The following is a 72,089-nucleotide window of genomic DNA, read 5'->3' on the forward strand; positions in this document are numbered from 1 at the left end:
CTCTAATTTCCCTTTCTGTATTTTCATTGTTAGTGTATAAGAAAGCCACTGATTTCTGTACATTGACTTTGTATCCTGCCACATTTCTGAATTGCTGTATGAGTTCTAGTAGGTTGGGGGTGGAGTCTTTGGGGTTTTCAATATAAAGAATCATGTCATCCGCAAAGAGAGAGAGTTTGACTTCTTCCTTGCCAATTTGGATACCTTTTATTTCTCTTTGTTGTCTGATTGCCTTTGCTAGAATTCTAATACTATGTTGAACAAGGGTGGTGAGAGTGGTCATCTTGTCGTGTTCCTGATCTCAACGGGAAGTCTGCTAGCTTTTTCCCATTGAGGATGATATTTGCTGTGGGTCTTTCATAGACAGATTTTATGAAGTTCAGGAATGTTCCCTCTATCCCTATACTTTGAAGCGTTTTCATCAGGAACGGATGCTCGATTTTGTCAAATGCTTTTTCTGCATCAATTGAGAGGACCATGTGGTTCTTCTCTCTTCTCTTATTGGTTTGTTCTATCACACTGATTGATTTGCGAAAGTTGAACCAACCTTACAACCCAGGGATGAATCCCACCTAGTCATGGTGGATAATCTTTTTAATGTGCTGCTGTATCCTGTTTGCTAGGATCTTGTTGAGAATCTTTGCATCCATATTCATCAGTGATATTGGTCTGAAATTCTCCTTTTTGGTAGGGTCTTTGCCTGGTTTGGGGATCAGGGTAATGCTGGCTTCATAAAAAGAGTCTGGAAGTTTGCCTCCTGCTTCAATTTTTTGGAATAGCTTCAGGAGAATTGGGGTTATTTCTTCTTTGAAAGTTTGGTAGAATTCCCCAGGGAATCCGTCAGGTCCTGGGCTCTTGTTTTTTGGGAGGTTTTTGATCACTGCTTCAATCTCGTTACTAGATATCGGTCTATTCAGGTTGTCAATTTCTTCCTGGTTCAATTTTGGGAGTTTGTAGTTTTCCAGGAATGCATCCATTTCATCTAGGTTGCTTAGTTTATTGGCATATAACTGTTGGTAATAATTTCTGATGATTGTTTCTATTTCCTTGGTGTTAGTTGTGATCTCTCCCTTTTCATTCATAATTTTATTAATTTGGGCTTTCTCTCTTTTCTTTTGGATTAGTGTAGCCAATGGTTTATCGATCTTATTGATTCTTTCAAAAAACCAGCTTCTAGCTTCATTGATATGTTCTACTGTATCTCTGGTTTCTACCTCATTGATCTCTGCTCTAATCTTGATTATTTCCCTTCTTGCATGTGGAGTTGGTTTGATTTGTTGTTGATTCTCCAGTTCTTTAAGGTGTAGAGACAGCTGGTGTATTCTGGATTTTTCAATTTTTTTGAGGGAGGCATGGATGGCTATGTATTTATCCCTCAGAACCGCCTTTGCTGTATCCCATAGGTTTGGACCGAAGTATCTTCATTCTCATTGGTTTCCATGAATTGTTTAAGTTCATCTTAGATCTCCTGGCTGATCCAAGCATTCTTAAACAAGGTGGTCTTTAGCTTCCAGGTGTTTGTGTTCCCTCCGAACTTTTCCTTGTGATTGAGTTCCAGTTTCAAAGCATTGTGATCTGAGAATATGCAGGGAACAATGTCAGTCTTTTGGTATCGGTTGTGTCCTGCTTTCTGACCCAGTGTGTGGTCTATTCTGGAGAAGGTTCTATGTGCACTTCAGAAGAATGAGTATTCTGTGGTTTTAGGGTGGAATGTTCTGTATATGTCTATGAGTTCCATCTGTTCCAATGTTTCATTCAATGCTCTTATTTCTTTATTAATTTTCTGCTTCGGTGATCTGTCTATTTCTGAGAGAGGCGTATTAAGATCTCCTACTATTATTGTATTCATATCAATATGATTCTTTATCTTGATTAATAGTTTTCTTATATAATTGGATGCTCCATATTGGGGGCATAGATACTCCCAATTGTTAGATCATTTTGGCGGATAGTCCATTAAGAATTATGTACAATACAGAATTGTCCTTCTGTATCTCTGACTACAGTCTTTCGTTTAAAATCTAATTTATCTGATATGAGAATCACTACTCTGGCCTTCTTTTGAGGCCCATTGGCATGAAAGGTGTTTCTCCATCCCTTCACTTTCAGTCTGGGTGTATCCTTAGGTTCCAAATGGGTCTCTTGTAGACAACATATGGATGGGTCCTGTCATTTTATCCAATCTGCAACCCTGTGTCGTTTTATGGGCTCATTGAGGCCATTCACATTGAGAGTGATTATTGAGAGATAGGTTTTTATTGACATCGTGTTGCCTTTGAAGTCTTTCTGTCTGTAGATTGTTTCTATATTTCTGTTCAATGATATTTTTAGGATTTTTTCTCTCTTATAGGACCCCCCTTAATATTTCCTGCAGTGTCGGCTTGGTGGTTGCATAGTCTTTTAAGCCTTGCCGGTCTTGGAAACTCTTTATCTCTCCATCCATTTTAAATGTCAGTCTTGCCGGATAGAGTATTCTTGGTTGCATATTTTTCTCATTTAGTACTCTGAATATATTTTGCCAGCCCTTTCTGGCTTGCCAGGTCTCTGTGGAAAGGTCTGACGTTATTCTAATGGGCTTTCCTCTGTATGTAAGGAGCTTCTTTGTCCTAGCTGCTTTTAAGAGTGTCTGTCGTGAAACATGATTCCTCATTTTAACTATAAGGTGTCGTGAGGACTTTCGAGAATCTAAAATCCTGGGAGGAAATATCTCTGCCTCTAGTACATGAATGTTGTTTCCATTCGTGAGATTGGGAAAATTTTCATAGACAACTTGTTCCACTATATCTTCTAGACTTCTTTTTTTTCCTCCTCTTCAGGGATTCCAATAATTCTGACGTTGGAACATTTCATGGCATCATTTATTTCCTTGATTCTGTTTTTGTGGCTTCTGAGCTGTTTGTTCCAGGCTTCCTCATGATCCTTTCTCTCTATCTGTTTGTCCTCCAGATCACTAATTCTTTTTTTTTTTCATTTGTTTATTTACAGCATAACAGTGTTCATTTTTTTTGCATAACACCCAGTGCCAGATCACTAATTCTATCTTCTGTCTCAGTTACCCTAGCTTTTAGAGAATTTAGATTAGATTGGAACTCATTGAGAGAATTTTGAACATTATCCCTTGTGGCTTTCATTTCTGCCCTAACATTGTGAACATCATCCCTGGTGGCTTTCAGTTCTGTGCTAATCAATTCTGTTTGGTCATACATGGCTTTCTCCAACCTAGCTACTGCCTGGATATTTGTTAGTCTGAATTCCTTTTCTGACATATTGTCTATGTCGATAACCATTAGCTGTGTTGCAGAAGGTTCATCCTCTGTATTTTTCTTCTGTTGGGCATTCCTCCTCCTAGTCATTTTGGTAAGAGACGACTGAGCCGATGCAGTTGGACTTACCAATTGTGGTGCAGTCTAGGTGCACCCTGGAATGCTTCTGTGCAATCAGGGTTCCCCACCCAAATGAGAGAAAAAAGAAAAGAAAAATAAATGGAGAAGATGAAAGAAAAAAAAACCGGAAAAGGAAAAAGGAAAAAAAAAAAGAGAGAGAGAGAGAGAGATAGTAAAAAAAGGGAAGATAAAAGAGAAGGCTCAGCCCAAATGGGCCACGAGGCACGATTTGTGAAGTATACAAACAAAAACAGACAAACAAAAAGACTGATAAAAGTATATGACAGGAGAAAAATATATATATATATATAAGCAAAAAAAAAAAAAAAAAAAAAGGAAGAACCTCATCAGAAAGAACCCCAAATATAAGATTTATATATTATCAGGACAAACACAAATTCACAGAAACACAGACAGAAGGAAAAATTGGGGGAGTGGTTATAGATTCTCAGTGTGGGTGAGGAAGTTTATTTTGATTCCTCCTGAAGGTATCTTGATGTTTTTATTAAGGGACTCAACTTTCCTAAGTTACAGGGGGATTAGAAACTGGTTTGCCTATAGGGGTAGCATTGATTGGGGAAAGGGGGTTACCTTGAAGTTTAACTCTATATGTATCGTAGAAAATAAAAATTAAAAAAAGAATTAACTAGACTAAACTAAGTTAAAATTTAAAAAGAATTTAAAAAATAGAAAAGCAAAAGAAAAACATGGGTGTATGTATCAAAAAGTTCAGGTTAGAAGGTTATTAAAGAATTTGATGTACTGGATATCTCAGTGTGATGGTAAATAGGTTAAAAAATTATCTGTATGTATAAAAAAAAAAGAACCAGAATATTGGTAAAGAGTTAAAAATAAAAGTTGTATTTATGAAGTAGTGGCGGTTGTTCTCTTGTAGTCTTTTTTTTTTTCTTCCTTCCTGGTTGGTTTTCTGGGGGAGGGGCCTGCCACGTGGGTTTTCAGACAATGATGTTCCCTGAGTTAGGTCCTCCCACACCCCTCAAGGGGGTGGGCTCTGAGGAAACTGTTTTTTTCAGGCTTTTGTTCTCTGGGGTTTTTATGTTCTTTCATCTGTTTTCTCTCGCCTTGACAGCTTTTGATGGTTTTTGGAGGTTTAGAGGAGAGCAAACTACACCCCGACCTCCCTCTCAGAGAGAAGCCTCAGAATGTTCTGCAAGAGCTGCTGGCAGAGTCGTTTCTGAGTCACTGTCCCTGGGGATGCAGGCGCTCCTCCTTGTACCCAAAACCAGGGCAGCGTTGGCTGTCTAGGCAGATCCATACCGCCAGAGAGGTTCTGAGCAGAGATCGCACACTGAGATTTTCCCACTGTCCTGGGATGGGAATGTCTGGTTTTTCCGGATGCCAGAGCTCTAGGCTAGCGCCTATGAGCACCTCTCCCAAGGGAGGGTGTGGGACGCGCGCGTTTCAGGATTGCCTTCTGGCCAGGTTCCCAGCCTCTCACGGGGGCCAGACCTCACTCGTTCTCAGGCGCACTGGCGGGTCACGTGCACTGGCGGCTCAGGGATGGAGACCTGATTTCTCTGTCACACTCTCTGGCTCAGCACCAGGGGAGGCTGTCCTGGGTCCAGAGACTTAGGTCCCTGACCCTAACAGCCCAGGTTCCAACTATTTCCCCCCGCGATCCTTTGCTCTTTGTTTTTTGAGTGCTTTCAACCAGACTCCAAGTTAACGCTGGTCCCCAGACGCAGAGCACTCTCGTGTTGGGGTAATACTTTCCAATCGGTCACCTCTGGTGGCTCCCTCCACCTTTTGTTTATCTTCAGATATCAGTCTGACACTCCCAGTCTGCTTTACCCGCCACTAGCTTCTTCTGCTCCTGTAGAGATCCAGACATGTGTAACTCTGATCTCGGGCTGATTTCATGGGTGGTCGGAGTTCTTTGGTAGGTAATCAGCTCACTTTAGGGTACAGGTCGAAACGGTGCCTCCTCCTACTTCCCTGCCATCTTTCTCCCCAACCCCTAAATTAAATATTTTTGAATGATAATGTAGAAGCTTTATTTAGGAAAATTTTATGAAAATAATTTAATTGTATTTGGTGTCTGTATTCTTAGTCATATTTTATGAATGTTTGTATTCTCTAACTACTGCAATTAAATTAAGGGTAGTAATCATGCCTTTTTTTTGAATTCTTTTTTTTTTTTTACTCTAAGTCTTTCATTTTATTTATTTTTTCAGTGTAACAGTATTCATTCTTTTTGCACAACACCCAGTGCTCCATGCAAACCGTGCCGTCCCCATTACCCACCACCTGTTCCCCCAACCTCCCACCCCTGACCCTTCAAAACCCTCAGGTTGCCCCAACCTCCCACCCCTGACCCTTCAAAACCCTCAGGTTGTTTTTCAGAGTCCATAGTCTCTTATGGGTCGCCTCCCCTCCCCAATGTCCATAGCCCGCTCCCCCTCTCCCAATCCCACCTCCACCCAGCAACCCCCAGTTTGTTTTGTGAGATTAAGAGTCATTTATGGTTTGTCTCCCTCCCAATCCCATCTTGTTTCATTTACTCTTCTCCTATCCCCCTACCCCCCCATGTTGCTTCTCCATGTCCTCATATCAGGGAGATCATATGATAGTTGTCTTTCTCCGATTGACTTATTTCACTAAGCATGATACGCTCTAGTTCCATCCACGTCGTCGCAAATGGCATGATTTCATTTCTTTTGATGGCTGCATAGTATTCCATTGTGTATATATACCACATCTTCTTGATCCATTCATCTGTTGATGGACATCTAGGTTCTTTCCATAGTCTGGCTATTGTAGACATTGCTGCTATAAACATTCGGGTACACGTGCCCCTTCGGATCACTATGTTTGTATCTTTAGGGTAAATACCCAGTAGTGCAATTTCTGGGTCATAGGGTAGTTCTATTTTCAACCTTTTGAGGAAACTCCATGCTGTTTTCCAGAGTGGTTGCACCAGCTTGCATTCCCACCAACAGTGGAGGAGGGTTCCCCTTTCTCCACATCCTCGCCAGCATCTGTCATTTCCTGACTTGTTAATTTTAGCCATTCTGACTGGTGTGAGGTGATATCTCATTGTGGTTTTGATTTGTATTTCCCTGATGCCGAGTGACGTGGAGCACTTTTTCATGTCTGTTGGCCATCTGGATGTCTTCTTTGCAAAAATGTCTGTTCATGTCCTCTGCCCATTTCTTGATTGGATTGTTTGTTCTTTGGGTGTTGAGTTTGCTAAGTTCCTTATAGAGTTTGGATACTAGCCCTTTATCTGATATGTCGTTTGCAAATATCTTCTCCCATTCTGTCAGTTGTCTTTTGGTTTGGTTAACTGTTTCCTTTGCTGTGCAAAAGCTTTTGATCTTGATGAAATCCCAATAGATCATTTTTGCCCTTGCTTCCCTTGCCTTTGCTGTTGTTCCTAGGAAGATGTTGCTACGGCTGAAGTCGAAGAGGTTGCTGCCTGCATTCTCCTCAAGGATTTTGATGGATTCCTTTCTCACATTGAGGTCCTTCATAAATTTGGAGTCTAATTTCGGTTGTGGTGTAAGGAAGTGGTCCAATTTCATTTTTCTGCATGTGGCTGTCCAATTTTCCCAGCACCATTTGTTGAAGAGGCTGTCTTTTTTCCATTGGACATTCTTTCCTGCTTTGTCGAAGATGAGTTGACCATAGAGTTGAGGGTCGATTTCTGGGCTCTCTATTCTGTTCCACTGATCTATGTGTCTGTTTTTGTGCCAGTCCCTTGCTGTCTTGATGATGACAGCTTTGTAATAGAGCTTGAAGTCCGGAATTGTGATGCCACCAACTTTGGCTTTGTTCTTCAATATTCCTTTGGCTATTCGAGGTCTTTTCTGGTTCCATATAAATTTTAGGATTATTTGTTCCATTTCTTTCAAAAAAATGGATGGACTTTTGATAGGGATTGCATTAAATGTGTAGATTGCTTTAGGTAGCATAGACATTTTCACAATATTTATTCTTCCAATCCAGGAGCATGGGACATTTTTCCATTTCTTTGTGTCTTCCTCAATTTCGTTCATGAGTACTTTATAATTTTCTGTGTATAGATTCTTAGTCTCTTTGGTTAGGTTTATTCCTAGGTATCTTATAGTTTTGGGTACAATTGTAAATGGGATTGACGCCTTAATTTCTCTTTCTTCAGTCTTGTTGTTGGTGTACAGAAATGCAACTGATTTCTGTGCATTGATTTTATATCCTGACACTTTACTGAATTACTGTACAAGTTCTAGCAGTTTTGGAGTGGAGTCTTTTGGGTTCTCCACATATAGTATCATATCATCTGCGAAGAGTGATAGTTTGACTTCTTCTTTACCAATTTGGAGGCCTTTAATTTCTTTTTGTTGTCTGATTGCTGAGGCTAGGACTTCTAGTACTATGTTGAATAGCAGTGGTGATAATGGACATCCCTGCCGTGTTCCTGACCTTAACGGAAAAGCTTTCAGTTTTCTCCATTGAGAATGATATTTGCGGTGGGTTTTTCATAGATGGCTTTGATAATATTGAGGTATGTGCCCTCTATCCCCACACTTTGAAGAGTTTTGATCAGGAAGGGATGCTGTACTTTGTCAAATGCTTTTTCAGCATCTATGGAGAGTATCATATGGTTCTTGTTCTTTCTTTTATTAATGTGTTCTATCACATTGATTGATTTGCGGATGTTGAACCAACCCTGCAGCCCTGGAATAAATCCCACTTGATCGTGGTGAATAATCCTTTTAATGTACTGTCGAATCCTATTGGCTAGTATTTTGGCGAGAATTGTTGCATCTGTGTTCATCAAGGATATTGGTCTGTAGTTCTCTTTTTTGGTGGGATCCTTGTCTGGTTTTGGGATCAAGGTGATGCTGGCCTCATAAAATGAGTTTGGAAGTTTTCCTTCCGTTTCTATTTTTTGGAACAGTTTCAAGAGAATAGGAATTAGTTCTTCTTGAAATGTTTGGTAGAATTCCCCTGGGAAGCCGTCTGGCCCTGGGCTTTTGTTTGTTTGGAGATTTTTGATGACTGTTTCAATCTCCTTACTGGTTATGGGCCTGTTCAGGTTTTCTATTTCTTCCTGGTTCAGTTGTGGTAGTTTATATGTCTCTAGGAATGCATCCATTTCTTCCAGATTGTCCAATTTGTTGGCGTAGAGTTGCTCATAGTATGTTCTTATAATTGTCTGTATTTCTTTGGTGTTAGTTGTGATCTCTCCTCTTTCATTCATGATTTTATTGATTTGGGTCCTTTCTCTTTTCTTTTTGATGAGTCTGGCCAGGGGTTTATCAATCTTATTGATTCTTTCAAAGAACCAGCTCCTAGTTTCATTGATTTTTTCTATTGTTTTTTTGGTTTCTATTTCATTGATTTCTGCTCTGATCTTTATGATTTCTCTTCTCCTGCTGGGTTTAGGGTTTCTTTCTTGTTCTTTCTCCAGCTCCTTTACGTGTAGGGTTAGGTTGTGTACTTGAGACCTTTCTTGTTTCTTGAGAAAGGCTTGTACTACTATATATTTTCCTCTCAGGACTGCCTTTGCTGTGTCCCACAGATTTTGAACTGTTGTGTTTTCATTATCATTTGTTTCCATGAATTTTTTCAATTCTTCTTTAATTTCCTGGTTAACCCATTCATTCTTTAGAAGGATGCTGTTTAGTCTCCATGTATTTGGGTTCTTTCCAGCTTTCCTCTTGTGATTGAGTTCTAGCTTCAGAGCATTGTGGTCTGAAAATATGCAGGGAATGATCCTAATCTTTTGATACCGGTTGAGTCCTGATTTGTGACCCAGGATGTGCTCTATTCTGGAGAAGGTTCCATGTGCACTAGAGAAGAATGTGTATTCTGTTGCTTTGGGATGAAATGTTCTGAATATATCTGTGATGTCCATCTGGTCCAGTGTGTCATTTAAGGCCTTTATTTCCTTGTTGATCTTTTGCTTGGATGATCTGTCCATTTCAGTGAGGGGAGTATTCAAGTCCCCTACTATTTTTGTATTATTATTGATGTGTTTCTTTGATTTTGTTATTAATTGGTTGATATAGTTGGCTGCTCCCACGTTAGGGGCATAGATATTTAAAATCGTTAGATCTTCTTGTTGGACAGACCCTTTGAGTAGGATATAGTGTCCTTCCTCATCTCTTATTATACTCTTTGGCTTAAAATCTAATTGATCTGATATAAGGATTGCCACCCCAGCTTTCTTCTGATGCCCATTAGCATGGTAAATTGTTTTCCACCCCCTCACTTTAAATCTGGAGGTGTCTTCACGTCTAAAATGAGTTTCTTGTAGGCAACATACTGATGGGTTTTGTTTTTTTATCCATTCTGATACCCTGTGTCTTTTGATTGGGGCACTTAGCCCATTAACATTCAGGGTAACTATTGAGAGATATGAATTTAGTGCCATTATTAGCCTGTAAGGTGACTGTTACTGTATATTGTCTCTGTACCTTTCTGATCTACTACTTTTAGGCTCTCTCTTGGCTTAGAGGACCCCTTTCAATATTTCCTGGAGAGCTGGTTTGGTGTTTGCAAATTCTTTCAGTTTTTGTTTGTCCTGGAAGCTTTTGATCTCTCCTTCTATTTTCAATGATAGCCTAGCTGGATAGAGTATTCTTGGCTGCATGTTTTTCTCGTTGAGTGCTCTGAATATATCATGCCAGCTCTTTCTGGCCTGCCAGGTCTCTGTGGATAAGTCTGCCGCCAATCTCATATTTTTACCATTGTATGTTACAGACTTCTTTTCTCGGGCTGCTTTCAGGATTTTCTCTTTGTCACTAAGACTTGTCAATTTTACTATTAGGTGACGGGGTGTGGACCTATTCTTGTTGACTTTGAGGGGGGTTCTCTGCATCTCCTGGATTTTGATGCTTGTTCCCTTTGCCATATTAGGGAAATTCTCTCCAATGATTCTCTCCAATAGACCTTCTGCTCCCCTCTCTGTTTCTTCTTCTTCTGGAATCCCAATTATTCTAATGTTGTTTCGTCTTATGGTGTCACTTATCTCTCGAATTCTCCCCTCATGGTTCAGTAGCTGTTTGTCGCTCTTTTGCTCGGCTTCCTTATTCTCTATCATTTGGTCTTCTATATCACTAATTCTTTCTTCTGCCTCATTGATCCAAGCAGTGAGAGCCTCCATTTTTGATTTCACCTCATTAATAGCTTTTTTGATTTCAACTTGGTTAGATTTTAGTTCTTTAATTTCTCCAGAAAGGGCTTTAATATCTCCAGAGAGGGTTTCTCTAATATCTTCCATGCCTTTTTCGAGCCCGGCTAGAATGTTCAGAATCGTCATTCTGAACTCTTGATCGGACATATTACCCATGTCTGTGTTGATTAGGTCCCTAGCCTTCGGTACTGTCTCTTGTTCTTTTGTTTGTGGTGATTTTTTCCGCCTTGTAATTTTGTCCAGATAAGAGGATATGAAGGAGCAAATAAACTACTAAAAGGGTGGCAAAGACCCCGGAAAAATGCGCTGTAACCAAATCAGAAGAGACCCCAAATTGTGGGGGGGGAGAAAGGGGATAAAAACAGCTTCTGAAAAAAAAAAGAAAAAAAAAAAGAAAGAAATTTTTAAAAAATAAAACAAATAAAAAATATAAAAAAGAAAGAAAAAATATATATATTTAGATAAACTAGTCAAAAAATGTTAAAAAAGAAAAGGGTAAAAGTTTAAAAAAAAATTAGCAGAAGAAGAAAAAAGAAAAAAGAAAAAAAAATTGAAAAAAGAAAAAAAAAATGAAGTAGTCACAAGACTAAAGAATCATGGGGAGAAAGCCATGAGTTCCGTGCTTTGCTTTCTCCTCCTCTGGAATTGCTCTGCTGTCTTAGGAATTGAATCTGCTTTCTCCTTGATAGATGAACTTCGTCCTGGCTGGATATTTTGTTGATCTTCTGGGGGAGGGGCCTGTTGTAGTGACTCTCAAGTGTCTTTGCCCGAGGCGGGATTGCACAGCCCTTACTGGCGGCCGGACTAAGTAATCGGCTCGGGTTCGCTTTTGGGAGCTTTTGTTCCCTGAACACTTTCTGTAGAGTTCCGGAGGACGGGGATGAAAATGGTGGCCTCCCAGTCTCCAGCCCGGAGGAGCCGAGAGCCTGGGGCCCCACTCCTCAGTGCGCCCCCAGAGGACAGCTCCCAATCACTCCCGTATCCCCAGCCTCTAGCCGCGCTCCGAGCTCACCCTGCCCACTACCAGTTCAAGGTAACCCCGAGCTGAGAGTTTAGTCCTTGGCTCTGTCTCTCCAGCCGGCTTCTCCATTCTAATACCTGCGAGCTCTCCGACACTCTGACACCCCCGATTCTTCTGTGACCCTGCGGGGCCTGGGGCCACGCTGGCCCCGCGTGGGCTTCACCCCGGTTTAGCCTCTGGAGCAATGTCCCCCAGTGGAACAGACTTTTAAAAGTCCTGATTTTGTGCTCCGTTGCTCCGCCCCTTGCCGGGTCCGGCCCCTCCCCCCGCGGTCTATCTTCCCGTCGTTTTATATTCACTTCTCCGCCAGTCCTACCTTTCAGAAAGTGGTTGATTTTCTGTTTCTAGAGTTGCTGTTCTTCTTCTCTTCGCTCTCCCGTTGGATTTGTAGGTGTTTGCAATGTTTAGATAAGCTATCGAGCTGATCTCCTGCTACCTGATGTAGTCTCAGGCTGCTACTTCTCCGCCATCTTGACTCCCTCTAATCATGCCTTTTTCACATAGAGTCTCATATGTTCCTGGAAATCAATAGACATTTACTAGTTGAATAAAATCTGACTTCTGTCATTCAGATAGAAACACGGCTATAATCTTCAAAAACTTGCATTCATGCCCTGCCAGTGTGTCCTGTAATGTGGATGACAAAGATTTCTTCAAAGAGTAAAACCACAAGCAGAACAGAATTCATTCACTCCCCAAGAGAGGAGAATGAATATCATATGTGATATATGTGACATATGTATCACATATTTATCATATATGGATATATGTGTGGGGGTGTATGTGTGTGTGTGTGTGTGTGTGTGTGTATGTGTGTGTGTGTGTGTGTGTGTGTGTGTGTATATGATATCATTCAAGAGGAATGTCATCCAGGAGTTTTTGTCAGGCTGGGCTTTTTAAAGGTTTCTGAAGGATTTGAGAGGCTTTCTGTTGTGTTCATGGGGGGTAGGGGTGGGGAGAAGTTTGACTTTCAGCCAGGTAGAGCAGGAGGAGCCAAGTTTTCTAAGGGCTCTGTCTGGGGCTTGTCCAGGATGTGGGATGTGGTCCAGCTATAGAATATGTCTGGTGGTCTATTTTCTGAGAATGTGGGGCCCTATGACCTAGAAAAACAAACAAAAAAAATTAGAATCAATTACTTGCAAGTGTGAGTTTTGTCTGCACGCTTGGTCAGGAAAGGGACTTTGAATAGAATCCTTTTATTCCCCCCTCTCTATTTGAAATTATTCCTGACTGGGAAAATGGAAGAAAGTCATTATTCTGTAAATACTTCTGCTGGATAGGGTCATAGAGCTCTCCCTACCTAGTTGGAATAGAGACAGGAGCATGACATTATGGTAGCAGACTGCTTTGTTCTGAAAGCCAGGGCTTCTCAGGCATATGAAAGATTGCTGATTAAGTTGAGATTTGGAGAAGGACAATCTATAACCTTTGTTGTTTAGGAAGGCTAGGAGTGTGATGAAGCCAGAAATAGAATTGGGAAAAGAGAGGCTACAGAGGCATCTATGTATTAGAAAAGGGTACTGTTTGGGAGGGAGAGATTAGAGAGATCTTGGGTCAAAGCTTGTCCAAAGAAATGGGGCTATCTCTAAAACCCTATGGGCAAACACTCCAAGTTAACTGTTGAGAGCATCAGGTGTCAGGGTCAGCCCGTGAAGGTGGAAAGGTCTTGGGATTCTGGGGGATATGGTAATAGTGAAAAATATATCTTTAAGATTTAAGACAGTGAAGTACATGGTGTAGAGTCGAATGGTGGAGAAGGGTTTATGAACTGGGAATAATGAGGTGGGTGGGGAAATATGCCTCATTGATAATTATGAGATCCTAAACTAGTCTAAAAACCATCCAGGTTTTTGAATGGAAGGAGTAGAGTATTGTAAGGAGAATTAGTAGGTTTTAATTTTAATGTAAGGGATTTGGAAATAAGAGGTTATAAACTTCACAAGGACTCAGCTTTAAGAGGATATTATGGTTTTGAAAGGAAACAAGTTGAATCCTTAAGACATATAGTAATGGGAGTAAGTTGTGCAGTCTTAACTGATTCTGAGATATCTCACATGGGTGTTGGAACCAAAGTCATACCTGGAGAGAGTGAAGAGGAAACAAGGTTTGTTGGTTCAGTAAGGAGTCCCAAGAATTGGGATTGGGGATGGACATGGTGCAGATGAAAGTGAGTACCTAGTCTTGATGGGGATATCCCTAGTCATCCCAGGAAGGGGATAAGACAGCATGGCCAAACAAGAAAGGAATGGCTAAAGATTTGATATCCCAGGGCACATGAGAAGAGCGGGGTAACTGGAGGTTGAGAAAGAACACTGTAAATCCTGACACATGTGGAGGAGGAAAAAGAATGTCTGGAAACTTCTGGGAAAGTGCTGTAGATTTTTCCAGTGCTAATGGAGAGTTACCCTGTTTTCAGCCATGGAGATGGAGATGACATGTATGGGAGACTTTGCCAATCCTGGGATGTGTGAGTACCTGTCTTAGAGAAGTCCCAAGAGATCTGCCACCAGGGATATGGCTGATTCCCCTTGTTTGGGCACCAAAGACAGATTTTGGGTCGTTCTCCCCCTATTTTGGTCACTCTTTCAGTGGCCAATCTGCTTACAGGAGGGGAAGGGGGTTTCAAGCGATGGTTTTTATTGGGATATTGTTTAGACCAGTGACCCGGTTTACTGTAGGTGTGATAAGCTCTCAGAGGGGGCTTGTGGAATGTTCGGGTTGAGCTAATAGGGTAGTCAGGATCAGATAAGTCTGAGATCATTTTTTGATACTTTTGTCTCTTTTTCCTTTGATATCCTCCTCTCATCTGTGAAAAACCTTGAAGGCTGGGTCTAGTAGTTCAGATTAAGGAGTTTGAGGGCCTTTATATAGTTTCTGAAGTTGTGTGTTGTTTCTTTTTTTTCTCTAATGTCTGGAGCTTATTGGCAGATGAAATGCTTAGCCAGGATAGATTTTCCTTTGTAAGAGTTAGAATGAAGAATGGTGAATTTTTATACAGCCTAAGTCAGGTAAGTGAGAATAAGGGCATGGTTTTCATCTCATTTCTGGATGATCTTTCTTAACCTTTCATATCTGACCTGTTTAGAAGCTGTTCCTTTCATACCTTCTATAAGGTGAGCGACCATGTGGTCATCTTTGACATTGTTCCAGAGGAAAGCTGATAATTCTAACTGGGCTCAGCTAAGGGAGCCATTGATTTGCTGGGAGCCTATTGTGCAGGTTGTCTGCAGTTCATATCATCAGCATAGTCAATAGCCTTGGACAAAATTCTGGTCTTTTCCTCTGGGGTGGTACAGGTGGAGAGAATAACATAGAGGTCTCTCCAGGATAAATCATAAGAAATGCTGAGATACTCAAATTTCTTAGTGAACCTAGAGGGATTGGTTGAGGGAAAGGGCCAAGTTTAGATTCTATATGATAAAGATCTGTCATGGAGAAGTGAACATGTACTTGAAAAAATGCCTCTGCTCCAAGCACCTCTTAAAGATGGAATTGGGTGGCAGGAGCATTGGGAAATTGGTAAAAGTGGCCAGATGAAGCATGGATGGGAGAAATATCAGGATGTTGAGGCAAGGGCTGGAGGGTAATGGGGGGTTCTTACATGTCTTGAGGGGAAAGAGGGGAAGTGGGAGGATGCAGAGTTGCCAAGGGTGGATTGACTATAGGCAAGTGGAAAGGCAGAGGTTGTTCAGCAGGGTTGAAGTCTGAGTCAGAAGAATTGGAGAGACAGAGGTGTCTTTTGTGGGGGGCAATAAAAAGAGCATATGGCAAGCAACATAAAGGTCAGGATGGTGATCAAATTCAAAGAAAGCTTTGACATAGGAACCTCACATCATTTACTAAGGCAACGAAAATATAAACTCAGTTGGAGGAGAGTATTTTGATTAAGAGAGCCATTCCATAGCCAGATCTCCTAGCCATCTAATTTATATTGGGGTCATGCTCTATTACAGTAGAAAATAAACATTTGAGCCAAGTATCTTGTTCCAGTTGGAGGTTTTTGATATTTTTAGGGAAACAACCCCAGAGGGGAGTCCTTAGGAAGGCTAAAGAAGGTATTCCCCATATGGAAATTTAGTAATAGGAGAAAGAAGATTTTGAAGGCTGGAAAAAAGGGGAAAACCATGAAGGGTAACATCTTGACCCAGCATCCCAAGATGAAGATGAAACCCTGACCAGTATGAAGCACAAGAGAAAAGGGTATCACTCAAACTCAAGGGTTCCTGTGAGGGAAAGGGATTGATGGTCACTAAGACTGTGGAAAGAACCAGAAGAGGTGTCCTTCCAATGGTCGATACATTGATTGTTGACTGAGCCGAGTACTGGGGCTTGGGGAATCAAGAACCTACCATAGGGAATCAGCCAACACCTAGTGATAATTCCTAATGCTCAAAATCTCACAGATCCCACTTAAAAATGAAAATTTTGACTCACCCAATATTAGTTGACAAGGAGATATTGTTGAGATGATAAGCAGTGTCCAGTCCTCACGTATAGGGCCACCAAAATGTTAAGGTGGCCTGGTAATGTGGGTGACAAAGAATTGCACAAAGAGTAGAGCCATAAGGGAAACAGAGTTTATTCACTTTCCCGGGGGCAGGAGAGGGACCAGACATCAGGTGAGATGTTGGCCCCAAGTTTCTGTCAAGCTGAGCCTTTTAAGGGTTTTGAAGATGTGGGAGTATTGCCCCTATGTTCAAAGTTGAGTGGTTAGGGGGTTGACTCTTGGCCAGGTAGAACAGGAGGTGGCAGTTTTTCTGAGAGGCTCTGCCCAGGGCTCATCTAGGATGTGGGTTGTGGTCCAGATAGAGAAGATTATGTTTTGTAGTTGTGGTCTATTTTCTTAGAATGTCGAGCACCACTACCTAGAAAAAAACAGAGAGGGACAATTACAAGCACCTGTGAGTTTTGTCTGTAAGCTTGGTTAGGGAGGGGTCTTTGAATGGAGAATTTTTTATGCCCTAATAATATGGTATAGATAAACATAGAATGAATAAATTGAGAAATTTCACTAGCTAAGTTACTTCTCTTGGTAAATTCTTCCATTCTCAACTTCTTGATGTGCTATACTGGTAGACAAATATCTCTGATTCTAATTAACTTTAGGCTAACTATGGTGTTTGGCTAGAAGCCAAGTTTTGATAGACTATTAACTAAACAAAAGCTACTCTGATAGAACTGTCTTCATCCATTTATCTATTTTTAACTTTCTACTGAATGAATGATTCTAAAACATGACAAAAAAGAAGCTGTGATTCATCTGTTGTTTATTTTATCTATTAATAAAAACCTTAGAAAATGTTGGACCCATGTTTTAGAGGTTTTATAGTTGACAAACACTATTAAATGATTCTTAAACTCGTGTTAAACTAATGTCAACATAGAGGTGAAAATGTTTTCTCCATTGATGTTGATGCAAGTAAAACATGCTCATCAATAGCTTTTTAAGGTTGGTTTTACCTTGGAATGTTCCTAATAACTTGATCATATCCAGAAATTAAACAAACAAACAAACAAACAAACAAAAAAATGGAGGAATTGTTTCGATAGATAAATCTCCAAGTGAAGAAATTGACTAGGATTCATTGAAGAAATATACTAATGCTGTTTCAGTTCAGTTTCATTCCCTTTTAATTACCTCGAGTCTATAAATTGATACTTCCTTTTTTCCCTTCTTCTTGCCTTTGTTAGTATCTCTCCTGGTCTTTCCGTTCTCACAATCTTTCATTTCACAGTTCCCATTTCCCCTGTACTTTGGATATTTGTGTGTCTTATTTCCTCAGAATCCTTCCAGGACCTGGGTGAATCATTTGCACATTTAAGAAAGGCATTTAACACAGACTTTGACAAATATTTCAAAAGTATTGAAAAAATCTGGTAAGGGATGTGCATTTATATGAGTTCCTAGAAATGCCATAGGAGTTAATGACTGGGGTAGGAAAGAAGAGGACCCCTTGGTGTTGTTAAAAGTCTATTTCCTACCTCAGTGGAGATTGCATTGAAGTGTTCATTTTGTGATAATTTATCAGTTTCACTGCATCTGACATATGCACTTCTCTCTTGTATGCTGTATTTAATGTTTTAAACATTCTAGACATCACATAAGATATATTGGCGGTATCCCTTCTCCTAACTCATAAAACTGGTCCTATTTTATAATAAATGACCAGGGATTTTCCTCCAATAATTGTACCAACTTATCCTATAAGATAACTTGTGATCATCAGTGTTTTCTTTTTCTTCAACTTCTCAGAAAGAGGAATGAAAGTTATAAATTTAAATTATTCATAACTATCAATTGTATTCTCACAAGATGTCAGGTACTATTCTAAATTGTGAGTGAAGATGAAGAGAAAAGCAACTGTCCCCATTTTCCAAAGCATATTCACTGAATTATCTGATTTTGATCAGAAAATTCCTTTTTTTAAAGATTTTATTTATTTATTTGATACAAAAATAGAAATTACAAGTAGGCAGGGAAGCAGGCAGAGAGAGATAGTGAAGCAGATTCCCTGCTGAGCAGAGAGCCCAATGTGGGGCTTGACTCAGGATCCTGAGATCATGACCTGGGCCAAAGGCAGAGGCTTAACACACTGAGCCACCCAGGTTCCCAATCATTTCAAAATTCTAAGAAGTATTTGGAGAAGGAATTAACCTCATGGTAGATGAAGAAACTGATGTTGAGAGCACATCATCACCTCTCTCAATAGGTGAGAAATGGGAGTTCCAGAACCACGTCTTCTGATTTTTGGTCTTGCGTTTTTATGCCAAATCTTGCTGTTAATTGATAGACAAAAAAGAAGCAACAATAAATAAAATCTTTTAAAAAATAGAAAGAAAGAAGCTCATGGCACAATATACAGCTCCCAGCATGTTAATCCTGAGTAACCCAGGGAAAAATTCCTTCTGGAGTAACATGCTGAAAGAAATCTGTTAATTTTTTGTTGTATTCCAGCTGGGCTGGTCTAACAAGAACCTGATGGTCCTTGTTGAAATTTGGTAAGACCCTTGTGGAGTCTTTCTACAAGTGAAGGATATGGACATGTCATTAACTGACCCTTGCTTTGCATATTTAATTTATATAGTAAATATTGAAAAAACATAATTATAGAATATAAAAAATGTAGTGGTAATTAATATAAAGTCTACTTCTTACATACTTTATTAAATGCTATACTGAATAAATATCCAGGAAAGTTTTGGGCATTTAAGAGTGATCAGAAAAGGGAAATATTTAGAGAATTATTTAGTTTAGAGAAGAGAATTCCATTGTCTAGAAAGTGACAGTACAAACTTGGAAAGTTAGATTATTTTGGATAAAGTGAAATCCTGGTAAATGAAGTCTGATAACAATGTGCATACAAAGTGTTTGATAAATGAAATCCTAACTATAAAATGTTGGGGTCGATTCCACGTTAAAACCTGTTAAACCCATAGGGCCTCCCTGTGCCTACTTAGCCATAGTGACTCCGTGTTGCCTAGGTAGACATTTTGTTGTTTAATAAATGCCTCAACAGTTATTGATATCAGTTCCAAGTAACTGTTGCTAAAACACACACCTAAAACAAGGCCATTTTGTTAATATTGGTTCCAGGTAACTATTACTAAAACACACATCTAAAACAAGGCCAGACAGGTGGAAACATCCAATCAGCCAAAGCCACATATGTAAATGTCTGCCGTTGTGCCCTTTAAAACTAACCTGTAAGATCAAGGGGGGATTGCTCTCTTCGGAGGTGGCCCTAGCTGGTCAGTCTGACTTCTAATGCTTGGCATAAAATAAAGCTTTACATAACTTTCACTTTGTCTCAGCCTCGTTCCTCTGGCCAGTCAGTCTAACTTCTAATGCTTGGCATAGAATAAGGCTCTGCATAACTTTCACTTTGTCTCAGTCTCGTTCCATTGATAACGGACCCAACATACAGAAGTGATATATATGGATATATATGAGCTAGGATGGTTGTAATAATGGTTACTTTTATAGTATTGAAGTGTTATTTAATAGAACAACAGGTGAATTCTGAAGTTTATAATTAGCTAAAACCAGAGGCATTTTTCATTGTTTTTCAGTTGGAAGTGTGATGGTGGTACATCTTATTAAACCAATATGCTTACCATGTCCTTGTCAATCGGTTGCCAAACATCCCACTGAGTGTTTCCTTCAAAAGTTCCAGAAAATATTTAAAATTTCTGTTTTTGTTATAATACTTTAGTTTGCAGTATTAGATAAGAATATAAAAAGTTTCTTCACAACAAAGGAAACAGTCAATAATTCAACTTTCTTGACAATTTCCTAATTACCTAGTTGGGTTTGTTTAATGTCCATGAGGTTTTCAAAATATTAGTATTGCTATGCTCATTCCCTTCCTAAGAAAGATCTACTCAATTAGCTGATGGTTTTGAAACCTAGAACGTCTACAAATAACAAGACTATGGTCACTCAACGTGCAGAAGTAATAAATGAGACTTACTTATCTGAACCTCCAGAGGGCTTCATAATATTCCCAGATGAGGAAACTGTCTAAGAACTATTTTCTTTTCTTTTTTTTTAGATTTTATTTATTTATTTGACAGAGAGAGATCACAAGTAGACGGAGAGACAGGCAGAGAGAGAGAGAGAGAGGGAAGCAGGCTCTCTGCTGAGCAGAGAGCCCAATGAGGGACTCAATCCCAGGATCCTGAGATCATGACCTGAGCCGAAGGCAGCGGCCTAACCCACTGAGCCACACAGGCGCCCTAAGAACTATTTTCTAACTACCTCTTTTTTACACAACTCTGTCCGAACCCTAATAAGGGTGACTACTTAAAATAATAGAGAGAGTAAAATTCTCTGCTGACATGTGACATGACTTTCTGGGATGTGTCCACCCAGAGATCTAGGACTAAATAAATTTGTAGTTGATCAGCAATGCTTTTAGAAAACAATCTTGATCAAAATATGGAAATGTGAAAGGTAAAATGAAATGCAGTCACCCATGTCAAACTTTTAAATGGAGACAGGAGGCCATTAAAGAAGTAGTCTTTGGGTACATCCTCACGGGATGAACCTATAGACTTTGACCTGGGATAAACTGCAAATATTCTAAGAATGCTGCCTAAACATCTACAATTTGCTGCAGATAGAGACTTTGCTTAGTGATAGTCTTAGCAACCAATTACCTTCAGCCAAGATTACTTTTGTGCTATCAACATTAATCATGATTCTTTTTATGTTGTTCTTTAATTACTTTAATTTTTTTAAATTTTTTAAAATTTCTTTTCAGTGTTCCAGAATTCATTGTTTATGCACCACACCTAGTGCTCCATGCAATACATGCCCTCCTTAATACCCACCACCAGGCTCACCCAACCTCCCACTGCACTCCCCTCCAAATCCCTCGGTTTGTTTCTCAGAGTCCACAGTCTCTCGGGATTTTTCTCCCCTTCCAATACCCCACAATGTACTTCTCTCCATCTCCGCATGTCCTCCACGTTATTCCTTATGTTCCACAAATAAACGAAACCATATGATAATTGATGCTCTCTGCTTGACTTACTTCACTCAGCAGAATCTCTTCCAGTCCCATTCATGGTGATACAAAATTTGGGTATTCACACTTTCTGAGGGAGGCATTATACTCCATAGTATATATGGACCATATCTTCTTTTTTTTTTATTTTATTCATTTGTCAGAGAGAAGGAGAGAGAGAGAGAGCACACAGGCAGGCAGAGGTGGAGAGAGAAGCAGGCTCCCTGCCGAGCAAGGAGACCATGCGGGACTCGATCCCAGGATCCTGGGATCATGACCCGAGCCGAAGGCAGCGGCTTAACCCACTGAGCCACCCAGGCGTCCCTGGACCATATCTTCTTTATCTATTCATCTGTTAAAGGGCATCTTGGTCCTTTCCACAGTTTGATGACTATGACCATTGCTGCTATGAACATTGAGGTACAGATGGCCGTTCTCTTCACTACATCTGTATCTTTAGGGTAAATACCCAATAGTTCAAATGCAAGGTCATAGGGAAGCTCTATTTTTAATTTCTTAAGGAATCTCCACACTGTTTTCCAAAGTGGCTGCAACACCTTGAATTCCAACCAACAGTGTAAGAGGGTTCCCCTTTCCCCACATCCTCTCCAACACATGTTGTTTATTTTCTTGTTAATTTTAGTCATTCTAACTGGTGTAAGGTGGTATCTCAATTTGGTTTTGATATAAATATCCCTGATTGCTAATAATGATGAGCATTCACAAATCAATCAGTGTGATAGAACAAATCAATAAGAGAAGAGAGAAGAACCACATGGTCCTCTCAATTGATGCAGAAAAAAGCATTTGACAAGATACAGCATCCATTCCAGATTAATATCATTCAAAGTATTGGGATAGAGGGAACATTCCTCAACTTCATAAAAGCTATCTATGAAAAACCCACAGCAAATAACATTCTCAATGGGGAAAAGCTGACAGTCTTCCCTTTGGGATCAGCAAGAAGTCAAGGATGCCCACTCTCACCACTCTTGTTCAACATAGTAATAGAAGTCCTAGTAAAAGTAATTAGACAACAAAAATAAATAAAAGATACTCAAATAGGCAATGAAGAAGACAAACTCTCTCTCTTTGGAGACAACATGATACTTTATATGGAAAACCCAAAAGACTCCACCCCAAACTACTAGAAGTCATACAGCAATTCAGTAATGTGGTAGGATACACAATCAATGTACAGAAATCAGTTGCTTTCTTATACACTAACAATGAAAATAGAGAAATGGAGGATGCATGTGTGCATCCATGCATCTCTCCCTCTAACTTGGGTTTGACCTACAGGCTCCTGGAGAAGATGGCTCTTCCAGAAATGTCTGACTGGTTCCAGCAGGTGCAATGCTTTAGTACAACTGTGGTCAGGCCATTTTCCAAGCTCATACAGTCACGAGTTCAGGTATATGGCATAGAACATTGTTATGCCACTGCTCTTTATTCTGCTGCATCTAAACATGTCATGGCCAGCATGGCAAATCGACCAGGAATGTGAGGGGAAGAGGATGGTGAAAGGAAGAAGTTCAAAGACAAAGAAATGGGGGCAGGAGGAGCACTGAGGAGGATGTCCAACAATATCGAGTTTATTCAAGGCAGCAAGGCATCATATAGCCAACAGTAACTATTTTTAACTGATTACAAAGGAATTTTCTACATGCACAAAAAACCCTCCAGACTTCCCCATTATCTACTTCTCAAGGTCTAAATGCAGACTCTCCAAGGCCAGTGGTCTCTGTCTTCAGATAATTCCTTAACCAGCTGCACTTACTCAAAAATGACTCAAAACATACAAGAAGTAACAACAAACCTGAGCTGTGCTGGAACACAGCTTGCTGGAACAGCAAGGAGAAGTTATGAATTTATGACCCTAACCAAATTGCTCTCATCTAACTAGTAAACGTGTGGGAAGTCACGTGGGCAAGTGCACAACACATAGCACAGACCCTTTCTCAGTGCTACTCAACTTTCCGTCCTAAACCTTTTGTTAGGCTATTTGGACTTTAAAGGAGACACAAGTCTGGGCCTGGTTTGGTCCACGTCTCAATTCTTAGCGTGGTCTCCCACATCTCCCCCTTCCTTTTCAAATAAGTCAAGCAAATGTATTTGTGCTTGTGCACGTAGTTGTTGCTGTCCTGCATGAACCTGTACAATGCACCATATTAACACAAGAGTAAGTAACATAAGGAGAAGTCCAGTAAACAGCCAGAATGAATGTTTTAACAAGTTACCAGGGTTAAACACATGGAGGTTATCTAGGATGTGTGCAATTACTTCAACAGGGTTAACTACATCCAGTTGAGACTGACTGAAGATTGATATATCTTTTTGCAGATCCACTAAGTCAAGGCTAACATTCGTATGATAAACAATTAGTTAACACACAGTTGTTACAATGGATGTTATACAGCAGGTGTCCCCCTGGAAAGGAGGTGAGAACTATTGTTCCCAAGCCCACTACCAGTAAAAAAAAAAGGTCTAGAACATAGGCCTGTAAGGTTAGGTTGAAGTCTTTTTTGCAGTATAACCGCTCTTAGCTATTTGCACCCCAATTGGTCCCAGGGCAATAACCAGCTTCCAAAGTTCTGCATGAAACATCCCTTCGGCTATAGAGAAGATCCTGCCAGGGATAGTCACATTACGGATCGGCAGGCCAGGAGGGTAAGCAACATATAGCAGAGGTCCTTCTCTATTCATTCTTCACCAATCGTTGATGGAGAAATCAAGGATGCCATGAGGAGAGATGATCAAAGGCTTTTCTTGGAGACATTCTGTCCAAATGGGGCCTGGATTAGAATGGAAGTGTGGGTTAGAATAGTTTAATTTTGGGGACAATTAGGGTAACCAGGAGGACTCATATCTCTCTGGGAAGTGTTAGGAGTTTTGTCACCTATAAACTCATAGACTGTCCATCTTTCCAGCCCTTCTCAGAATTAGACCAAATGATTCCACCTCTTGTGTATCCTGAAATATAGGTAACTATATGAGGTCTCAATTGGACCACTATACACCCATTAATAAAATCATGGCCAGAGGATGGTAACTGGAAACTTATAGGTACTTGAGCTGCTAGACTAGTCCAATTTATATAATGCTCCACGCATTCCATGCCATCAGAGTTGCTTCCCCCGAAATAATCTGTAACATTAGTGTGTACTCAGGGAGTGGGATAATCCCAAGTAACAGGCCTTATATTAGGTGGGTCAGGCAGATATGCCCAATAGGCTGTGGCCTCAATATGGGGGAGGCCAACCATAATTCATAATGTTAATAATATAGTGATCAACGCTTCATTGTGTTGGATCTGATTCACTATCTTTAGGGCCTGATTCATGAGATCTCTTATTAAGCTCTGACTGTAAGGGGGGAGGTGTCTTTTTCTTCTCTGTCTGTTCTGGCTGTTCAGCTGCTGTGTGACCTATATCAAAAAATTTAAAACATAAAGAGTTAAAGTTAAATGCATATAGACCTGTACCCCTGGGGATAAAAATACATTATATGTTTATTAAAAAAAAATTGGAAGGGGAGGCGAACCATAAGAGACTATGGACACTGAAAAACAACTTGAGGGTTTTGAAGGGGCGGGGGTGGGAGGTTGGGGGAACCAGGTGGTGGGTAATAGGGAGGGCACGTTTTGCATGGAGCACTGGGTGTTGTGCAAAAACAATGAATACTGTTACACTGAAAAAATAAATTTATAAAAAAATTAAATGCATATGAGGTGAATATTTCATAGTTCCCTATAGTATCTCCCCTTCTTTTAATTTTTTGAGATAGGATTTTAGGACTCAATTAGCTCTTTTTGCAATACCTTGTCCTTGAGAATTAGAAGGAATACTCATCGAATGCTTAACTTGAAAGTTTTGGCAAAATTTTTGAAAAGCCTTGGTAAAATAACCCATGTTTCCAATAGTGTCATGTTACAAGGAGAACAGATTCTTATTGAAGTTATGAAAATGATGGATTGCCATGGAAGAAAGAATACTTACTGAAACCTTTTGATTTTCAGAGGGTTCAGATAGAGAGAAAAGTTGAATCCTTTGATTTGTTTGCAAATAAAAATTTTACATTTCTGTAAGTCACAGACTTCTTAAGAAAAAAACTTTACTTAGTCTGGATGAGAAAATATTAGAGAACAAGTAATGTCTAAAATAAGACAAAATATTAAGAGACACAACACTGGGGGGCGGAGTCAAGATGGCGGGAAGCAGGAAGAGGCGCCATTTCAACCTGTACCCTAAAGTGAGCTGATTACATACCAAAAAACTACGATCACCCATGAAATCAGCCTGAGACAGAATTATACACATCTGGCTCTCTACAGGAGCAGAAGACGCCAGTGGCAGGTAAAGCAGTGTGGGAACGTCTGACTAATATCAGAAGATAAGCAAAAGGGGGAGGGAGACACCAGTGGTGACAGATTGGAAAGTAATACCCCAATACGAGAGTGCCCTGCATCTGGGAACAAGCATTAACTTGGAGTCTGGTTGAAAGCACTAAAAAAAGGGGGGAGGCAAAGGATTGCGGGGGGAAATTGTGGGAATCGGGGAGATTAGGCATGGGGCCTACGTGTCCAGACCCAGGATAGCCTCCCCTGGCGCTGAGCCAGAGAGAGTGCAGCGGAGAAACCAGGCCTTGGTCCCTGAGCTACCAGCGCACCTGAGCCACAAGCGCACCCAAGAACGCATGGGGTCCGGCTCCTGAGAGGGGCTGGGAGTCTGGCCAGATGGCATTCCTGAAACACAAGTGTCCCACAACCTTCCCTGGAAGAGGTGCTCACAGGTGCTAGCTTAGAGCTCTGGCATCTGGAAAAACCAGGCATTCCAAGACTGGGACAGTGGGAAAATCTCAGTGTGTGATCCCTGCTTGGAACCTCTCTGGCAGTCTGGAGCTGCCCAGACAGCCGCCACTGCACTGGTATTAGGTACAACGTGGAGATCCTGCATCATACCCAGGGACCGTGACTCAGAACCTACCCTGCCAGCAGCTCTGCAGAGCATTCTGAGGCTTCATTCTGAGAGGGAGGTCGGGGTGCAGTTTGCTCTCCTCTAAACCTCCAAAAACCATCAAAAGCTGTCAAGGAGAGAGAAAACAGATGAAAGAACATAAAAACCTCCAGAGAACAAAAGCCTGAAAAAAACGGTTTCCTCAGAGCCCACCCCCTTGAGGGGGACCAGAGGACCTAACTCAGGGAACATAATTGTCTGAAAACCCAAGTGGCAGGCCCCTCCCCAAGAAAAACAACCAGGAAGGAAGAAAATAAAAAAAGAAGAAGAAGAAGATGACAAGAGAAAAAGCACCAGTACTTCATAAATACAACTCTTTTACCTCTATTCTGGTTCTTTTTTTTTATATGTATAGATAATTTTTAACGTATTTACCATCACAGTGAGATATCCATTACAACAAATTCCTTAATAACCCTCTAACCTGAACTTCTTGATACATACACCCGTGTTTTCCTTTTGCTTTTCTATTTTTTTAATTTTAATTTAGTTTAGTCTAGTTTATTCTTTTTTTTTTAATTTTTATTTTCTAATATACATATAGAGTTAAATTTCAAGGTAATCCGCTTTCCCCAATCAATGGTACCCTTATACTCAAACCAATTTTTAATAGCCCTTTATCTTAGGAAAGTTGAGTCCCTGAACAAAAACATCAAGATACATCCAGGAAGAATCAAAATAAACTTCCTCGCCCAGACTGAGAATATATGACCTCTCTCCCAATTTTTCCTTCTGCCAGTGTTTCTGTGTATTTGTGTTTGTCCTGATAATATATAAATCTTATGCTTGGGGTTCTTTCTGATGACGTTCTTACTTTTTTTGCATATATATATATATAGTTTTTTCTCTCTTCTCATACACTTTTATCAGTCTCTTTGTTGTCTGTTTTTGTTTGTATACTTCATAAACCTTACCATGGGGCCCATTTGCGCTGAGCCTTCTCTTTTATCTTCCCATTTTTCCCTGTATCTCTCTCTCTCTTCTCTTTTTTTTTCTTTTTTTTCCTTCTATATTTCCTTTTCTTTCTTTTTTCTCTCATTTGGGTGTGGAATCCTGATTGCACAGAAGCGTTCCAGGGTGCACCTTGACAGCATCACAATCAGTACATGCAGCTGCAACTGTTCAGTCATCTCTTACCAAAATGACTAGGAGGAGGAATCCCCAACAGAAGAAAAATACAGAGTATGGACCTTCAGCAATAGAGCTAATGGCTATCGACATAGAAAATATGTCAGAAAAGGAATTAAGGCTAACAAATATCCAGGCAATATCTAGGTTGGAGAAAGCCATGGATGACCAAACAGAATTGATTAGGGCAGAACTGAGAGCCACCAGGGATGATGTTCACAATGTTAGGGCAGAATTGAAAGCCAACAGAGATGATGTTCACAATGATCTCAATGAATTCCCATCTAATCTAAACTCTCTAAAAGCTAGGGTAACTGAGACAGAACATGGAATTAGTGACCTGGTGGACAAAAAGACAGAGGGAAAGGATCAGGAGGAAGCCTGGAACAAACAGCTCAGAAGCCACGAAAACAGAATCAGGGAAATAAATGATGCCATAAAACGTTCCAACATCAGAAATATTGGAATTCCTGAAGGGGAGGAAAAAGAAAGGAGTCTAGAAGATATAGTGAAAGAAGATGTCTATGAAACATTTCCCAATCTCATGAATGGAAACAATGTACATGTACTAGAGGCAAAGAGGTTTCCCCCCACAATTTTAGATTCTCAAAAGTCCCCAAGACAACTGATAGTTAAAATGAAGAATTATAGGGGCGCCTGGGTGGCTCAGTGGGTTAAGCCGCTGCCTTCGGCTCAGGTCATGATCTCAGGGTCCTGGGGTCGAGTCCCGCATTGGGCTTTCTGCTCAGCGGGGAGCCTGCTTCCCTCTCTCTCTCTCTCTCTCTCTGCCTGCCTCTCTGCCTTGTTGTGATTTCTCTCTGTCAAATAAATAAATAAAATCTTTAAAAAATAAATAAATAAAAATAAAATGAATTATAATTCTAGACAGACGCTCTTAATTTCAGCTAAGACAATGAAGCTCCTTACATACAGAGGAAAGCCCATTAGAATAACGTCAGACCTGTCCACAGAGACCTGGCAAGCCAGGAAGGGCTGAAAAAATATATTCAGAGTACTAAATGAGAAGAACATGCAGCCAAGAATACTTTATCCAGCAAGAATGACATTCAAAATGGTTGGAGAGATAAAGAGTTTCCAAGAGCAGCAATGCTTAAAAGACTGCGACTACCTAGCTGACACTGCAAGAAATATTAAGGGGGGTCCTAAAAAGAGAAAAAAATCCAAAGAATATCATTGAACAGAAATAGAGAGAAAATCTACAGATAGAAAGACCTCAAAGGTAAAATGATGTCAATCAAAACATATCTATCAATAATCACTCTCAATGTGAATGGCTTAAATGTGCCCATAAAACGAAACAAGGTTGCAGACTGGCTAAAACGACAGGACCCATCCATATGCTGTCTAAAAGAGACCCATGTTGAACCTAAGGATACACCCAGACTGAAAGTGAAAGGATGGAGAAGCATCTTTCATGCCAATGGCCCTCAAAAGAAGGCTGCGGTAACCATTCTCATATCAGATAAATTAGATTTTAAACTAAAGACTGAACTAAGAGATACAGAAGGACACTACATCATTCTTAAAGGAATTATCCACCAAGATTATCTAACATTGCAAATATCTACACCCTCAATATGGGAGCAGACAATTACATAAGAAAACTATTAATCAAGATAAAGAGTCATATTGATATGAACACATTAATAGTAGGAGATCTTAATATGCCTCTCTCAGTAATAGAAAGATCATCAAAGCAGAAAATCAATACAGAAAAAAGAGCATTGAAAGAAACATTGGATGAGATGGACCTCATAGACATATACAGAACATTCCACCCTAAAACAACAGAATACTCATTCTTCTCAAGTGAACATGGAACCTTCTCCAGAATAGACCACATACAGGGTCACAAAGCAGGACTCAACTGATACCAAAAGACTGACATTATTCCCTGCATATTCTCAGATCACAATGCTTTGAAACTGGAGCTAAATCACAAGGAAAAGTCCAGAAGGAACTCAAACACCTGGAAGCTAAAGAAAACCTTGCTTAAGAATGCTTGGATCAACCAGGAGATCAAAGATGAACTTAATCAATTCATGGAAACCAATGAGAATGAAAACACTTCTGTGCAAAACCTATGGGAAAGAGCAAAGGCGGTTCTAAGTGGGGGGGGGAATATAAAGCCATTCAAGCCTCCCTCAAAAAAATAGAAAAATGCGGAATACACCAGCTGTCTCTATGCCTTAAAGAACTGGAGAATCAGCAACAAATCAAAGAAACTCCACACGCAAGAAGGGAAATAATCAAATTAGAGCAGAGATCAATGAGGTAGAAAACAGAGATATAGTAGAACGTATCAATGAAACTAGAAGCTGGTTTTTTGAAAGAATCAATAAGATCGATAAACCATTGGCCACACTAATCCAAAGGAAAAGAGAGAAAGCCCAAATTAATAAAATTATGAATGAAAAGGGAGAGATCACAACTAACACCAAGGAAATAGAAACAAGCATCAGAAATTATTACCAACGTTATATGCCAATAAGCTAAGCAACCTAGATGAAATGGATGCATTCCTGGAAAAAGATAGACTCCCAAAATTGAACCAGGAAGACATTGACAACCTGAATAGACTGATATCTAGTAATGAGATTGAAGCTGTGATCAAAAACCTCCCAAAAAACAAGAGCCTAGGACCTTATGGATTCCCTGGGGAATTCTACTAAACTTTCAAAGAAGAAATAACACCTATTCTCCTGAAGCTCTTTCCAAAAATTGAAGCAGAAGGCATACTTCCAGACTCTTTTTATGAAGCCAGCATTACCCTGATCCCCAAGCCAGGCCAAGACCCTACCGAAAAGGAGAATTTCAGACCAAACCCACTGATGAATATGGATGCTAAGATTCTCAGCAAGATCCTCGCAAACAGGATCCAGCAGCACATTAAAAAGATTATCCACCATGACCAGGTGGGATTCATCCCTGGGTTACAAGGATGGTTCAACATTTGCAAATCAATCAATATCATAGAACAAATCAATAAGAGAAAAGAACCACATGGTCCTCTCAATTGATGCAGAAAAAGCATTTGACAAAATCCAGCATCTGTTCCTGATTAAAACACTTCAAACTATAGGGAGAGAGGGAACATTACTGAACTTCAGAAAATCTATCTGTGAAAGACCCACAGCAAATATCATCATCAATGTTAAGAAGCTTGCAGCCTTCCCTTTGAGATCAGGAACACGATAAGGATGCCGACACTCGCCACTCCTGTTCAAGATAGTAATAGAAGTCTTAGCAAGAGCAATCAGACAACAAAGAGAAATAAAGGTAAACAAATTGGCAATGAAAATGTCAAACTCTTTCTATTCACAGATGATATGATTCTTTATATGGAAAACCCCAAAGACTCCACCCCCAAACTACTAGAACTCATACAGCAATTCAGTAATGTGGCCGGATACAAAGTCAATGTACAGAAATCAGTGGTTTTCTTATACTCTAACAATAAAAATACAGAAAGGGAAATTAGAGAATCGATTCCATTTACTATAGCACCAAGAACCATAAGATACCTGGGAATAAACCTAACCAAAGTGGTAAAGGATCTGTACTCGAGGAACTACAGAACAGTCATGAAAGAAATTGAAGGAGACACAAAAACATTGAAGACCTTTCCATGTTCTTGGAACAGAAGAACAAACATTGTTAAAATGTCTATACTGCCTAGTGCAATCTATACTTTAAATGCCATTCCAATGAAAATTCCACCAGTATTTTTCAAAGACCTGGAGCAAATAATCCTAAAATTCTTATGGAATCAGAAGAGACCCTGAATTGCTAAGGAAATGTTGAAAAATTAAAACAAATCTGGCGGTATCACGTTACCTGATTTCAAGCATTACTACAAAGCTGGGATCTCCACTACAGCATGTTACTGGCATAAGAAGAGACACATAGACCAATGGAACAGAGTGGAGAGCCCATATATGGAACCTCAAATCTATGGTCACGTAATATTTGACAAAACAGGAAATAATATACAATGGAAAAAAGACAGTCTCTTCAATAAATGGTGCTGGGAAAACTGGACAGCGATATGTAGAAGAATGAAACTTGACCATTCTCTTACACAGTACACAAAGATAGACTCAAAATGGATAAACGACCTCAACGTGAGACAGGAATCCATCAGAATCCTAGAGGAGAACATAGGCAGTAATCTCTTCGATATCAGCCACAGCAACTTCTCCAAGATATGTCTCCAAAGGCCAAGGAAACAAAAGTGAAAATGAAATATTGGAACTTCATCAAGATCAAAAGCTTCTGCACAGCAAAGGAAACAGTCAACAAAACAAAAAGGCAGCCCACGGAATGGGAGAAATATTTGCAAATGACAATACAGACAAAAGTTTGATATCCAGGATCTATAAAGAACTTCTCAAACTCAACACACATAATACAGATAATCACATAAAAAAATGGGCAGAAGATATGAACAGACACTTTTCCAATGATGACATACAAATGGCTATCAGACACATGGAAAAAATGCTCATCATCACTAGCCATCAGGGAGTTTCAAATTAAAACCACCTTGAGATATCACCTTACACCATTTAGAATGGCCAAAATTAGGAAGACAGGAAACAATATGTGTTGGAAAGGATGTGGACAAAGGGGAACCCTCTTCCACTTTTGGTGGTAATGAAAGTTGGTACAGCCACTTTGGAGAACAGTGTGGAGATTCCTCAAGAAATTATAAATAGAGCTTCCCAGAGGGGAGTCAGGATGGCGGAGAAGGAGCAGGCTGAGACTACATCAGTAGAAGGAGATCAGCTTGATAGCTTATCTAAACATTGCAAACACCTATAAATCCAACAGGAGATGGAAGAGAAGAAGAACAGCAATTCTAGAAACAGAAAATCAACCACTTTCTGAAAGGTAGGACTGACGGAGAAGTGAATCTAAACCAAAGGGAAGATAGACTGCGGGGGGAGGGGCCCGCTCCCGGCAAGCGGCGGAGCAACGGAGCACAAAATCAGGACTTTAAAAGTCTGTTCCACTGAGGGACATTGCTCCAGAGGCTAAACCAGGATGAAGCCCACGCGGGGTCAGCATGGCCCCAGTTCCCGCAGGGTCACAGAAGGATCAGGGGTGTCGTAGTGTCACAGAGCTCACAGGTATTAAACAGAGAAGCTGGCTACAGAGACAGAGCCAAGGACTGAACTCTCAGCTCCGGGTTACCTTGAACTGGTCACGGGCTGTGTGAGCTCGGAGCATGGCTAGAGGCTGGGGATACAGGAGTGGTTGGCTGCTGTCCTCCGGGGGCGCACTGAGGAGTGGGGCCCCAGGCTCTCGGCTCCTCTGGGCCGGAGACTAGGAGGCCGCCATTTTCATTCCTGTCCTCTGGAACTCAACAGAAAGCGTTCAGGGAACAGAAGCTCCCAAAAGCGAACCCGAGATGATTACTTAGTCCGGCCCCCGTAAGGGCAGTGCAGTTCTGCCTCAGGCATAGGCACTTGAGAGTCACTACAACAGTACCCTCCCCCAGAAGATCAACAAAATATCCAGCCAGGATGAAGTTCATCCATCAAGGAAAGTAGGTTCAATTCCTAAGACAGCAGCGGAATTCCAGAGGAGGAGAAAGCAAAGCACGGAACTCATGGCTTTCTCCCCATGATTCTTTAGTCTTGTGGTTAATTTAATTTTTTTTTCTTTTTTCATTTTTTTCTTTCATTTTTCTTCTTCTGCTAAATTTTTTGAAAACTTTTACCCTTTTCTTTTTTAATGATTTTGACTAGTATATTTAAATATAAATATTTTTTCTTTCTTTTTTATATTTTTTCTTTATTTGTTTTATTTTTTTATTTTTTTTCTGAACCTCTTTTTATCCGCTTTCTCCCCCCCACAATTTGGGATCTCTTCTGATTTGGTTACACCGCATTTTTCTGGGGTCTTTGCCACCCTTTTAGTATTTTATTTGACCCTTCATATACTCTTATCTGGAAAAAATGACAAGGCGGAAAAAATCAACAAAAACAAAAGAACAGGGGAGATGAACCATGAGAGACTATGGACTCTGAAAAACAACCAGAGGGTTATGAAGGGGCGGCGGGGGGGGGGTGGGAGGTTTTGGAACCAGGTGGTGGGTAATAGGGAGGGTACGTACTGCATGGAGCACTGGGTGTGATGCCAAAACAATGAACACTGTTATGCTGTAAATAAACAAATAAAAAAAAAAAAAAGAACAAGAGGCAGTACCGAAGGCTAGGGAACTAATCTACACAGACATTGGTAATATGTCAGATCAAGAGTTCAGAATGACGATTCTGAACATTCTAGCCGGGCTCGAAAAAGTCATGGAAGATATTAGAGAAACCCTCTCTGGAGATATAAAAGCCCTTTCTGGAGAAATTGAAGAACTAAAATCTAACTAAGAAGAAATTAAAAAAAAAGCTATTAATGAGGTGTAATCAAAAAGGAGGCTCTCACTGCTAGGATAAATGAGGCAGAAGAATGAATTAGTGATATAGAAGACCAAATGACAGAGAATAAAGAAGCTGAACAAAAGAGGGACAAACAGATACTGGACCACGAGGGGAGATTTTGAGAGATAAGTGACACCATTGGACGAAACAACATTAGAATAACTGGGATTCCAGAAGAAGAAGAAGAAAGAGAGAGGGGAGCAGAAGGTCTATTGGAGAGAATTTCCCTAATATGGCAAAGGGAACAAGCATCAAAATCCAGGAGATGCAGAGAACCCCCCTCAAAGTCAACAAGAATAGGTCCACACCCCGTCACCTAATAGTAAAATTGACAAGTCTTAGTGACAAAGAGAAAATCTTGAAAGCAGCCCGGGAAAAGAAGTCTATAACATACAATGGTAAAAATATTAGATTGGCAGCAGACTTATCCACAGAGACCTGGCAGGCCAGAAAGAGCTGGCATGATATATTCAGAGCACTCAACGATAAAAAACATGCAGCCAAGAATACTCTATCCAGCTAGGCTTTCATTAAAAATAGAAGTAGAGATAAAAAGCTTCCAGGACACACAAAAGCTGAAAGAATTTGCAAACACCAAACCAGCTCTACAGGAAATATTGAAAGGGTTCCTCTAAGCAAAGAGAGGGACTAAAAGTAGTAGATCAGAAAGGTACAGAGACAATATACAGTAACAGTTACCTTACAGGCTAATAATGGCAACAAATTCATATCTATCAATAGTTACTCTGAATGTTAATGGGCTAAATGCCCCAATAAGAAGACACAGGGTATCAGAATGGATAAAAAAACAAAACCCATCAGTATGTTGCCTACAAGAAACTCATTTTAGACACGAAGACACCTTCAGATTTAAAGTGAGGGGGTGGAAAACAATTTACCATGCTAAAGGGCATCAGAAGAAAGCTGGGGTGGCAATCCTTATATCAGATCAATTATATTTTAAGCCAAAGACTATAATAAGAGAAGAGGAAGGACAATATATCCTACTCAAAGGGTCTGTCCAACAAAAAGTTCTAACAATTTTAAATATCTATGCCCCTAACATGGGAGGAGGCAACTATATCAACCAATTAATAACAAAATCAAAGAAACACATCAATAATAATACAATAATAGTAGGGGACTTTAACACTTCCCTCACTGAAATGGACAGATCATCCAAGCAAAAGATCCACAAGGAAATAAAGGCCTTAAATGACACACTGGACCAGATGGACATCACAGATATATTCAGAACATTTCATCCCAAAGCAACAGAATACACATTCTTCTCTAGTGCACATGGAACCTTCTCCAGAATAGATCACATCCTGGGTCACAAATCAGGTCTCAGCCGGTAACAAAAGATTAGGATCATTCCCTGCATATTTTCAGACCACAATGCTCTGAAGCTAGAACTCAATCACAAGAGGAAAGCTGGAAAGAACCCAAATACATGGAGACTAAACAGCATCCTTCTAAAGAATGAATGGGTCAACAAGGAAATTAAAGAAGAATTGAAAAAATTCATGGAAACAAATGATAATGAAAACACAATGGTTCAAAATCTGTGGGACACTGCAAAGGCAGTCCTGAGAGGAAAATATATAGCGGTACAAGCCTTTCTCAAGAAACAAGAAAGGTCTCAAGTACACGACCTAACCCTACACGTAAAGGAGCTGGAAAAAGAACAAGAAAGAAACCCTAAACCCAGCAGGAGAAGAGAAATCATAAAGATCAGAGCAGAAATCAATGAAATAGAACCCCCCCCCAAAAAACAATAGAAATAATCAATGAAACGAGGAGCTCGTTCTTTGAAAGAATCAATAAGATTGATAAACCCCTGGCAAGACTCATCAAAAAGAAAAGAGAAAGGACCAAATAAATAAAATCATGAATGAAAGAAGAGTGATCACAAATAACATCAAAGAAATACAGACAATTATAAAGACATGATATGAGCAAATCTACGCAAAAAAAAAAAATTGACAATCTGGAAGAAATGGATGCAGTCCTAGAGACATATAAACTACCACAACTAAACCAGGAAGAAATAGAAAACCTGAACAAGCCCATAACCAGTAAGGAGATTGAAAGAGTCATCAAAAATCCCCAAACAGACAAAAGGCCAGGGCCAGACGGCTTCCCAGGGGAATTCTACCAGATATTTAAAGAAGAACTAAGTCCTATTCTCCTTAAACTATTCCAAAAAATAGAAATGGAAGGAAAACTTCCAAACTCATTTAATGAGGTCAGCATCACCTTGATCCCAAAACCAGACAAGGATCCCACCAAAAAAAGAGAACTACAGACCAATATCCTTGATGAACACAGACGCAAAAATTCTCACCAAAATACTATCCAATTGGATTCAATAGTACATTAAAAGGATTATTCACCACGATCAAGTGGGATTTATGTCAGGGCTGCAGTGTTGGTACAACATCCGCAAATCAATCAATGTGATAGAACACATTAATAAAAGAAAGAACAAGAACCATATGATACTCTCAATAGATGCTGAAAAAGCATTTGAGAAAGTAGAGCATCCCTTCCTGATCAAAACTCTTCAAAGTGTGGGGATAGAGGGCACATACCTCAATATTATCAAAGCCATCTATGAAAAACACACCGCAAATATCATTCTCAATGGAGAAAAACTGAAAACTTTTCCGCTAAGGTCAGGAACATGGCAAGAATATCTATTACCACCACTCTTATTCAACATAGTACTAGAAGTCCTAGCCTCAGCAATCAGACAACAAAAGGAAATTAAAGGCATCCAAATCAGCAAAGAAGAAGTCAAACTATCACTCTTCGCAGATGATATGATACTAAATGAGGAACACCCAAAAGACTCCACTCCAAAACTGCTAGAACTTGTACAGGAATTCAGTAAAGTGTCAGGATATAAAATCAATGCACAGAAATCAGTTGCATTTCTCTACACCAACAACAAGACAGAAGAAAGAGAAATTAAGGCATCAATCCCATTTACAATTGCACCCAAAACTATAAGATACCTAGGAATACACCTAACAAAGGAGGCTAAGAATCTATACCCAGAAAACTATAAAGTACTCATGAAAGAAATTGAGGAAGACACAAAGAAATGGAAAAATGTTCCATGCTCCTGGATTGGAAGAATAAATATTGTGAAAATGTCTATGCTACCTAAAGCAATCTACACATTTAATGCAATCAATATCAAAATAACATCCATTTTTTTTCAAAGAAATGGAACAAATAATCCTAAAATTTATATGGAACCAGAGAAGACCTTGAATAGCCAAAGGAATAGTGAAAAAGAAAGCCAAAGTTGGTGGCATCACAAATCCGGACTTCAAGCTCTATTACAAAGCTGTCTTCATCAAGACTGAATGGTACTGGCACCAAAACAGACCCATAGATCAGTGGAACAGAATAGAGAGCCCAGAAATAGACCTTCAGCTCTATGGTCAACTAATCTTCGACAAAGCAGGAAAGAATGCCCAATGGAAAAAAGACAGCCTCTTCAATAAATGGTGCTGGGAAAATTGGACAGCCACATGCAGAAAAATGATATTGGATCACCAAGCATGAAAAAAAGACCCCAAATGGATGAAGGACCTCAATGTGAGAAAGGAATCCATCAAAATCCTTGAGGAGAACGCAGGCAGAAACCCCTTTGACCTCAGCCGCAGCAATATCTTCTTAGGAACATCGGAAAAGGGAAGGGAAGCAAGGGCAAAAGTGAACTATTGGGATTTCATCAAGATCAAAATATTTTGCACAGCAAAGGAAACAGTTAACAAAACCAAAAGACAACTGACAGAATGGGAGAAGATATTTGCAAACGACAAATCAGATAAAGGGCTAGTATGCAAAATCTATAAGGAACTTAGCAAACTCAACACCCAAAGAACAAATAATCCAATCAAGTAATGGGCAGAGGACATGAACAGACATTTCTGTAAAGAAGACATCCAGATGGCCAACAGACACATGAAAAAGTGCTCCACGTCACTCGGCATCAGGGAAATACAAATCAAAACCAGGGAAATACAAATCAAAACCACAATGAGATATCACCTCACACCAGTCAGAATGGCTAAAATTAACAAGTCAGGAAATGACAGATGATGGCGTGGATGCGGAGAAAGGGGAACCCTCCTCCACTGTTGGTGGGAATGCAAGCTGGTGCAACCACTCTGGAAAACAGCATGGAGGTGCCTCAAAATGTTGAAAATAGAACTACCCTATGACCCAGCAATTGCACTACTGGGTATTTACCCTAAAGATACAAACATAGTGATCTGAAAGGGCACGTGTACCCGAATGTTTATAGCAGCAATGTCTAGAATAGCGAAACTATTGAAAGAACATAGATGTGCATCAACAGATGAATGGATAAAGAAGATGTGGTATATATACACAATGGAATACTATGCATCCATCAAAAGAAATGAAATCTTGCCATTTGCGATGACGTGGATGGAACTAGAGGGTATCATGCTTAGTGAAATAATTCAATTGGAGAAAGACAACTATCATATGATCTCCCTGATATGAGGACATGGAGATGCAACATCGGGGGTTAGGGGGATAGGAGAAGAATAAATGAAACAAGATGGGATTGGGAGGGAGACAAACCATAAATGACTCTTCATATCACAAAACAAACTGGGGGTTGCTGGGGGCAGGTGGGGTTGGGAGAGGGGGAGGGGGTTATGGGCATTGGGGAGGGTATGTGCTATCATGAGTGCTGTGAAGTGTGTTAACCTGGTGATTCACAGACCTGTACCCCTGGGGATAAAAATACATTATATGTGTATAAAAAAAAATTGTAAGGGGAGGAGAACCATAAGAGACTATGGACTCTGAAAAACAACCTGAGGGTTTTGAAGGGTCGGGGGTGGGAGGTTGGGGGAACAGGTGGTGGGTAATAGGGAGGAAACGTATTGCATGGAGCACTGGGTGTTGTGCAAAAACAATGAATACTATTATGCTGAAAATAAATAAATAAATTTAAATACTGAAAAAAAAAAGAACTATAAAAATAGAGCTTCCCTATGACCCTGCAATTTCACTACTGGGTACTCCTACCCTCTGACCCAGCAATTGCACTACTCGTTATTTACCCTACAGATACAAACACAGTGATCTGAAGGGGCACATGTACCCGAATGTTTATGGAAGCAATGTCTACAATAGCCAAACTATGGAAAGAACCTATACAGATGTAGTGAACTAAGGACCATCTGTACCCCAATATTTATAGCAGCAATTGCCGCCACTGCCAAACTGTGGAAAGAACCAAGATGCCCTTCAATGGACGAATGGATAAGGAAGATGTGGTCCATAATCACTGTGGAGTATTTTGCCTCCATCAGAAAGGATGAATACCCAGCTTCTGTAGCAACATGGACAGGACTGGAAGAGATTATGCTGAGTGAAATAAGTCAAGCAGAGAGAGTCAATTACCATATGGTTTCACTCATTTATGGAGCATAACAAAGAACATGGAGGACATGGGGAGATGGAGAGGAGAAGGGAGTTGAGGTAAATTGGAAGGGGAAATGAACCATGAGAGAGTATGGACTCTGAAAAACAACCTGAGGGTTTTGAAGGGGCAGGGGATGGGAGGTTGTGGAACCAGGTGGTGGGTAATAGATAGGGCACGTATTGCATGGAGCACTGGGTTTGGTGCAAAAACAATGAATACTGTTATGCTGAAAATAAGTAAGTAAATAAATAAATCAAGAGACATAAAACTATACTCTTTTAGTTCATTGAGTCGCATGTTACTAAATCTGGTTTAGTCCGAATGCATTTTTAGTTAGTTCTGGAAATTCTTGCCCATTTCAGTTTTAGGATTTTTAAGTATATCAAATATCTGTATTTGTCCTGAAAGTTTCCCATATGAATCTTCTGTAAGGCAGAATTCATCTCACAAAATTAAAACAATTACAAAGGACAAAAACTCATAATAGATATGGTTAAAGTAACAGGTGATGACCCTATCAAAACATTAAAACTTTAGGAAATGTATAGTACCCTTAGAGTACTTACAGCATTTTCCCAGATGCAACCCAATGTCTGTTATTGTTTTAGCAGTACTTATTAAGTAACTTCGTACACCAAGGAAAAGTCTTATGAGTTAAAGAGATCTCATTTACATTTTAAATCTTGTTCAAATTTGCTAAAATCTTAGCAAGTTTTAAAATACATGCCTAATTATAATTAGGGATGTTAAACACCTGATAAAACAAAACATAGAAACCATGTTTTCGGGGGAGGAGTCAAGATGGCGGAGAAGTAGCAGCCAGAGACTACATCAGGTAGCAGGAGATCAGCTTGATAGCTTATCTAAACATTGCAAACACCTACAAATCCAACGGGAGAGCGAAGAGAAGAAGAACAGCAACTCTAGAAACAGAAAATCAACCACTTTCTGAAAGGTAGGACTGGCGGAGAAGTGAATCTAAAACGACGGGAAGATAGACCGCGGGGGGAGGGGCCGTCTCCCGGCAAGCGGCGGAGCAACGGAGCACAAAATCAGGACTTTTAAAAGTCTGTTCCACTGAGGGACATTGCTCCAGGGGCTAAACCGGGGTGAAGCCCACGCGGGGCCAGAGTGGCCCCAGTTCCCGCAGGGTCACAGAAGGATCAGGGGTGTCGGAGTGTCGGAGAGCTCGCAGGTATTAGAACGGAGAAGCCGGCTGGAGAGACAGAGCCGAGGACTGAACTCTCAGCTCGGGGTTAACTTGAACTGGTCGCGGGCTGGGTGAGCTCGGAGCACGGCTAGAGGCTGGGGATATGGGAGTGATTGGGTGCTGTCTTCTGGGGGCACACTGAGGAGTGGGGCCCCAGGCTCTCGGCTCCTCCGGGCTGGAGAATGGGAGGCCGCCATTTTCATTCCCGTCCTCCGGAACTCTACGGAAAGCGTTCAGGGAACAGAAGCTCCCAAAAGCGAACGCGAGCCGATTACTTAGTCCGGCCGCCGGTAAGGGCGGTGCAATCCTGCCTCGGGCAAAGACACTTGAGAGTCACTACAACAGGCCCCTCCCCCAGAAGATCAACAAAATATCCAGCCAGGACGATGTTCATCTATCAAGGAGAAAGCAGATTCAATTCCTAAGACAGCAGAGAAATTCCAGAGGAGGAGAAAGCAAAGCACGGAACTTATGGCTTTCTCCCCATGATTCTTTAGTCTTGCGGCTACTTCAATTTTTTTTTCTTTTTTCAATTTTTTTTTCTTTTTTCTTTTTTCTTCTTCTGCTAAATTTTTTTTAAACTTTTACCCTTTTCTTTTTTAACATTTTTTGACTAGTTCATCAAAATATATATTTTTTTCTTTCTTTTTTATATTTTTTATTTGTTTTATTTTTTAAATTTTTTTCTTTCTTTTTTTTTTCTTTTGTTTTCAGAAGCTGTTTTTATCCCCTTTCTCCCCCCCACAATTTGGGGTCTCTTCTGATTTGGTTACAGCGCATTTTTCCGGGGTCTTTGCCACCCTTTTAGTAGTTTATTTGCTCCTTCATATTCTCTTATCTGGACAAAATGACAAGGTGGAAAAAATCACCACAAACAAAAGAACAAGAGACAGTACCGAAGGCTAGGGACCTAATCAACACAGACATGGGTAATATGTCTGATCAAGAGTTCAGAATGACGATTCTGAACATTCTAGCCGGGCTCGAAAAAGGCATGGAAGATATTAGAGAAACCCTCTCTGGAGATATTAAAGCCCTTTCTGGAGAAATTAAAGAACTAAAATCTAACCAAGTTGAAATCAAAAAAGCTATTAATGAGGTGCAATCAAAAATGGAGGCTCTCACTGCTAGGATAAATGAGGCAGAAGAAAGAATTAGTGATATAGAAGACCAAATGACAGAGAATAAGGAAGCCGAGCAAAAGAGGGACAAACAGCTACTGGACCATGAGGGGAGAATTTGAGAGATAAGTGACACCATAAGACGAAACAACATTAGAATAATTGGGATTCCAGAAGAAGAAGAAACAGAGAGGGGAGCAGAAGGTCTATTGGAGAGAATCATTGGAGTGAATTTCCCTAATATGGCAAAGGGAACAAGCATCAAAATCCAGGAGATGCAGAGAACCCCCCGCAAAGTCAACAAGAATAGGTCCACACCCCGTCACCTAATAGTAAAATTGACAAGACTTAGTGACAAAGAGAAAATCCTGAAAGCAGCCCGAGAAAAGAAGTCTGTAACATACAATGGTAAAAATATTAGATTGGCGGCAGACTTATCCACAGAGACCTGGCAGGCCAGAAAGAGCTGGCATGATATATTCAGAGCACTCAACGAGAAAAACATGCAGCCAAGAATACTCTATCCAGCTAGGCTATCATTGAAAATAGAAGGAGAGATCAAAAGCCTCCAGGACACACAAAAACTGAAAGAATTTGCAAACACCAAACCAGCTCTCCAGGAAATATTGAAAGGGGTCCTCTAAGCCAAGAGAGAGCCTAAAAGTAGTAGATCAGAAAGGTACAGAGACAATATACAGTAACAGTCACCTTACAGGCTAATAATGGCACTAAATTCATATCTCTCAATAGTTACCCTGAATGTTAATGGGCTAAATGCCCCAATCAAAAGACACAGGGTATCAGAATGGATAAAAAAAACAAAACCCATCAGTATGTTGCCTACAAGAAACTCATTTTAGACGCGAAGACACCTCCAGATTTAAAGTGAGGGGGTGGAAAACAATTTACCATGCTAATGGGCATCAGAAGAAAGCTGGGGTGGCAATCCTTATATCAGATCAATTAGATTTTAAGCCAAAGACTATAATAAGAGATGAGGAAGGACACTATATCCTACTCAAAGGGTCTGTCCAACAAGAAGATCTAACAATTTTAAATATCTATGGCCCTAACGTGGGAGCAGCCAACTATATCAACCAATTAATAACAAAATCAAAGAAACACATCAATAATAATACAATAATAGTAGGGGACTTTAACACTCCCCTCACTGAAATGGACAGATCATCCAAGCAAAAGATCAACAAGGAAATAAAGGCCTTAAATGACACACTGGACCAGATGGACATCACAGATATATTCAGAACATTTCATCCCAAAGCAACAGAATACACATTCTTCTCTAGTGCACATGGAACCTTCTCCAGAATAGATCACATCCTGGGTCATATATCAGGTCTCAACCGGTATCAAAAGATTAGGATCATTCCCTGCATATTTTCAGACCACAATGCTCTGAAGCTAGAACTCAATCACAAGAGGAAAGCTGGAAAGAACCCAAATACATGGTGACTAAACAGCATCCTTCTAAAGAATGAATGGGTTAACCAGGAAATTAAAGAAGAATTGAAAAAATTCATGGAAACAAATGATAATGAAAACACAACAGTTCAAAATCTGTGGGACACAGCAAAGGCAGTCCTGAGAGGAAAATATATAGCAGTACAAGCCTTTCTCAAGAAACAAGAAAGGTCTCAAGTACACAACCTAACCCTACACATAAAGGAGCTGGAGAAAGAACAAGAAAGAAACCCTAAACCCAGCAGGAGAAGAGAAATCATAAAGATCAGAGCAGAAATCAATGAAATAGAAACCAAAAAAACAATAGAAAAAATCAATGAAACTAGGAGCTGGTTCTTTGAAAGAATCAATAAGATTGATAAACTCCTGGCCAGACTCATCAAAAAGAAAAGAGAAAGGACCCAAATCAATAAAATCATGAATGAAAGAGGAGAGATCACAAATAACACCAAAGAAATACAGACAATTATAAGAACATACTATGAGCAACTCTACGCCAACAAATTGGACAATCTGGAAGAAATGGATGCATTCCTAGAGACATATAAACTACCACAACTGAACCAGGAAGAAATAGAAAACCTGAACAGGCCCATAACCAGTAAGGAGATTGAAACAGTCATCAAAAATCTCCAAACAAACAAAAGCCCAGGGCCAGACGGCTTCCCAGGGGAATTCTACCAAACATTTCAAGAAGAACTAATTCCTATTCTCTTGAAACTGTTCCAAAAAATAGAAACGGAAGGAAAACTTCCAAACTCATTTTATGAGGCCAGCATCACCTTGATCCCAAAACCAGACAAGGATCCCACCAGAAAAGAGAACTACAGACCAATATCCTTGATGAACACAGATGCAACAATTCTCGCCAAAATACTAGCCAATAGGATTCGACAGTACATTAAAAGGATTATTCACCACGATCAAGTGGGATTTATTCCAGGGCTGCAGGGTTGGTTCAACATCCGCAAATCAATAAATGTGATAGAACACATTAATAAAAGAAAGAACAAGAACCTTATGATACTCTCAATAGATGCTGAAAAAGCATTTGACAATGTACAGCATCCCTTCCTCATCAAAACTCTTCAAAGTGTGGGGATAGAGGGCACATACCTCAATATTATCAAAGCCATCTATGAAAAACCCACCGCAAATATCATTCTCAATGGAGAAAAACTGAAAGCTTTTCCGTTAAGGTCAGGAACACGGCAGGGATGTCCATTATCACCACTGCTATTCAACATAGTACTAGAAGTCCTAGCCTCAGCAATCAGACAAGAAAAAGAAATTAAAGGCATCCAAATTGGTAAAGAAGAAGTCAAACTATCACTCTTCGCAGATGATATGATACTATATGTGGAAAACCCAAAAGACTCCACTCCAAAACTGCTAGAACTTATACAGGAATTCAGCAAAGTGTCAGGATATAAAATCAATGCACAGAAATCAGTTGCATTTCTGTACACCAACAACAAGACTGAAGAAAGAGAAATTAAGGAGTCAATCCCAATTACAATTGTACCCAAAACTATAAGATACCTAGGAATAAACCTAACCAAAGAGACTAAGAATCTATACAGAGAAAATTATAAAGTACTCATGAAAGAAATTGAGGAAGACACAAAAAAAATGGAAAAATGTTCCATGCTCCTGGATTGGAAGAATAAATATTGTGAAAATGTCTATGCTACCTAAAGCAATCTACACATTTAATGCAATCCCTATCAAAAGACCATCCATTTTTTTCAAAGAAATGGAACAAATAATCCTAAAATTTATATGGAACCAGAAAAGACCTCGAATAGCCAAAGGAATATTGAAGAACAAAGCCAAAGTTGGTGGCATCACAATTGCGGCCTTCAAGCTCTATTACAAAGCTGTCATCATCAAGACAGCATGGTACTGGCACAAAAACAGACACATAGATCAGTGGAACAGAATAGAGAGCCCAGAAATCGACCCTCAACCCTATGGTCAACTCATCTTCGATAAAGCAGGAAAGAATGTCCAGTGGAAAAATGACAGCCTCTTCAATAAATGGTGCTGGGAAAATTGGACAGCCACATGCAGAAAAATGAAATTGGACCACTTCCTTACACCACACACGAAAATAGACTCCAAATGGATGAAGGACCTCAATGTGAGAAAGGAATCCATCAAAATCCTTGAGGAGAATGCAGGCAGCAACCTCTTCGACCTCAGCCGTAGCAACATCTTCCTAGGAACAACGGCAAAGGCAAGGGAAGCAAGGGCAAAAATGAACTATTGGGATTTCATCAAGATCAAAAGCTTTTGCACAGCAAAGGAAACAGTTAACCAAACCAAAAGACAACTGACAGAATGGGAGAAGATATTTGCAAACGACATATCAGATAAAGGGCTAGTATCCAAAATCTATAAGGAACTTAGCAAACTCAACCCCCAAAGAACAAACAATCCAATCAAGAAATGGGCAGAGGACATGAACAGACATTTCTGCAAAGAAGACATCCAGATGGCCAACAGACACATGAAAAAGTGCTCCACGTCACTCGGCATCAGGGAAATACAAATCAAAACCACAATGAGATATCACCTCACACCAGTCAGAATGGCTAAAATTCACAAGTCAGGAAATGACAGATGCTGGCGAGGATGTGGAGAAAGGGGAACCCTCCTCCACTGTTGGTGGGAATGCAAGCTGGTGCAACCACTCTGGAAAACAGCATGGAGGTGCCTCAAAATGTTGAAAATAGAACTACCCTATGACCCAGCAATTGCACTACTGGGTATTTACCCTAAAGATACAAACATAGTGATCCGAAGGGGCACGTGTACCCGAATGTTTATAGCAGCAATGTCTACAATAGCCAGACTATGGAAAGAACCTAGATGTCCATCAACAGATGAATGGATCAAGAAGATGTGGTATATATACACAATGGAATACTATGCAGCCATCAAAAGAAATGAAATCATGCCATTTGCGACGACATGGATGGAACTAGAGCGTATCATGCTTAGTGAAATAAGTCAATCGGAGAAAGACAACTATCATATGATCTCCCTGATATGAGGACATGGAGAAGCAACATGGGGGGTTAGGGGGATAGGAGAAGAGTAAATGAAACAAGATGGGATTGGGAGGGAGACAAACCATAAATGACTCTTAATCTCACAAAACAAACTGGGGGTTGCTGGGTGGAGGTGGCGTTGGGAGAGGGGGAGCGGGCTATGGACATTGGGGAGGGGAGGCGACCCATAAGAGACTATGGACTCTGAAAAACAACCTGAGGGTTTTGAAGGGTCAGGGGTGGGAGGTTGGGGCAACCTGAGGGTTTTGAAGGGTCAGGGGTGGGAGGTTGGGGGAACAGGTGGTGGGTAATGGGGAGGGCACGTCTTGCATGGAGCACTGGGTGTTGTGCAAAAAGAATGAATACTGTTACACTGAAAAAATAAATAAAATGAAGAAAAAAAAAGTATAAGTCTCAAAAAATAAAGAAAAAAAAAAGAAACCATGTTTTCTGGAAAGGCAAAGAGAAAACCATAACAGATCAATTAACCTAAGAAAACTTTCCCCTTTTAAACAGAGAGGAAACCAGCTTTTTTATATCAGTGTGTTTTTATTTTTAAGCATGCAGTCTTACGATAGTGAGTTTACTAGGTTTCCGTCCCATCGTGAACGATGTCACAGACAAAGGGAGGGGGATCTTTCAGATGCTGTTCTGCTTGCGTCCCTCAAGGGAACTTAGGAGTGTCTTAGCTAAAGTCTGTCCATATAAGCCCCGGACCAGACTACTCCGTGGAGTAGATGACCGTTATGCCATATGAAGCCCTGCAAGACTCAGGGTGCAGCCCATTTAGACTCCATAGCTGAAATGGTGGAGCCATACACAAACATTCACACAGTCAGACACTCTTTAGATTCAAACAGGTTGGACACCTCCCCCTGGGTATCCCTGGCTAATGGGAGGTGATTAGTCTTCCCTTCCATTCTATATGAGTAAGAGTGAGTTTCTATGGTCACAGGCAATGGGGGATGATAACACAGTGTTTTTGCAGTCCCTCAACGTTGGGGCACTTTCCCAATCTCTCAAGGCCAAATGGCCCTTTTCCTTGGAAGTATAATTTATGTGGAGGTATGCCAGGAGAGTGCTAAATCACCCTGGTGGCTGTTTTTCTTTCTTATTCCATCCTGACCATACCTAAAATTCCTTTTCTGAAGATTTCCCTTTATAAACATTTTACAACTTTCCTTTGTATTCAGGTTTTGTCCCTAGTAATTATTTATTTATTTTTTTTTCAAACAACCATTTCATTTAGGACAAAATTACCTTCTTTATTTAATAAACTGCATCTCCATTTCTTAAATATTTCTTACCTATCATTTACTTTCCTCTATACAGAATTGTTTTCTTTATTTCCATCAGTCTATGTTACACAAAGCAGAATTCTGTACTCTTAGAAACACCTTAATCTCTAGTGAAGACTAAGTATTAACCAATTGTGAGCTGTTACAACAGAATTCTTTAGATGGCAAATTATGGATCAGTTAAGCACAAAACATGTTTACCAACAGATTTAAATACTCTTCATTTCTTTGCTATAAGAAGTTAAAAGCACAAACCTATGTTAAGTAATCAATGCTTTAGTATTTTATTCTATCTGAAAAAGAACTAGATGTCTAACAAATTTAATTTTATTTGTCATTCAACCAAAACATTAAAGTTTCAGGTTACCAAAGACTTTGAAAGCTATCTCAGCAATTACCCATTAAAATTTTGAGACAGGGGCACTGGGTGGCTCAGTGGGTTAAAGTCTCTGCCTTCAGCTCAGGTCATGATCTCAGGGTCCTGGGATTGAGTCCCACATCTGGCTCTCTGCTCAGCGGGGATCCTGCTTCTCCCTCTCTCTCTGCCTGCCTATCTGGCTACTAGTGATCTCTATCTGTCAAAAAAATAAATAAAATCTTAAAAAAACAACTTTGAGACAGACAATTAACCATCAGTTTAGTAATTTCTTTGCTAGCAAATTTTAACAAATAACATGAGCTTATTTGACCTTCAGTAAACTTTGAAGTTCTACATTTACTGCTGATAACTTAAAAGACATGTCTATCTTAATTAAACCACCAAACTTCACTTAGGTTTAAGTAGTCCAAGTCAGGCCAGAGAAAGCAGGGAACTTCCCCAAAACAAGAAGAGTTTCGGCAGCTGCTTGGGAATTTTCCCTAAGGTCTCTGTCCTGAGTTAGACTAACCCGAGTTGGCTCCAGTTACAGCCATTGGCTCCCCTATATCCTCCGTTTCCTTTGGCAAATCGTCAATCTCATCTAGAGGTTTCCAGGAAGCTAGAGAAACCAGCTCAAAAGAGTGTTGTGGATCTAATGCCTAATGAATATTATCCCAGACCTGCATAGTATCAGGGGGAACAACAGTGTGGCTGCGTATTTTGATCTGGTTCTCTATTTCTTGCCACACTCTTTGCCATGCATCCAAACTCACGGTTCCTTCTTTGGCAAACCATGGGCATAATTCTGAAACCGTACAAAAAAATTGCTGCAAAGCCTTCTTAGAGACCTTGGACCCTTTCTTCTTTAAAAGGGCCTGTAATGCAGTGAAAAAAATATCCTGTTCTAAAGACTGAGAATTCCCCATGTTATTTTACTCCTGCTGTCACCCATCAACCCGGGCTCCTCTTACCTGACTGTCAGTAACTACTTACCTGTATGTGCACTCCCTTGAAATGTGCTCAGGTCCCTGTTCAGGCACCACTTGTGATGGCCAGTGCAGCAAATCGACCAGGAACGTGAGGGTAAGATGATGGTGAAAAGAAGACGTTCAGAGACAAAGAGATGGGGGCAGTAGGAGCACTGAGGAGGATGTCCAACAGTGCCGAGTTTATTCAAGGCAGCAAGGCATTATATAGCCAACAGTAACTATTTTTAATTGATTACAAAAGAATTTGCTACATGCACAAAAAAACCTCCAGACTTCCCCATTATCTACTTCTCAAGGTCTAAATGCAGACTCTCCAAGGCCAGTGGTCTCTGTCTTCAGATAATTCCTTAACCAGCTGCACTGACTCCAAAGTGACTCAAAACATACAAGAAGTAACAACAAACCTGAGAGTGATGCATGAACTGTGCTGGAACAGCAAGGACCAGTTATGAATTTATGACCCTAACCAAATTGCTCTCATCTAACTAGTAAACGTGTGGGAAGTCACGTGGGCAAGTGCACAACACATAGCACAGACCCTTTCTCAGTGCTACTCAACTTTTCTGTCCTAAGCCTTTTGTTAGGCTATTCTGACTTTAAAGGAGACACAAGTCAGGGTCTGGTTTGGTCCTCATCTCAAGACTTATCACGGCCTCCCACATAAACAGAATAAACTGGAACAAGTAGAGAAAGAATTGTTGAGAGTAGCACAAATCTTGAAGGAACCCCAAATGGCTGCTTCCATTATGAATCCCTATAAAAAGTGTTCTGTGAAAGTGAAATGCCTAAATGACATGAGCACAAAAGAGAGGTTGTCTCCTCTCACATCCAACTCAATCAATGTGCTCAAAGAGAATGGTCACTTGGACAATACCATTGGAGTCATTAATGCTTTTTTGACCATGATAAGCATCCACGTTGGAGAAGTACTGTGCACAGTGACCACTGCATCTCCTTTTGATGAAGCCACTCTTACTGAATAAAAAATGATCCTGAATAGCTTCCTAAATAAAGGTCAGGTCTTCAAATTGGAAGTTAAGACTCATCCATCAATCATGCATGGAATGATTGTCTGTATTGGAGAGAAATACGCGGATACGCCTGTTAAAACCAAGATTCGGATGCTGAGCAGGGCCATGCTGGAAGTTTTCTGAAAGTGTTGATTCTCTGTCAGTGAAAATTCCTAAACTTGGAGCAACAATAAAATGCTTCCTGAACAACAACAACAACAAAAATACAGAAAGGGAAATTAGGGAATTGATTCCATTTACTGTAGCACAAAGAACCGTAAGATTCCTGGGAAGAAACCTAACCGAAGAGGTAAAGGATCTGTACTCGAGGAACTACAGAACAGTCATGAAAGAAATTGAAGGAGACACAAAAAGATGGAAGACCATTCCAGGCTCATGGATCGGAAGAATAAACATTGTTAAAATGTCTATACTGCCTAGAGTAAACTCTACTTTCAATGCCATTCTGATGAAAATTCCACTGGCATTTTTCAAAGAGTTGGAATAAACAATGATAAAATTTGTATGGAACCAGAAGAGACCCCAAATTGCTAAGGAAATGCTGAAAACGAAAAAAAAAAAAAAAAAAAAACCTGCAGACACCACAGTTGCCTGATTTTAAGCTTTACTAGAAGGCTGTGGTCACCAAAACAGCAAGGTACTGGCACAAAAAACAGAAACATAGAAACATATGTTCCACATAGACCAGTGGAATAGAGTGGCGAAGCCAGGTATGGACCCTCAACTCTATGGTCAAATAATCTTTGACAAAGCAAGAAAAAATATACAGTGGAAAAAAGACAGTCTCTTCAATAAATGGTGTGGGGACAATTCGACAACAATGTGTAAAGGAATGAAACTCCACCATTTTCTTACATCAAACACAAAGATAAACTCAAAATGCATAAAAGACCTCAATGTTGAGGGAGGAATCCATCAGAATCCTGGAGGAGAACATAGGCAATAACCTCTTCGATATCAGCCACAGCAACTTCTTTCAAGATATGTCTCCAAAGGCAAAGGAAACAAAAGCAAAAATGAACTTTTGGGGCTTCATCAAGATCAAAATCTTCTGCACAGCAAAGGAAACAGTCAACAAAACAAAGAGGCAACCCACAGAATGGGAGATGATATTCGCAAATGACAGTACAAAGACCTGATATCCAGGGTCTATAAAGAACTCCTCAGGCTCAACACACACAAAACAGATAATCACATCAAAAAATGGGCAGAAGACATGAAGAGACACTTTTCCAAATAAGACATACAAATGGCTAACAGACACATGAAAAAATGATAACTTAAAAACAATGCACACAAGCATTCCCTTTTGTCTTTTAAAACCCTTAACTTTTAATCCATAAGGGGACACAAATTGGGTTGCTACCAAATCTATGCTTTCATAATTGCAATTCTGAGAACCCAAATACATATTTTCCTTTACATTGTTTATAATGAAGTATGGTTGCAGTCTGTGAGGTTTGCTCCTTGAGGTAAAAGGAACCCCTATATTTGTCATCAGGTTATGTAACGTTCTTTTGAGAATCCATAGCTATGTAAGTGGTATGACTACCAATGATCTACATTTAGATCCTTTCCATTCTCCTGAACTTTACCCACATACGAACTTATCCTGTCAACATTTTAAGGAAGTTATAGCTCCACTGACTTTGTCAAACTAAAATTCAATGTTTATATTATTAAGATAGTGTACATGTTGACAACTGAGTCATTAGCACTGTGGTTGCATTTCTTTAAAGACATAACTATTTTCATTTTCTTCCTTGTTAATTACACCTCATCTTGGTTAGTTGATTTTAATTTGCTTCTCTTCAATGTGTATATACATCCTCTTGATAAATATTCTGTAGAAATTGTGAACACTTCAGAATTCTCCCAATTTCTTCTTTCTATGCAACCACCTTTGTCTTCCTGGTCTCGCTCAGAGTGCGTGTGTGAGGCTTACCTGCACAGAGCTCTCCTAAAGTCTCATCAGTATCAAGACCCATCCCTGGTCTCCTTCTTTTTAACCCATGCTGTCCTCCTTCTTGATTTGCTCCCTTATTCTAGAGGAGCGTTTTTTTCCTAATCTTTTCTTCTGGAATTCCTATTATGTGCCTTTTTGTTTTTTTTAAATTGAACTTCAAATTTATTTCCTATTTCCACCCTCTTTTCATGTTTGCCTTTTAGTTCTACATTGTCTCTACTGTCACAATTTAAATATTATTTTATTATTATATTCATTTATTTCTCTAATGCTGTTTTTCTAACATCATGTTGTAGCTAATGCCCATTCTTATCTTTCTGGACAGATTAATCACAGTTCCTTTTTTACTTATTTTGAGTTAATATATATTCACTTCTTTTTTATCCATTCATCAGTCAATGGACATTTGGGCTCCCTCCATATTTTGGATATTGTTTTAGAAACACAAAGTTCAGGAACACTCCCACACCCCTGGGACAACCTCTGAGGGAATCACTGTAGGCACACACTGTGAGAAGCTGAGGATTTTGGCAGTGCTAACAGAAATAGAGACTCTTTGTCCTGGGGCATTTAGTGGAGAGAGGAAACTGTAATATCCCTGTTCTGGGCCAGAAATTTAGGTGTGGCCATTTTTTTTTTTTTCTCAGACCCTCAGAAGAGGCTCGGAAAGCCATCAGGGAAACAAAGCACAGAAGACAAGTTTATGCTGAGCCTATCCCCCTGATTGTGGGCAGGGCAACTCTGCTCAAGCAGGGCTACATGAGAAAAAAGAATGTCAGGCTGTTCCTCCAGAAGACAGGCTGAAAGAACAAGAGAACAGCAACCCTATGGACCCCATAAGTCTAAAATATCAATGCCAGGGGAAAATAGTGTATTGAGATCCAGGCATTGTCTAATCGCTTATTATTATCATTATTTTTAGATAAAACTCTCTCTTGGGTGCCTGGGTGGCTCAGTGGTTGGGCCTCTGCCTTCGGCTCGGGTCGTGATCTCAGGGTCCTGGGATCAAGTCCCGCATTGGGCTCTCTGCTCAGCAGGAAACCTGTTTCTCCCCTCTCTCTGCCTGCCTCTCTACCTACTTGTGATCCCTTTCTTTCTGTCAAATAAATAAAGAAAATCTTTAAAAAACACTCTTTTTTCTTTCTTTTATTCTTGTCCTTTTTTTCTTTTTACTTTTTCTCATTTCAACTAGATGTTTATTACATCAACTTATAATTTATACTTGCTTTGTAACTTGTATTTTTTCACATCTTTATATTTATAGATATATGTTTTGTTGTACTCCTTTTTTCAGTGTTCAATTTTACATATATACACAAGTCATACTTTCCTTGTAATTTTGGGAAGTAGTGTATTCTAACACACAAACCAAAATACACCCAAAAACAAGTGAAACACCCTGCTTTGTCCACACTAAGGTATTTTAGCCCCCTTCTCATCACTCCCTTTTTCACAATTTTTTACTTTTATAAATTTTATTCTCATGTTTCATTTTGGCTTGGTTTTTCTGGTAGTGTCTTCTGATTGCTCAGGATTTTGCTAGGGTGTATTTTCCTTGGTTAATGAGTGGCTGATATTTTGGACTTTGCTCATCCACTCAACCATTGCTCAACAAAATGACTAGGAGAAGGAACCCTCAACAAAGAAAAGAAGCAGGGGCACCTAAGTGGCTCCGTCATTAAGCATCTGCCTTCAGCCAAGGCTATAATCTAAAGGTCCTGGGATTAAGTCCAGAATCAGGCTCTCTGCTCCACAGAAAGCTTGTTTCTCCCTCTCCCACTCCCCTTGCTTGTGTTTCCTCTTTTGCTGTGTCTCCCTCTGTCAAAGAAAAAAAAATAAAATCTTTAAAAAAAGAAAAGAAACAGAGACAATGTCATCTGCCACAGAAATAATGGATATGGATACAAGCAAAATGGCAGGGACAGACTTCAGAATAGCATTCATAAAGTAAGTAGATAGGCTTCAAAAAAGACTTAATGACAATATAGAATCATGAAGAGTAGAAATAAGATTTAATCAGGCCAAACTAAAAAAAATTATGAATGATATTCAGTCTAAATTGGATATTCAAAAAGCCAAGGTAACTGAGGCAGAAGAGAGAATTAGTGATCTAGAAGACAAGGTGATGGAAAAAAAGGAAGATGAGGGAAACAGAGATAAGCCAGTAGCAGCACACGAGAAAGGGTTGCAGAGATAAATGATGTCATGAAACATTCCAATATCAGAATTATTGGGATCCCCAAGGGGGTGGAGAGAGAGAGGGCCAGAGGGTATATTTGAACAAATCATAGCAGGAACTTCCTTCCCTGGGGAAGGAAAGAAATATTCGAGTCCAAGAGACAGAAAGGACCCCTCCCAAAATCAATAAAAATAGATCAGCATCCCTATATATAATAGTGAAGCTTGCAAATTTTACAGCCAAGGTAACAATCTTAAGAATATCCAGAGTTAGGTTGGAGACAAGATGCCGGGAAAGTAGAAGGAGGTACTGTATCAACCTGTACCCTAAAGTGAGCTGATTACCTATCAAAGAACTCCGATCACCCATGAAATCAGCCTGAGATCAGAATTATACACGTCTGGATCTCTGAGGGGGCAGAAGACACCAGTGGTCAGGGAAAGCAGAGTGGGAACATCAGACTGATATCAGAAGATAAAGAAAAGGGGGAGGGAGACACCAGAGGCAACCAATTGGAAAGTAATATGAGAGTGCCCTGCATCTGGTGACCGCTTTAACTTGGAGTCTGTTGAAAGCACTCAAAAAGAGCAAAGGATCACGGGGGAAATTGTGGGAATTGGGGCAATTAGGGACAGGGGCTTAAGTCCCTGGACCCAGGACAGCCTCCCCTGGCACTGAGCCAGAGAGAGTGTGGTGGAGAAACCAGGTCTTGGACCCTGAGCTGCCAGCATGCCCGAGAACGCATGGGGTCTGGCTCCTGTGAGGGGCTGGGAGCCTCGCCAGATGGCAGAATGCCGCACCACACTATCAGAGCCTGAGACGTGTGCACCGCACACCCTCCCTTGAGAGAGATGCCCAAAGGCCCAGTCCAGCGCTGTTAGCCACACCACACTATCAGATCCTGAGATGAGCATGCCCCACACCCTCCCCACACCCTCCTGAGAGTTGTGCATCAACACGATGCTCTCAGACCCAGAAGGGCCAGGCACTCCCAGCCCTGGCCAGCGGGAATATCTCAGTGTGTGATCACTGCTTGGAACCTCTCTGGTGCTCTGGAGCTGCCCAGACAGCCGCCTCTGCAATGGTTTTGAGTACAAGCAGGAGATCCTGCATTCCCAGGGACTGTGACCCAGAACCTGTTCTGCCAGCAGCTCTGCAGCACCCACAGGGGAGCAGATGGAGGCTTCTCTCTGAGAGGGAGGTCGGGGTGAGTTTGTTTTCCTCTAAACCTCCAAAAGCCATCAAAAGCTGTCAACGCAAGAGAAAAAACAAAAACAAAAACAAAAACAAAAATGAACAAACAAACATAAAAACCTCCAGAGAACAAAAGCCTGAAAAACCGGTTTCCTCAGAGCCCACCCTCGTGAGGGGGGTGGAAGGACTTAATGCAGGGAACATCATTGACTGAAAGTCCACGTGGCAGGCCCCTCCCCCAGAAAAAAAAAAAAAGACAACAAGAGAACAATCACCACTACTTCATAGATACAACTTTTATTTTTACTCGTTCCCACGATTCTGGTTCATTTTTTAAATATAGATAATATTTTTTATTTATTTATTTTTTGGTTTTTTATTTATTTATTTATTTTTATTTTTTTCCATTTTATTTATATTTTTCAGCGTAACAGTATTCATTGATTTGCACAACACCCAGTGTTCCATGCAAAACGTGCCCTCCCTATTACCCACCACCTGTTCCCCCAACCTCCCACCCATGACCCTTCAAAACCCTCAGGTTGTTTTTCAGAGTCCATAGTCTCTTATGGTTCGCCTCCCCTCCCCAATGTCCATAGCCCCCTCCCCCTCTCCCAATCCCACCTCCCCCCAGCAACCCAAAATTTGTTCTGTGGAATTAAGAGTCATTTATGGTTTGTCTCCCTCCCAATCCCATCTTGTTTCATTTATTCTTCTCCTATCCCCCTAACCCCCCATGTTGCTTCTCCATGTCCTCATATCAGGGAGATCATATGATAGTTGTCTTTCTCCGATTGACTTATTTCACTAAGCATGATACGCTCTAGTTCCTTCCACGTCGTCACAAATAGCAAGATTTAATTTCTTTTGATGGCTGCATAGTATTCCATTGTGTCTATATGCCACATCTTCTTTATCCACTCATCTGTTGATGGACATCTAGGCTCTTTCCATAGTTTGGTTATTGTAGACATTGCTGCTATAAACATTCACATGCACGTGCCCCTTCAGATTACCACGTTTGTGTCTTTAGGGTAAATAATAAGTAGTGCAATTGCTTGGTCATAGGGTAGTTCTATTTTCAACATTTTGAGGAACCTCCATGCTGTTTGACAGAGTGGTTGCACCAGCTGGCATTCCCACTAACAGTGTGGGAGGGTTCCCCTTTCTCCGCATCCTCGCCCGCATCTGTCATTTCCTGACTTGTTAATTTTAGCCATTCTGACTGGTGTGAGGTGATATCTCATTGTGGTTTCGATTTGTATTTCCCTGATGCTGAGTGACGTGGAGCACTTTTTCATGTGTCTGTTGGCCATCTGGATGTCTTCTTTGCAGAAATGTCTGTTCATGTCCTCTGCCCATTTCTTGATTGGATTGTTTGTTCTTTGGGGGTTGAGTTTGCGAGGTTCCTTATAGATTTTGGATACTAGCCCTTTATCTGATATGTCGTTTGCAAATATCTTCTCCCATTCTGTCAGTTGTCTTTTGGTTTTGTTAACTGTTTCCTTTGCTGTGCAAAACTTTTGATCTTGATGAAATCCCAATAGTTCCTTTTGCCCTTGCTTCCCTTGCCTTTGCCGTTGTTCCTAGGAAGATGTTGCTATGGCTGAGGTCGAAGAGGATGCTGCCTGCATTCTCCTCAAGGATTTTGATGGATTCCTTTCTCACATTGAGGTCCTTCATCCATTTGGAGTCTATTTTCGTGTGTGGTGTAAGGAAGTGGTCCAATTTCATTTTTCTGCATGTGGCTGTCCAATTTTCCCAGCACCATTTATTGAAGAGGCTGTCTTTTTTCCATTGGACATTTTTTCCTGCTTTATCAAAAATGAGTTGACCATAGAGTTGAGGGTCGATTTCTGGGCTCTCTATTCTGTTCCACTGATCTATGGGTCTGTTTTTGTGCCAGTACCATGTTGTCTTGATGACGACAGCTTTGTAATAGAGCTTGAAGTCCGGAATTGTGATGCCACCAACTTTGGCTTTCTTTTTCACTATTCCTTTGGCTATTCGAGGTCTTTTCTGATTCCATATAAATTTGAGGATTATTTGTTCCATTTCTTTGAAAAAAAATGGATAATATTTTGATAGGGATTGCATTAAATGTGTAGATTGCTTTAGGTAGCATGGATATTTTCACAATATTTATTCTTCCAATCCAGGAGCATGGAACATTTTTCCATTTTTTTGTGTCTTCCTCAATTTCTTTCATGAGTACTTTATAATTTTCTGTGTATAGATTCTTAGCCTCTTTGTTTAGGTTTATTCCTAGGTATCTTATTGTTTTGGGTGCAATTATAAATGGGATTGACTCCTTAATTTCTCTTTCTTCTGTCTTGTTGTTGGTGTACAGAAATGCAACTGATTTCTGTGCATTGGTTTTATATCCTGACACTTTACTGAATTCCTGGACAAGTTCTAGCAGTTTTGGAGAGGAGTCTTTTGGTTTTTCCACATATAGTATCATATCATCTGCGAAGAGTGATAGTTTGACTTCTTCTTTACCAATTTGGATGCCTTTAATTTCTTTTTGTTGTCTGATTACTGAGGCTAGGACTTCCAGTACTATGTTGAATAGCAGTGGTGATAATGGACATCCCTGCCGTGTTCCTGACCTTAACGGAAAAGCTTTCAGTTTTTCTCCATTGAGAATGATATTTGCGGTGGGTTTTTCATAGATGGCTTTGATAATATTGAGGTATGTGCCCTCTATCCCCACACTTTGAAGAGTTTTGATCAGGAAATGATGCTGTATTTTGTCAAATGCTTTTTCAGCATCTCTTGAGAGTATCATATGGTTCTTGTTCTTTCTTTTATTAATGTGTACTATACCATTGATTGATTTGTGGCTGTTGAACCAACCCTACAGCCCTGGAATAAATCCCACTTGATCGTGGTAATCCCACATAATCCTTTTAATGTACTGTTGAATCCTATTGGCTAGTATTTTGGCGAGAATTTTTGCATCTGTATTCATCAAGGATATTGGTCTGTAGTTCTCTTTTTTGGTGGGATCCTTGTCTGGTTTTGGGATCAAGGTGATGCTGGCCTCATAAAATGAGTTCGGAAGTTTTCCTTCCATTTCTTTTTTTTTTTTTTTTGGAACAGTTTCAGGAGAATAGGAATTAGATCTTCTTTAAATGTTTGGTAGAATTCCCCTGGGAAACCGTCTGGCCCTGGGCTTTTGTTTGTTTGGAGATTTTTGATGACTGTTTCAATCTCCTTCCTGGTTATGGGCCTATTCAGGTTTTCTATTTCTTCCTGGTTCAGTTGTGGTAGTTTATGTGTCTCTAGGAATGCATCCATTTCTTCCAGATTGTCAAACTTTTTGGCGTAGAGTTGCTCATAGTGTGTTCTTCTAATTGTCTGTATTTCTTTGGTGTTAGTTGTGATCTCTCCTCTTTCATTCATGATTTTATTGATTTGGGTCCTTTCTCTTTTCTTTTTGATGAGTCTGGCCAGGGGTTTATCAATCTTATTAATTCTTTCAAAAAACCAGCTCCTCGTTTCATTGATTATTTCTATTGTTTTTTTGGGGGGGGGTTGTATTTCATTGATTTCTGCTCTGATCTTTATGATTTCTCTTCTCCTGCTGGGTTTAGGGTTTCTTTCTTGTTCTTTCTCCAGCTCCTTTACGTGTAGGGTTAGGTTGTGTACTTAGACCTTTCTTGTTTCTTGAGAAAGGCTTGTACCACTATATATTTTCCTCTCAGGACTGCCTTTGCTGTGTCCCACAGGTTTTTAAACCATTAAGTTTTCATTACCATTTGTTTCCATGAATTTTTTAAATTCTTCTTTAATTTCCTGGTTGACCCATTTATTCTTTAGAAGGATGCTGTTTAGTCTCAATGTATTTGGGTTCTTTCCAGCTTTCCTCTTGTGATTGAGTTCTAGCTTCAGAGCATTATGGTCTAAAATATGCAGGGAATGACCCTAATCTTTTGATACCGGCTGAGACCTGATTTGTAACCCAGGATGTGATCTATTCTGGAGAAGGTTCCATATGCACTAGAGAAGAATGTGTATTCTGTTGCTTTGGGATGAAATGTTCTGAATATATCTGTGATGTCTATCTGGTCCAGTGTGTCATTTAAGGGCTTTATTTCCCTTGTTGATCTTTTGCTTGGATGATCATTTTATTGAGGGGAGTGTTAAATTCCCCTATTATTATTGTTTTATTATTGATGTGTTTCTTTGATTTTGTTATTAATTGGTTGATATAGTTGGCTGCTCCCACGTTAGGGGCATAGATATTTAAAATGGTTAGATCTTCTTGTTGGACAGACCCTTTGAGTCGGATATAGTGTCCTTCCTCATCTCTTATTATAGTCTTTGGCTTAAAATCTAATTGATCTGATATAAGGATTGCCACCCCAGCTTTCTTCTGATGCCCATTAGCATGGTAAATTGTTTTCCACCCCCTCACTTTAAATCTGGAGGTGTCTTCGCGTCTAAAATGAGTTTCTTGTAGGCAACATACTGAGGGGTTTTGTTTTTTTATCCATTCTGATACCCTGTGTCTTTTGATTGGGGCATTTAGCCCATTAACATTCAGGGTAACTATTGAGAGATATGAATTTAGTGCCATTATTAGCCTGTAAGGTGACTGTTACTGTATATTGTCTCTGTACCTTTCTGATCTACTACTTTTAGGCTCTCTCTTTGCTTAGAGGACCCCTTTCAATATTTTCTGTAGAGCTGGTTTGGTGTTTGCAAATTCTTTCAGTTTTTGTTTGTCCTGGAAGCTTTTGATCTCTCCTTCTATTTTCAATGATAGCCTAGCTGGATAGAGTATTCTTGGCTGCATGTTTTTCTCGTTGAGTGCTCTGAATATATCATGCCAGCTCTTTCTGGCCTGCCAGGTCTCTGTGGATAAGTCTCCCGCCAATCTAATATTTTTACCATTGTAGGTTATAGACTTCTTTTCCCGGGCTGCTTTCAAGATTTTCTCTTTGTCACTAAGACTTGTCAATTGTACTATTAGGTGACGGGGTGTGGACCTATTCTTGTTGACTTTGAGGGGGGTTCTCTGCATCTCCTGGATTTTGATTCTTGTTCCCTTTGCCATATTAGGGAAATTTTCTCCAATGATTCTCTCCAATAGACCGTCTGCTCCCCTCTCTGTTTCTTCTTCTTCTGGAATCCCAATTATTCTAACGTTGTTTCATCTTATGGTGTCACTTATCTCTCGAATTCTCCCCTCATGGTCCTGTAGCTGTTTGTCCCTCTTTTGTTCGGCTTCTTTATTCTCTGTCATTTGGTCTTCTATATCACTAATTCTTTATTCTGCCTCATTGATCCTAGCAGTGTGAGCCTCCATTTTTGATTGCACCTCATTAATAGCTTTTTTGATTTCAACTTGGTTAGATTTTAGTTCTTTAATTTCTCCAGAAAGGGCTTTAATATCTCCAGAGAGGGTATATCTAATATCTCCCATGCCTCTTTTGAGCCCGGCTAGAATGTTCAGAATCGTCATTCTGAACTCTTGATCTGACATATTACCAATGTCTGTGTTGACTAGGTCCCTAGCTTTCGGTACTGCCTCTTGTTCTTTTGTTTGTGGTGATTTTTTCCGCCTTGTAATTTTGTCCAGATAAGAGGATATGAAGGAGCAAATAAAATACTAAAAGGGTGGCAAAGACCCCAGAAAAATGCGCTGTAACCGAATGAGAAGAGACCCCAAATTGTGGGGGGGAGAAAGGGGATAAAAAGAGGTTCAGAAAAAAAAGAAAAAAATTTAAAAAATAAAACAAATAAAGAAAAAATATAAAAAAGAAAGAAAATATATATATATTTAGATAAACTAGTCAAACAACGTTTAAAAAGAAAAGGGTAAAAGTTTTAAAAAATTTAGCAGAAGAAGAAAAAAGAAAAAAAATTGAAACAAGAAAAAAAAATTGAAGTAGCTGCAAGACTAAAGAATCATGGGGAGAAAGCCATGAGTTCTGTGCTTTGCTTTCTCCTCCTCTGGAATTGCGCTGCTGTCTTAGGAATTGAATCTACTTTCCTTGATAGATGAACCTTTTCCTAGCTGGATATTTTGTTGATCTTTTGGGGGAGGGGCCTGTTGTAGTGACTCTCAAGTGTCTTTGCCCGATGTGGGATTGCACCGCCCTTACTGGCGGCCGGACTAAGTAATCGGCTCGGGTTCGCTTTTGGGAGCTTCTGTTCCCTGAACGCTTTCCGTAGAGTTCCAGAGGACAGGAATGAAAATGTTGGCCTCCTAGTCTCCGGCCCAGAGGAGCCGAGAGCCCGGGGCCCCACTCCTCTGTGCACCCCCAGAGGACAGCACCCAATCACTCCCGTATCCCCAACCTCTAGCCACGCTCCGAGCTCACCCAGCCCGCGACCAGTTCAAGGTAACCCCGAGCTGAGATTTCAGTCGTCAGCTCTGTCTCTGCAGCCAGCTTCTCCATTCTAATACCTGCGAACTCTGCGAAACTCCGACACCCCCGATCCTTCTGTGACCCTGCGGGACCTGGGGCCACGCTGACCCCACGTGGGCTTCACCCTGGTTTAGCCTCTGGAGCAATGTCCCTCAGTGGAACAGACTTTTAAAAGTCCTGATTTTGTGCTCCGTTCCTCTGCAGCTTTCCGGGAACCGGCCCCTCCCCCCGTGATCTATCTTCCCGTCGTTTTAGATTCACTTCTCCGCCAGTCCTACCTTTCAGAAAGTGGTTGATTTTCTGTTTCTAGAGTTGCTATTCTTCTTCTCTTCAATCTCCCGTTGGATTTGTAGGTGTTTGCAATGTTTAGATAAGCTATTGAGGTGATCTCCTGCTACCTGTTATAGTCTCAGCCTGCTACTTCTCTGCCATCTTGACTCCTCAATATAGATAATTTTTAACCTATATACCAACACAGTGAGATGTCCAGTACATCAAATTCCATAATAACCTTCTAACCTAAACTTTTTGATACATACAACAGTGTTTTTCTATTGCTTTTCTATTTTTTAATTTTTTTAGATTTTAGTTTAGTTTAATCTAGTTTATTCTTTTTTATTTTTATTTTCTAATATTCATATAGAGTTATCTTCAAGGTAACCCCCTTTCAGCAATCAATGCTACCCCTATAGGTAAACCAATTTTTAATCCCCCTTTATCTTATCAAAGTTGAGTCCTTTAACAAAGATATCAAGATACATCCAGGAATAATCAAAATAACGTTCCTCGCCCACACTGAGAATTTATAACCACTCTCCCATCGTTTTCTTCTGCCAGTGTTTCTGTGTATTTGTTTGTCCTGGTAGTATATAAATCTTATACGTGTTTTTTTTTTTTGGTTTTTTTTTTTTTTTTTGACAAGGTTCTTCCTTTTTTGCTTTTATATGTATATATATATATTTTTCTCTTGTCATATACTTTTATCAGTCTTTTTGTGTGTCTGTTTTTGTTTGTATACCTCATAAATCTTAACTTGGAGGCCATTTGGGCTGAGCCTTCTCTTTTATCTTCCCTTTTCTCTTCTCTCTCTCTCTCTCTCTTTTCTTTTTTTTGTCTCTATTTCTTTTTTTTTTTTCTTTTTTCTCTCATTTGGGTGGGGAATCCTGATTGCTCAGAAGTGTTCCAGGGTGCACCTTGTCTGCACCACAGTCGATACATCCAGCTACATCCGTTCAGTCATCTCTTACCAAAATGACTAGGAGGAGGAATGCCCAACAGACTAAAACTACAGAGGATGGGCCTTCTACAACAGAGCTAATGGCTATCGACATAGACAATATGTCTTCATTGGAGAAGTGTCTTTTCATATCTTTTGTCCATTTTTTGATATGATTATCTGTTTTGTGTGTGTTGAGTTTGAGGAGTTCTTTATAGATCCTGGATATCAACATATTTTCTGTACTGTCATGTGCAAATATCTTCTCCTCCCATGGGTTGCCTCTTTATTTTGTTGACAGTTTCCTTTGCTGTGCAGAAGCTTTTGATCTTGATGCCGTCCCAAAAGTTCATTTTCACTTTTGTTTCCTTTGCCTTTGGAGACATATCTTGAAAGAAGTTGCTGTGGCTGATGTTGAAGAATTTATGGCCTGTGTTCTCCTCTAGGATTCTGATGGATTCCTGCATCACACTGAGGTCTTTTATCCATTTCGAGTTTATTTTTGTGTATGGTGTAAGAGAATGGTCGAGTTTCATTCTTCAGCACATAGCTGTCCAATTTTCCCAGCACCATTTATTGAAGAGATTATCCCCCCCATTGGATATTTTTTCCTGCCTTTTCAAAGATTATTTGACCATAAATTTGAGGGTCCATATATGGGCTCTCTACTCTGTTCCACTGGTCTATGTGTCTGTTTTAATGCCAGTACCATGCTCTTTTGGTGATCACAGCTTTATAGTAAAGCTTGAAATCAAGCAATGCCATGCCCCCAGTCTTGTTTTTATTTTTCAAAATTTCCTTAGAAATTCGGTCTCTCTTCTGGTTCCATACAAATTTTAGGAATGTTTGCTCCAGCTCTTTGAAAAATGCCAGTGGAATTTTGATCAGAATGGCATTGAAAATATAAATTGCACTAGGCAGTGTAAACATTTTAAGAATGTTTTATTTTCTTATGCAAGAATTTCCCGCCAGCACACTCAGCCCCAACCATATCTTTTAGACCTCTTTGAAAGGCCTCTCTACCCATGTGTACACAGACTGGAAAGGTAGAGGGATGAGCACACACATCAAAGAATTTCTCTCCCAGTCTTTGGAGAGTGTCAAGATCTATGTCCTCTCTCACTGCCAAAGGTGAGTCTGAGGAGTATGTTCTTTGCACATTTTCCCAGAAATGACCCATAGAATTAAGTTGTCCACTTTGGTAGATTACTTTGTCCACTTTGGTAGATAGAGAATCCTTATGCCCTTATTGTCAGTTAAACAACTTAAGTCAAATCCCCATCTTAGGTTCTTAGGTTCATCTTAGGTTCTGCTTCTGTGGAATCCCATCTAAGAAAAACTTGACCCTCCTCACTTTTTAGTAATATTTTGAAAATTTTATTTATTTTTTGAAATTTATTTTCAGTGTTCCAGAATTCATTAGGTTTTTGTTTGCTTGCTTGCTTGTTTTTTGAGATAATAGTTGCTCTAAAAAAAATATTTTCAGTGTACTAGAATTCATTTTTTATGCACCACACCCAGTCCTCCATTCAATATGTGCCCTCCAAAATACCCAACACCTTGGGGCGCCTGGATGGCTCAGTGGGTTAAAGTCTCTGCCTTCGGCTCAGGTCATGATCCCAGGGTTCTGGGATCGAGCCCCGCATCAGGCTCTCCGCTCTGCGGACAGCCTGCTTCCTCCTCTCTCTATCTGCCTGCCTCTCTGCCTACTTGTGATCTCTGTCTGTCAAATAAATAAGTAAATAAAATCTTTAAAAATATATCCAAAATACCCAACACGAGGCTCACCCAACTTCCACCCCTTTCCCCTCCAAAACCTTCAGTTATTTCCTCATAGTCCATAGTCTCTCATGGTTCATCTCCCCTGCCAATTTCTCAACTCCCTGCTCCTCTTCATCTCCCCCTGTAATGTTAATTATTTCTTAGAGACACTTCATTCTATGAAATGTCTCATAATCTGGGATGCCTTAGTGGCTCAACTGGTTGAGCAGTTGGCTCTTGATTTAGGCTCAAGTCATGATCCTCAGGGTCCTGGGATCTTGCATGCTAAATGAGCATGCTCCATGCTCAGTGGGCAGTCTTCTCTCCCTCTCCATCTTCCTCTGCCCTTCCCACATTCATGTGCTTTTCCTCTTTCTCTTCATCACTCTCTCTCTTTCAAATAAGCAATTTTAACAAAATAAAATAAAATAAAATTTTTTATTGAAGTATGTTTTACACAAGAAAATAATACTTTATAATAATTTTTCATAAAGCAAATCCAGGGTCCAGCTCATGTGTCAACTGGTGGTCACATATTCTCTATCTCTTTCTTTAATTTCACTTATTTAACTAGAATGAACTCTTCTAACATGACTTGTTGATAAATACACTCAGATGCCTTTTCAGCACCTCAAAGTCAATACAAGACAGAATGTCCTTTACATTAACAAACCATCACTTGATGATGCCATTTCATTTTCATGATTTTCACAGATTATGTCTAGGGTCCCATGCCATTAAACTTGGTAAATGCAATAATAGTTTCTTAGCTTGTCGGTGACACCAGTTTTACCTAGTTTCAAATCTTCTTGCAATCTGCTGCCAGCCTTATAACTGGAGTGACATAGGCTATTTTACTTACAATATAGTACCTGGCAAATACAGATAAATGAAAATATTAATGAAATGAATTAATACACAACTACAGCTATGACAAAGCAAAAAGAATATCCATGGAAAAAAAAAGACAGGCACTTCAACAAATGTTGTTGGGAGAGATGAACTGTGACATAGAGGAGAGTGAAACTGGATCAATCTCTTACACCATACAAAAAAAAATTCAAAATGGATTAAATAACTAAATGTGAGAAAAGAAACCATCAAAATCTTAGAGAAGATAACAGGCAGCAACTGTTTTGATGTCAGCCACAGCAACTTCTTACTAAACATATCTCCAGAGACAAGGGAAATAAAAGTGAAAATGAACTATTGGGACTTCATCAAGATAAAAATAACAAGAAAAACCCTTCTGTAGAGTGAAAGAAACAATCAACAAAGCTGAAAGGGAGACTATGGAATGAGAGAATATATTTGCAAATGATATATCTGATTAGGCTTAGTACCCAAAATCTATGAAGAACTTACCAAACTCAACACCCTCCCCCAAAGAAATCCAGTTAAGAAATGGGCCGAAGACACAGACATTTTTCCAAAGAAGACATCCAGATGGCCAACAGACATATGAAAAGATGTTCATCATCAGGGAAATGCAAACAAAAACCACAATGAGATACCATCTTACAAGAATCAGGACGGCTAAAATTAACAACACAGGAAACAACAGATGTTGGAGAGGTTGTGGAGAAAGGGGAACTCTCTTATACTGTTGATGGAAATACAAAATAGTGCAGCCACTCTGGAAAACAGTATGGAAGTTCCTCAAGAAGTTAAAAAGAGATCTACCCTATGACCCAGCAATCACAATGCTACGTATTAACACAAAGTTTACACAAATATTTATTCAAAGTGGCACATGCACCCCAATTTTTATAGCAGCGTTATCTACAATAAGCCAGTTATGGAAAAAGCCCAAACGCCCATCATCCATCTACTGATTAATGGATAAAGAAGTGACATGTGTGTGTGTGTGTGTGTGTGTGTGTGTGTCTGTGTGTCTGTGTGTAGTGTAATATTAGTCTTTAAGAAGAATGAAATATTTCCACTTACAAAGGCATGGTGGGAGCCAGAGTGTATTATGCTAAGTGAAATAAGTCAGTCTAAGATATACATATGCCATATGATTTCACTCATATGTGATATGTAAGAAACAAAACAGATGAATATGGGGGAAGGGAAAAAGAAAGAAAGGTGAGCAAACCATAAAAGACTTAGCTATAGGAAACAAACTGAGGGTTGATGGAGGGGAGTTGGGGGAGGGCTAAATGGGTAATAGGTTTTAAGGAGGGTACTTGTGATGAGAATTGAGCATTATATGTAAGTGACTGATCACTAGATTCTACTTCTGAAACCAAATTACACTATATGTAAACTAACTAGAATTTAAACAATTTTTTTAAATGAAAGAAGCAAACTCATTTATGCAGCTGTGTACCATGTATGTCATCTTAAATTCAATAAACACTCATCTTTTCCAGTGTAAGCACACATAAATTTAAACATATCAAATTAGTAAAAAGAACAATTTTTTTAAGTTTGCATACTATTTTTTATTTGTTTATTTACAGCATAACAGTGTTCATTGTTTTGGCATCACACCCAGTGCTCCATGCAGTACGTGCCCTCCCTATTACCCACCACCTGGTTCCTCAACCTCCCACCCCCCCCACCCCTTCAAAACCCTCTGATTGTTTTTCAGGGTCCATAGTCTCTCATGGTTCATCTCCCCTTCCAGTTTCCCTCAACTCCCTCTCCTCTCCATCTCCCCATGTCCTCCATGTTATTTGTTATGCTCCACAAATAAGTGAAACCATATGATACTTGACTCTCTCTGCTTGACTTATTTCGCTCAGCATCATCACTTCCAGTCCCGTCCATATTGCTACAAAAGTTGGGTATCCATCCTTTCTGATGGAGGCATAATATTCCATTGTGTATATGTACCACATCTTCCTTATTCATTCATCCGTTGAATGGCATCTTGGTTCTTTCCACAGTTTGGCGACTGTAGCCATTGCTGCAATAAACATTGGGGTACAGATGGCCCTTCTTTTCACTACATCTGTAACTTTGGGGTAAATACCCAACAGTGCAATTGCAGGGTCATAGGGAAGCTCTATTCTTAATTTCTTCAGGAATCTCCACACTGTTCTCCAAAGTGGCTGCACTAACTTGCATTCCCACCAACAGTGTAAGAGGGTTCCCCTTTCTCCACATCCTCTCCAACACACGTTGTTTCCTGTATGAACAGACACTTCTCCAACGAAGTCATACATATGGCTATCAGACACATGAAAAAATGTTCATCATCACTAGCCATCAGGGAGATTCAAATTAAAACCACATTGAGATACCACCTGACACCAGTTAGAATGGCCAAAATTAGCAAAAAAGAACAATTTTTAAGAATATATTTTATTTCCATATATCTAAAATACTTCATTTTATGTAATTACTACAAAAATACTGTAAAATTTTATGGTATTTTTACATATGAAATTTATAACATACTGTTGTTCATTTTACACTTACGGTACACTTCATTTCTGATTACTTCAAGTGATCAATAGTTTCTTGTGCTTTGTATGCAGTATTATGCATCATAACTGGTAAATGTCCATTGTTCAAACATACTTCAATTTAGTATACATATGTATACTAAATTTTCATTATTGGGAGAAAAGTACATACCATATGACACATCATCGATAGAGGACACATGAAAAAACTGCATATGGATTCATATAGACTTTGCCTTTCCCCATCATTATCTTACTGGGTATCCTTTTACACTATAATGAATCCTACTTGTAAGTAAAGCTCTATGATGAAAACTGTGAGTCATTCTTGAGAATCTCTGAAAAAGTGGATTGTTTCAAGGACACAGAAAACAAAAATTATTGATAGTAATTCCACAAAGAAAAAAGTATTGATAGTAATTCCACAAAGAAAAAAGCTATGGATTTTATTTATTTGGGTTCTTTCTCTTTTCTTTTGGATAAGTCTGGCCAGGGGTTTATCAATCTTAATAATTCTTTCAATGTACCAGACCGTAGTTTCATTGATGTGTTCTATTGTTTTTTTGGTTTCTCTTTCATTGATTTCTGCTCTGATCTTTATGATTTCTCTTCTCCTGCTGGGTTTAGGATTTCTTTCTTGTTCTTTCTCCAGCTACTTTAGGTGTAGGGTTAGGTTGTGTACTTGAGATATTTTTGTTTCTTGAGAAGAAACCTCTATATGTTTTCCTCTCAGCACCACCTTTGCTGTGTCCCACAGATTTTGAACCGTTCTGTTTCATTATCATTTGTTTCCATGAATTTTTTCCTTTTTTCTTTATTTTCCTTGGTTACCCATTCATTCTTTAGAAGGATGCTATTTAGTCTCCATATATTTGGGTTCTTTCAAGCTTTCCTCTTCTGATTGAGTTCTAGCTTCAGAGCACTATGGTGTGAAAATATTCAGGGAATGATCCTAATCTTTTGATACCCGTTGAGACCTGATTTAGGACCCAGGATGTGATCTATTCTGGGGAAGGTTCCATGTGCACTAGAGAAGAATGTGTATTCTGTTGCTTTGGGATGAAATGTTCTGAATATATATGTGATGTCCATCTGGTACTGTGTGTCACTGAAGGCCTTTATTTCCTTGTTGATCTTTTGCTTGGATGATCTGTCCATTTCAGTGATGGGAGTGTTAAAGTCCCCTACTATTATTGTATTATTATTGATGTGTTTCTTTGATTTTGTTATTAATTGGTTGGTATAGTTGGCTGCTCCTATGTTAGGGCCATAGATATTTAAAATTCTTAGATCTTCTTGTTGGACAGGCCCTTTGAGTAGGATATAGTGTCCTTCCTCATCTCTTATTATAGTCTTAGGCTTAAAATCTAATTGATCTGATATAAGAATTGCAACCCCATCTTTCTTCTGATGCCCATTAGCATGGTAAATTGTTTTCCACCCCCTCAGTTTAAATCTGGAGGTGTCTTCACGTCTAAAATGACCTTCTTGTTGGCAACATATAGATGGGTTCTGTTTTATTATCCATTCTGATACCCTGTGTCTTTTGCTTGGGACATATTTAGCCCATTAACTTTCAGGGTAACTATTGAGAGATATGAATTTAGTGCCATTATTAGCCTGTAAGGTGACTGTTAGTATCTATTGTCTCTCTACCTTTCTGATCTACTACTTTTAGGCTCTCTCTTGGCTTAGAGGACCCCTTTCAATATTTCCTGGAGAGCTGGTTTGGTGTTTGCAAATTCTTTCAGTTTTTGTTTCTCTTGGAAGCTTTTGATCTCTCCTTCTATTTTCAATGATAGCACAGCTGGATATAGTATTCTTGGCTGCATGTTTTTCTTGTTTAGTGGTCTGAATATATCATGCCAGCTCTTTCTGGTCTGCCAGGTCTCTGTGGATAAGTCTGCTTCCAATCTAATATTTTTACCATTGTATGTTACAGACTTCTTTTCCCAGGCTGCTTTCAGGATTTTCTCTTTGTCACTAAGACTTGTAAATTTTACTATTAGGTGACAGGGTGTGGACCTATTCTTATTGATTTTGAGGGGTGTTCTCTGCACCTCTTGGATTTTGATGCTTGTTCCCTTTGCCATATTAGGGAAATTCTCTCCAATAGACCTTCTGCTCCCCTCTCTGTTTCTTCTTCTTCTGGAATCCCAATTATTCTAATGTTGTTTCGTCTTATGGTGTCACTTATCTCTCGAATTCTCCCCTCATGGTCCAGTAGCTGTTTGTCCCTCTTTTGTTCGGCTTCTTTATTCTCTGTCATTTGGGCTTCTATATTACTAATTCTTTATTCTGCCTCATTTATCCTAGCAGTGAGAGCCTCCATTTTTGACTGCACCTCATTAATAGCTTTTTTGATTTCAACTTGGTTAGATTTTAGTTCTTTAATTTCTCCATAAAGGGCTTTTATCTCTCCAGAGAGGGTTTCTCTAATATATTCCATGCCTTTTTCGAGCCTATTTAGAACCTTCAGAATTGTCATTCTGAACTCTAGTTCTCACATATTACCAATGTCTGTATTGATTAGGTCCCTAGCTTTCGGTACTGCCTCTTGTTCTTTTTTTTTTTTTTTTTTGTGGTGAATTGTTCTGCCTTGTCCTTTTGTCCAGATAAGAGTATATGAAGGAGCAAGTAAAATACTAAAAGTGTGGCAAAGACCCCAGAAATGCTCTTTACCCATATCAGAAGAGACCCCAAATCATGGGGGGGGGGGAGAGGGGATAAAAATAGCTTCAGAAAAAAAATTAAAAAAAGAAAACAAGTAAAGAAAAATATAAAAAAGAAAGAAAGAAAATATATATATATATATATATATATATATATATATATATATATTAGATAAACTAGTTAAAAAACTTTAAAAAAGGAAAAGGGTAAAAGTTTAAAAATATTTAGCAGAAGAAGATAAAAGAAAGAAAAAAAATTGAAAAAAATAAAATAACTGCAAGACTAAAGAATCATGGGGAGAAAGCCATGAGTTTCATGCTTTGCTTTCTCCTCCTCTGGAATTCTGCTGCTGTCCTATGTATTGAACCCGCTTTCCTTGGTAGAAGGACTTCGTCCTGGCTGGATTTATTGTTGATCTTCTGGGGGAGGGGCCTGTTGTGGTGACTCTCCAGTGTCTTTGCTCGAGGTGGAATTGCACCCCCCTTACTGGGGGGTTGGACTAAGTAATCTGCTTTGGTTCACTTTCAGAGCTTTTGTTCCCTGAACACTCTTGTAGAGTTCTGGAGGATGGGAATGAAAATGGTGGCCTCCCAGTCTCCAGCCCAGAGGAATAGAACAGCGCACAATCACTCCTGTATCCCTGGCCTCCAGCCACGCTCGGAGCTCAGCCAGCCTGCGACTGGTTCAAGGTAACCCTGAGCTGAGAGCTCACTCCTTGGCTCTGTCTCTGTAGCTGGCTTCCCCATTCTAATATCTGCAAGCCCTGTGACACTCCGACATCCCTGAACCTTCTGTGACCCTGCAGGTCCTGGGGCCATGCTGACCCCACGTGGGCTTCACCCCGGTTTAGCCTCTGGAACAATGTCCCTCAGTGGAACAGACTTTTAAAAGTCCAGATTTTGTGCTCCGTTGTTCTGCCACTTGCCGGGAGCCAACCCCTCCCCCCATGTTCTATCTTCCCGTCATTTTGGATTCACGTCTCTGCCAGTCCTACCTTTCAGAATGTGGTTGATTTTCTGTTTGTAGAATTGTTGTTCTTCTTCTCTTCAATTTCCCGTTGGATTTGTATGTGTTTGCAATGTTTAAATAAGCTATCTAGCTGATCTCCTGCTACCTGATGTAGTCTCAGCCTGCTACTTCTCTGCCATCTTGACTCCTCCCCTGAGAAGTTTCTTTATAGATCTTGAAAATCAGCCCTTGGTCTGTAGTGTCATTGCAAATATTTTCTCCCATTCCATGGGTTGCCTCTTAGTTGTGCTGACTGTTTCCTTTACCATGCAGAAGCTTTTTATCTTGATGAAGTTCCATAAGTTCATTCTCACTTTTGTTTTCCTGCTTTTGGAGATGCGTCTTGAAAGAAGTTCCTGAGGCTAATGTTGAAGAGATTACTGTCTATGTTCTCTTCTAAGATTTTGATGGATTCCTGTCTCACATGGAAGTCTTTCATCCATTTCGAGTTTATGTTTTTGTATGGTGTAAGAAAATTGTTGATTTCTTTCTCCTGTATATACCTGTCCAATTTTCACAGCACTATTTATTGAAGACTATCTTTTTTCCATTTTCTATTTTTTCTGCTTTGTTAAAGATTATTTGATCATAAAATTTAGGGTCCA

The 72,089-nt window shown here is 39.8% G+C and overlaps 1 pseudogene; it reads left to right on the forward strand.

The window, feature by feature from the left end:
- Positions 1-22,369: 22,369 nt before the first annotated feature.
- LOC123936557 lies at positions 22,370-49,811 on the forward strand (annotated as a pseudogene).
- The last annotated feature ends 22,278 nt before the right edge of the window (positions 49,812-72,089 follow it).

This window comes from Meles meles, unplaced genomic scaffold (assembly GCF_922984935.1).
Source record: "Meles meles unplaced genomic scaffold, mMelMel3.1 paternal haplotype, whole genome shotgun sequence".
Classification (NCBI taxonomy): domain Eukaryota; kingdom Metazoa; phylum Chordata; class Mammalia; order Carnivora; family Mustelidae; genus Meles; species Meles meles.